Consider the following 72089-nt stretch of genomic DNA (forward strand, 5'->3'; position numbering starts at 1 on the left):
GAATGGGTAGCTGACCTCAAACTTCAATGTCGAACCCTTCCTTTTAACTTGGTGTATAAACAACAGTTGGTTTGTAAGTGGTGGAATCTTCATAGAGATATATTGGCTGGTTGTCCGGTCCCATTCCTTCATCGGTGGTGGAATCTTCAAATGGTCTCATTGTATTAAGGTTCTGGGTTGGACATTCAGATTCTTTCGCAGCTCCTATCTTTTGTAGTCCTTTTCCATGCTGTGGTATGAGGGACCAGTGAGTTGGTCTACTCCACTTTGATTTGAACATCTGGGCTCCACCGGAGAAAGGGACCACATTGTCCTGAGATCTGCCTTGGGTCACCAAATATTTGTTAGAAAATGACCCACAACTCAAGCGCCCAGGCTTAGAGTTGAGGGACGTGTGACTCAGGATTTAGCCCTGCGCCATGCGAACTAAGCTTGGCGTTTAAGTGGAGAAAGGTATATGGGTGGAACCATTATCCCCGAGTTTTGAAGGCTGCAGTTGGTCCTAATGGTTGGTTCCGGATTTCTTGGTCATCCAAAAAAGGAAGAGCCACAACTCTCATAAACAGAACATATGTTGTTTAGACCCGGAAGGGTGGCCAAATTGGTTGAGCATGAATCTTCCAAATTGGGAGTCTTGGGTTCAAATCCCTCGGCATGCTTTCTTGGTCGAGCTCGTCGCACGGGGCTTGCCTAGTGCGATTTACCTCTACCATGCAGTTTGCGGGCTATTACACTTGAGCGAGGTTTACCCTGTGCACACCCGAAGGGTAGCGGCTGCATGTTCCCTTGTCATAAAAAACATCTGTTATTTAGTAAATGACATGTATCTAATGTTTATGGTGTGCAATATACTCAACTGGGAAACTACTTGACCCACAAGTAGTCAAATGCAAGAAAGTTGAGGTCAGGATCCCAGAAAATTACAGTTGTAAAAGTAAGTAATTGATACTGTGATGTAACTTGGTTTCAGTTGATAGTGATTGAATCTGCATTTTTCATACTGATAGTTGCTTTCTACCAAGTTACATCACAATATCAATTAGTTTTAGAGATCAAATCAAGTTTAAACAGCTAGAAGTCCGTAAGTATTGGGCAATTTGCAGGATTACCCTTAGCTAGGGGTGGTCTTTAATTTTTGGCCTGCGCTAAAAATCTCTTGGTTTCGGGTTTGAAGCCCCGCTCAGTCAAAAACTAAAAGAAAAAATCGCAAGGCAGAGTTTGGATTCGCAAGGTTGAGTTTTGCATGTTTCAAGCAGAGTTTTTGGGCAAAATTCTGTCTTAAGGTAGAATTTTTCTTCCAGGTGACTCTTTGGAACTGCCCTCTTAGCTTCACATACATCTGCTTGGAGTATTTGTGCGTGTGAAAAACTTCAGTCATTGTGTAGCCAGCTTGAGTATAGTAGTTAGTAGCATTGAGAATTTTACACATTAATGTGGCTTGTGGTGCTTACTGCTTCTTGACCGTAACCTAGCTTATTTGTATAGGAGCTAACTGCAGCTTTTTGTAATCACTTTAGGATTCCTCTTCTTTCTTAGCTTTTCCCTCTCCTTTATTGAGCTTCGTTTATGCCACTTCTTGGGTTCTTCCATTCAGCATTAGCCACAACTTCCACTAAGCCTGCAAAACCAACTTGTTCTCTGCCTTGAGGCAGAATTCTGCCTTCAGGCAGAGTTTTGAAGGCAAAATTTTGCCTTGCGAATCCAAATCTCTGCCTTGCGATTTTTTTTTTTTTTTTTTTTAAAATTAAGCTGGGGTTCGAACCCAGAATCTCGGGGTTTTAGGCGAAGGGCAAAAATTAAAAACCACCAATTGTAGGTGCAAAAATTAAAGGTCATCCCAAAAGAAAGGCAATCAGCGCAAAAAAAAGATAAGTATTTGGGTGTGTTGTCTTTTCCTCTTTTACTTCTTTTTCATGGTAATTCGAAATCCACTGACTCGATAATTTTAATTTTTAATACAAATGTCTACTAAGAAGGATATGTTGCACTCCTCCTTCGAAAGGCTTTTTAATATCTGAAGTTCGAACTCGAGATTTCTAGTTAGAACTATTGACACTTCACTGTACCTCTCGTTGGGGTGACGCTACTGGATTAACTTGTTAATTAACTGTTTCTTTCCATGTTGGAGAAATTATTAAGGGTGCTTTAATTTGAATGCAGAAGAGTTGATAGGCTCTTTGGCAGCAATATATGCTATATTATAAGCTGATAATCAAGTTGAAACAATTGGCCTTTTACGCTAAAATGACAGCAATGTAGTTTGATTATGTCGGTATGTCATTATCAGCAAAGTTGAAAATCTGTTCGAATAATTAAGCTCTAATTAACCGCCGGCAAAATATAATTACCAAGAAATCAATCCTGAAATGAACTGTTGTAACATAAACCTCTGGACAAAAAAGGCTTTTTGAATTCATAGAAAAGTTTCTAAAAATTGAATAGTAGCATCACGATTCACGAATTTGAATTCAAGTAACCTTTAACTACGTACAGATTAATTGAATATTCACTCCTTTAATGTTAGTAATTATGTTAAAAAGGTTACAAAAGGCATTAGAGCTCCTCGGTACTTCAAAAAAAAAAAAAAAAAAAAAACAACAACAACAAAAAAGGAGTTTGTATCATTGGAAAAGATTAGTGAGTAGTTTTGTTTATGTTTTAAACCTTTTTATGTAGGGTATACATTATGGTTGAAGTAATAAAGAACAAAACCAAAGTTTTGGCCCCACTAATAAATAGCCCCCGTTTGGCCATAAGAATTATTCACTTTATTTCGGAATTTTTTTTCACTTTTTTCTTGAATCAGCGTTTGGCCATGAGAATTCTGAATACAACTTGAAGTTGTTTTTCGGAATACCAAAAACTCAAAAAATTTGTTTTTCAAATTTTTTTTTCACTTTTTTACAACTACATTTCATCAAAAACTATAAATTTCAAAAATTATGGCCAAACACAACTCCAAAATTTCAAAAAAAAAAAAAGTTTTTTTTTTTTTTTTTTGGTATCTATGGACAAACGGGGCAACTGCGGCTTTTTTTGAAGTTCAAATTAAAGTTGATTCTTCATTGATTTTGTTTAATGTCAATGGCGTCAACACTATAATGCTAGAATAGAATAGACCTACTAGATTACTAAAGCCACCAAGCTTTAGTTAAATGAAAAAAAGAGAGGTATTAGCAGGTTAATTAAGTTTCGGCTTTGAATCCTTTTGAACTTAACATGTTATTTCATGTTATAAAAGTTCAAAATTATTCTTCCATTTATATTTGTGTGTAATGGTCCTTTCAAGCAATCAATGAAGTAGGTAAATAGCACAAGAGATAAAAATTACTCAGTAATTTCTTTCATTTGTTTGAACTTTGATAGACAGAGTTACTTGATACTTATGCTGGTGAAAGACAGCAAGTATTCAGTAGAATAATTAAAGTGCGCATAAATTGTACCATTATAAGCTCTTTGTGCGTATGTCTACTTCAACTATACCATCTGACATTCCTACGAATCATTAATTTACCTCAATTATTGGTCTTTTATGTTTTACTAGTAATTGTTAATCTAATTTAATGTGTCATTAATAGAGACACAAAAATATAGAGTTGCTATTCAACACATTTTTTTCTAATTATTGTGTCGAAATCTGCCATCTTGCAAAAAAAAAAAAAAAAAAAACTTTAAATTTTAAACTAGTCGGTTTTCAGATTTTGAATACCCCATGTTATGAAAAGAGTGAAAAAGTGAAATTTAGTAAAATCTGCAAGCTATAGGACGCTATTTGCCAAAAAATTACTTACATCCGTGCTTACATAAGATCAAATATTAAATGAAAAGATATGTCTTTCAAATCATTTAGTATCAATTAATTATAGTTAAATAATATATATTTTACTTTTATTTTCAACTGTTAAGATTAAATTACCTAGCAAGTCTCGTATTATCGTTTCCTTTCACTTTTTAAATAAAAAATAAATGGTGGCCTATGCCCAACCTATAAGCTTGCTCAATGTTTTATTCTTTCAAATTATTAGCATTTGTCTATATTATCTAATCGGAAAAGGTCCAAAAATACCCCTGAACTATTGAAAAAGACTCATAAATACCCTCCTTCCACCTTTTGGTCTAAAAATACCCTTAAGGTTTGTTTTTGGCTCAAATATACCCTTCAAACTAATAAAGTTAAAGTTAATTCTTTTAAAAAGCCAAATGGCATTTTGTGATTGGACACATATATTATTTAATTTAAAAATTAAAAAATATGAACAAAACTGATTTTTTTTTTTTGCATTTTGTGAATTAATCAACGAAATATGTTTTTTTTTTTGCATTTCGTGAATAAAAAAACGAAATAGGAAATTATAATTTTTTTTTGCATTTCGTGTATTGAAAAATGAAATAGGATAAAAAAATTAATTTTGTTCATATAAAAACAAAATTGGAAAATATATTTTGCCCAATTTTCCAATTTCGTTTTTATATGAACGAAAATAATTTTTTTTTATCCTATTTCGTTTTTTAATACACGAAATGCAAAAAAAAATTATAATTTCCTATTTCGTTTTTTTATTCATGAAATGCAAAAAAAAAACATATTTCGTTGATTAATTTACAAAATGCAAAACAAAAAAAAACAGTTTCGTTCATATTTTTAAATTTTTTAGTTTTAAATTTTTAAGTTTCCACACAATTTTTTTTAAAAAAAATATGTAAATTACGGAATCTTATTATTGACAATTTTTTTTTTTAAATCTGGAATTTTAAATTACTGGAAATTTATTATTGGCAATTTTTTTTTTTTAAATTTGGATTTTTTTTTTAAATTCGGAATTTTATTATTGACCAATTACAAATTGCCATTTGGCTTTTTAAAAGAGTTAATTTTAACTTGTTAGTTTGAGGGGTATATTTGAGCCAAAAACAAACCTTAAGGGTATTTTTAGACATAAAAGGTGGATGGAAGGGTATTTTTAGACCAAAAGGTGTAAGGAGGATATTTATGAGCCTTTTTCAATAGTTCAGGGGTATTTTTAGACCTTTTCTGTTATCTAATAGTACCAATATTCTCTCTCGTTGTTCGTTATTGTATTTTTTGTTCATTCCATAGGATTGATGGTCACAAAAGTAACCGTTGCATATTGAATTACCCAAATTGCCCATATTCCAACAATTTCAAATTTTCCTTGATATATACTAACATATGGTTACAAAGTGTTACAATCATGATAAAGTTTGGTGTAACCGATGAGGCTCCACCAAGTCAACACACCAATTTACTCTTTCTTTAAAGCAGCATCATTACACGTTTAAGTGAATCTTTTTTTAAGGGTAAGTTCTCGAAGTATCATAATTCTCAACAAAAGAAAAAAGAAAAAAAAAAGAATTGATTCGGATTTTGATATCATGTTGAAACAATTGATTTTGAGTCTTTTTTATTTTCTAATCATTTTTCAAACGATTATGTTAACGAAAATTAACTTGTAATTGATTCTAATGGGAAAGTCTATTAACTGTCTTAATATTTTTTCTCATTTTTTCGTTCTGTTTCAAAAAAATGACGAGAAGTTTGTGATAAATTGAATATAAAAAGTTTCAGATTTTCTAGCAGTATTCTTCATAAGAAATCCACTTAATTACCCCCGGATTACTCTGATAGACACTATGTGAATTGGTACCTATAATTTAAAATTAACTTGGTTACCTTATCATACTAGTGCTAATAAAGTTAGTTAACTTACTTAGAAAAATAATAGACAAGATTTTCGACAAAAACATAAGTAGGTGTTCTAAATATGTCGGAGGAAGAACAATTACCTCCGAAAGGTATAAGTCACATATATTAATCATAATTTTCTATTTCAAACTCTACAAATAGTAAAACCGTGGATAAGGAGATTTTTTTTTTAAAGATAAAATTTTCATGTGATGGCAAGTTTCCAACTCACTATTTACGCTATATCCATTTTTCTTTTAAAATAATATTTAACGTGTAGTGTTAACAATCTTCAGACAAAACATATTTGCTCCTCCTTAGCTTATTCTTCTTAAATGGCAAGTTATTTTGTTGCTTTTTGAACCAACTTCAGAGTTGAGCTACCATCTTCAGATATTTGAATTTAAGCTTATGCATGGTAGGTTCAAAATTCAGACACATAGATTCGAAGTTACGGATAGGCTAATTTAACTTTAGACCTAAATGTCTAAAGTTCTAGTTGCACACGTAATACATATCAAACCTAACTTCAATTCTATATGTATAAAGCTTGAACGATTAATGAATCTGTAGCAGATTTTAAAGCGACTTAATCTACCGAAAAATATAAATTTCAACCATCCTTCCTCAATAAGCATCCTCAAATAGGTTTATCTATGCAAAAGATGGGTCCCAATGAGAAATGAAGAAAAGGATACTACAAAATTTCAATTCTCAAGGGTCAAATGTGGAAATGAGACCTTATATTATAACTAGAAATTTGAAAAAAACCAGAAAGAGAGAGAGAGAGAGAAGTGCGACCTTGTGGGTCCCTACCACCATACCCATGTGAGTGTTTTCTTTATCGTTTAAGCAAAGCGGGAAAACAAAGCGCAGTAAAGGTTGTTCCCATTACAACGTTCGACTCCACTTTTGTTTTTCTCCAACCACTCACCATTTGTACTTGCTCATTACTTTTCGGCTAACCATGTAACAATTCCCCCCTTCTTCTGCCATTTTTTGTTATTTTTTTTCTTTTTATTCACGCAAAACCCCAGTGAAGAAGTAACACTATTCTGTAACATGCTTCCTTAGAAAACGACACCGTTTAAGGTACAAGAACCGACCACATTCATTATTTTATTACTATGAGTTTTTTTAAGCAGTGATAAGCTTACTTCTGGTTTCTGGGTATTTTGAGTATATTTTTTGGTTCTCTCTCTCTCTCTCTCTGTAGATCAGATTTTGCTGATTTCTTCTTCTATCTTTTCTGCAATACTTTCTCAGTCCTCTGTTACATTCTGGTAATGTATTTGTTTATTCTTGTGTATAAGATATAGCCTTTTTGTTGTTTTGCTTTTTAAGGTAAGTGATGCATTGTGATTTTTTCTTACTGGGGTTGTTGTTTTTTTTGATTACTCAGGCGATTCCAGAAACAGATGTTCACTGAGGGTCTTGATAATAACGCCCTCAAGTGGGTTAGAGAGGTCTCTTTTCTTAATTCCCTCATTTTTCTATTTATCTTTTGGTTCTATTTGGGTTTTGACCTTTTGTCTAAGTGGGGTTTCCCTATATTCTTGAAATTTCAAATTTTGAAGTTCAATTTTATGATGTCACCATTTTCTTTTGTCCTGTTGTGTGACTGACTCTTGATTTTAAATTTTGAAATTCAGCAAATGATGTGACGTTTATGAAGTGGTTGATTCTTGATTTTTGTTGCGTTGTTTGAAAATTGAACTTAAAATTCAGGGTTCTGGGCAGCAGACAAAGGAAGTTCCTCACTCTATTTCAAGCCAAAGATCAATTCTTGATCCTATTGGTACCATGAGAAATGGCGGTCGCAATGTCGGACTTCCACCCCCTTCCAAATTCCGAAGTGGTCATCTATCAGGGGTTATTCCGGTATCTAGAGTTATACCTGGAGATTTAGATTTAAGCGCATCAGCTTCTGATAATGACATGAACACTGATTCGGAAGAGGAGGTTTACGGGGGGAGATACTCGTTGGATTCATCGCCACATGATGACAGAGTTCCTAGTACTGCTGCAGCCACTCAGAGATACTATAATCTCCCACCGAGGCGTGGGGCGCAGTATGCAAGTGATAGTATGTATTCTGATGATGTTAGTTCGTCGATGGAGACGTTGGGGAGAGGCCGTGGACATGTGGTGGATAGATTGTTGATGAGAGGAGCTAATAGATATCCGATTGGAAGTAGTGTTTATACCGAGGAGGAATCTTCTGATTCTGCTGCAAGCTCTGAGTTCTCCTCCACCCAAGTTGGGACAAATAATGGAACGATTCCACGATCAACAAATTATGCATCTGAGGGGTATGCATCCAGCGTTCCTTCGAAATTGAATGCAGGAAACAAGACTCAAAAGGTATTAATTTGCTTTAGCTATGTTTCAAATTGAGTTTCCAATTGTTAAATTAATGTATTCTTCGAAAATGGAGTTACACTGAATTATGCTACGATGTTATCATCCAAAATTGAATCAGTCTTTCAAAGATATCCTCTTAGGAACATATGGATTATTAAAGAAGTCCTTTTAGGAATATATAATATAATGTTCCTCACTAATGTTACTCTTACGCTAGATTCTGTGCATTGTAACAGTGCCGATGAATCATTTTGGGTATTTTTGTTATGATATTCAAAGACTTCTTTAGTGGCAGAACTGAACAACATAAAGCATGTTAAATGTATCATCAAATGCATCATATCTTCAATGATATCTGACTATTGGATCAGCTGGATAAATTTCCATATTTCTCATGAATGTTCCTAGTAAGCTTTGCAGATTTACAACCACTGAAAATTGATGAGGATCCATGTTTAGTATAAAATTTTGAACTTGCTGCTTATTAAGGCCGTGCTTCATTCTAATGGCATAAGATTAATGTTTGACGGAAGGATAGTCTGATTAGCTATTATTGATGGCCACATTTTCCTTTTCCAATTTGCAGAATGTTTCTCAGTTGAATTAATTTGTTCTACTTTTGCAATGGAACTTTTCTCATGTAGCACGTGGTTCCTCATATCTTTTAGAGAATGTCCACACTTGTGTGAAGCTAATTCAATCGCTTGCAGGATATGACCTCTGGGAATTTACAGAAGAAGGTCGCTTCTGATGAAGATGTTCCCAGTGCACCTCCATTTTGCGGTTCTGCTGCTGAAATCAAAGAAGTTGATGAACGGATCCCTGCCTCCAGCACAGCTAATGTGCAATCTATGGCAGAAGATAGTGGTCTCTCAACTATGGCAGATAGTAACATTTCTTCTGGCATAAACCACCAGGTCAAGGTTCCAAATCATTCTGACTCACCTGTGAGGTTTGTTCGCGAACCAGTTACAAAATCTAAAGCTATATCTTTTTCATGGGCCTTATTAATGCCTTTCTTCTTTGAAAGCACAATATTTCCTGAATTTCAGCTTATATATATTACACCTATTTTTCAGAACGACTGCTGCTGCTGCAGAAAGTGGAGGGCCGTCGGTTTCTTATCCTGCTCGCCTTCCAACTTTTCATGCCAGGTATCGTTACTGGTAACACAAACAAATTTCCAATGTATAGTTACTCCTCCAGTATTATCAGTGATGATTTTCTATCCAATACAGTGCACTGGGCCCATGGCATCGCGTGCTTGCTTATGATGCGTGTGTTCGGCTTTGCCTGCATGCTTGGGCTAGGGGTTGCATAGAAGCTCCGATGTTTTTGGAGAGTGAATGTGCTCTCCTAAGGAATTCATTTAGGTCAGTTTTTTCTCCTATTGCACGCTATTGAGCAGTTGCTATGATCTTTTCTGGTTTAGCGTCATTTTGAGATGAAATCTATAACACACACTGAGATGTAGAAGGAAAAAAGGACAACGGTTGAGTAAAATTTTTGGCCACCAGCTAAAACTGAATGATTTGATCACATTCTAGCAGTAAATCTTGATGGAAGTGTTTAACTTATATATTGTGTGCATGTAGGCTTTTTGTGTTGTGCCTTTGTAAATGAAGAACTCATTTAATCATGTCTGTTTTTCACTTTCATGGCTAAAAACTCTCGTCTCCTATATGGATTTACAGGTTACAGCAAGTTCTGTTGCAATCAGAGGAGGAATTAATGGCGAATCGCTCTTCCGAGCTTCCTAAGGAAGCGGCTGCCCCAAAACCTAAGCAAATGGTTGGGAAGATGAAGATCCAAGGTAATCCATGATATTTACCTGTAATATTTCTGGGTAATACTACTGAAGATTCTCTCTTTAACCTTTTTTCTGATTTTGCAGTTAGAAAGGTTAAAATGGGCCTGGACCCACCTACCGGCTGCAGTTTTTCTTCCTTAAAAACACCAAAAATAAAGATGGATTCTGTTAGATATCACCTATCCAATATGCGGTCATCAATCTCTTCCGGATGGCGAGCGATTTGCAAAGTCCATTTTTCCCCTCGTGTGCCTGCAAATGGTTCCTTCTCGCGCCAGAGTTTGGCATACATGCAGGCGAGCACCCAATATATAAAGCAAGTTTCCGGACTCCTGAAAATTGGTGTGACATCTCTCCGCAGCAGTCCATCGTCTTATGATGCTGTTCAAGGTAAAGAAGTTCATGTCTAGTTCATTGCTCTTGAATGTTTATTCTTGTATTGCTAGTTTAGGTATCACTCATCCTGTAGCTCCTTGTCACTTTTGACCCATTGGAGATAAAGTAACAACTTATTGTTCTAAGCATTTAGTTTCAGCTGTTCCTGACAAAATTATCTCAACATCCTCATTTATTAAATGGATAAATTATCAAAAATCTATCCATTGTAAATAGTTGTTTCACTTACAATATGGACATGTTAATCCTCCTTAATCATCAAGTATCAGGTATACATTCATAAGACTTTTGTAGTATCATAGTATGTGAAAGAGATTCATTCTTGTTTAACATCATTTTTCCAAGATGACGAAATACTTCTGTCTATAGTGTGATTAGTCTGCTTTTTACCATATGAATGATTTCTTTAGCTGGTCCCTCGCACGTCATATGCCTTTTTTAAGGAGGTAATAATTGTATTAAAAGAGCACTAAGTTGGTGCTGCAACAGTATTTTCATCCGTAGCCCCGAAATCCAAACACACACACACACACACACACACACACACACTGTGTATCCCTGTCCTATTATATTTACCTCATCATCTACATATTCTTCTTTTACACCAAAATGATTATAGCAAAAAACAATTCAGTTTGATCTTCTGGTGAGGCTATTTTTGTCTTCGAAAACATCTTGAGTTCTCTCTTTCAGTATTGTCTGCAAAATGCTAGCAGGAATGGTATTCCAGCACTTTGCTTATTATTTGTCTATTCCTGAGCTGTTCCAATAGTTTAGAAGGTTGTAAGGAGTAGGAGCTGCCTCGCATAACCCACTGAAACCCCGTGATGGTCAAAATAGCTGCCATATCTGAGATACACCCCTGCAACAACAACAACAACATACCCAGTGAGTCCCACAATGTGGGGTCTGGGGAGGGTAGATTGTACGCAGACCTTACCCCTACCTTAGGTAGGGAGGCTGTTTCCGGAAGACCCTCGGCTCAAGAAAAAGCATAGAAAAGGTTAGATACGGTTAAACAATTCAAAGCAATTATGAAAATGAAAACAACGAAAGTGAATAAGCCATAATAAACCATTATGTGTAAACAGATACTCGCAGACACCCCTGCAGTGCAAAAATAAATGGGAGATGGTTTCTGATTCTATTTCTAACCGCGGTGTTCGGGCCAGCTTGCCCCGCAGATATTTTACAATATTAATTGATGTTAACAAGCTAACAAGACTAAAAATGCAAAAAGAAATAAATTGCCAGTTCAAGTTGTTGCATTGTTCTCAATTAAACAGTGGGTCTGAAATAGTTGGTCTTATGAGAAAATTGTATGTATGTGACCTTTCTTTAGTCCTATTCACCTTTCATACTCTCTCACTTTACATGGGTATGTGTGGCACAAAAATTCTGTGACCATAGAGGCACTTTATTTTTACTAGAACATATAAAATATAATGATTCTGTTTGCTATATGTTATCTGACCCAAGAAACCTAATATGTGATCAGAGACATACTATTGCTTCTTACGACTAAAAAGTTCAATGGAAGAGGATGCTATCAAAATGCAACCTGGATCAGGCGAAACCCACATTTTGTAAGTTTTTCTTTGGCTGTCATCCTGTTTTCTTTCTATTGAATTCTGTTAAATGCATCTTTTGTATTTAAAGAACTGCTATAATATTTGGATTGTGATGTGAACATCTTTACAGCTTTCCAGATAGTCTTGGAGATGACCTAATTGTTGAAGTCCTGGATTCCAAGGGAAAGCATTATGGCCGTGTCCTTGCTCAAGTTGCCACCATTGCTGAAGAACCGGTAAACCTGTCTGAATTCAACTTAGTTATCGACTGCAATTATTGCTTCAGTTAGCTCGTGATGCTTACAGTAAAGTTTCATTCAGGGTGAGAAACTACGATGGTGGTCTGTCTATCGCGAACCAGAGCATGAGCTTGTTGGCAAAGTGCAACTCTTTATTAATTACTCAACAACATTTGATGAAAATAGTCATCTTAAGGTGAGTTCTGTCATGTTTACAAGCATTTCTACAACTGAAGGAAGAGTAAAGACTTGTTTCTCTGCATCGGCTTCATGTAATTTATGCTTAATGAATTGCTTCTAAAGTTTGTATTTGGAGAGGGCAAAAGAGCAATAAGAATGCAAGATAAGCTTATTTTCAAATCAGTATTTGTGGACTTCCGTGGAAGTTGGGCGTGTCTCCCCCCCCCCCCCCCCCCCCACACACACACACACACACATTTAATTACAATGATATGAAGCTGACTTGTTTATTTCCTGTGACTGTATATTTAAATGATATTTCCAGGACCTCTGTCGTTGAATTCATGATTGATAATGCATTCCTCTTATTATCTTTTGTTATCTTAGTGGAGTTCTTCAGTGGAAATTTATATATGAACTTTTATTTTCTGGCCATTATATATGTAGGCGTTTGGACATGCGATTTGAAACCATGGTTTGAAATCAGCTTTTGGACATGCGATTTCATCTCATGGTCTCAAACCAGGGGATGAAATGCCAAATCATCCAAAAAGGCATGATTTGGGGTTTCAAACCATGTCCAAACGGCAATGATTTGCTGTGACATCCCCTGCTCAAAATGTATGGGGAGAAAATGAAAGCACAATCACATGTAATAATTTTCTGTAATCTGACACTTTTTGGTTTCTTCCGATCATAGTGTGGTTCAGTTGCAGAAACTGTTGCTTATGACCTGGTACTTGAAGTTGCAATGAAGATTCAGCAATTCCAACAAAGAAATTTGACACTACATGGTCCATGGAAATGGTTACTCACTGAATTTGCATCATACTATGGAGTTTCTGATGCATACACTAGATTAAGGTACAATACATTTACATTTGCTTGTTTTAGGCGCTGGAGGAGTTATTTGCTTCCTTATTATGTGCGCAATAATTTTGCAACATCAATTGTGCAGGTATCTTTCATATGTAATGGATGTCGCAACACCAACTGCTGATTGTCTTACAGTTGTGCATGATCTTTTGTTGCCTGTAATAATGAAGGGCCGTTCTAAGAGCACCCTTAGTCATCAAGAGGTAACACTTGTAAACAAATTGAATCTGATGTATTCCCTATTGCAGATTGGACATTGATGCTATTTTGTGTCTTTAAGATTCCAAGTTATTCTGTGACTTCAAAGTGCATTCTACGTCTGTGTTTCTTTATAAGAGAATGGTCTACAATTTGCCCACATATATCTCATAACTACTAACATTGCACAGTGTTTGCTTGCTACTTACAGAATCGTATTTTGGGGGAAACGGAGGACCAGATTGAACAGATTTTTGCATTGGTTTTTGAGAACTACAAGTCCTTGGATGAGTCAACACCATCAGGGATAATAGATGTCTTCAAACCAGCTACGGGGGTTGTACCACCTGCACTGGAGCCTGCTGTTAAACTATTTTCTCTACTTCATGACATATTATCTCCTGAAACTCAGAACACACTGTACAGCTATTTCCAGGTCTGGAAGCTGGCACATATCTATCTCTATATATCATCTGTTGTTATCTGCAATTTTTGGCATAAATATTTGATTGCACAGGCTGCTGCTAAGAAAAGATCAAGACGGCACTTGACAGAGACAGATGAATATGTCAGCGGGAATAATGAAGGACTCCTGATGGATGCTGTTACCTTGTCTACTGCTTATCAAAAGATGAAGTCACTCTGTATGAATATAAGAAATGAGGTTTTTACTGACATAGAGATCCACAATCAAAATATACTTCCAAGGTATTTCTAATTTCTAACTATACTATTACATGTGCGTTTCTCCGTTCATGCATAAAACTGCGAAGCATTTTCTTGTACAATCAACAAATTCAATACCAAGTTTTTTTCCATTAGTTGTCATTTCTTGCAACATTCCTAACCTCTTCAATGTTTTCAATTCTCTGTGTGCAGCTTCATAGACTTGCCAAATCTTTCTTCAGCCATATATAGTGCAGAACTTTGCTGTAGATTGCGTGCATTCCTGATCGCTTGCCCCCCTGCTGGCCCTTCTCCCCATGTGACTGATCTTGTCATTGCAACAGCAGATTTTCAGAGGGATCTTGCCTGCTGGAATATTAAGTAAGTCTTGTCTCATAGGTGCACTTTTTAATGCATAAGATCTATATGCTAAATGGTGTACTTTTTTGGTGAAATGACCTGTGCAGACCCGTTAAAGGAGGAGTTGATGCAAAAGAGTTGTTCCATTTGTATATCATCCTATGGATCCAGGATAAACGGCTCTCTTTGCTGGAATCTTGCAGGCTTGATAAGGTACACTAACTGAGGCTTTTGCAGGCACTGTTTTAAACCCTTGGTGAAACACATGTATCTATTCTCTAGTATCCCTCCATTATGATGAACCACATCTCATATGATCTGTGTTTGGTGTGATTATTTTCCCAGACAGCAATTCGTTTGCATCAAACTTAGCCTCCCACTTGGCATAATCTTGCACTGTGCTATATTCTTTTAATTGATTATTCTAATTTGCATTTGATCTTTTGGATTGAGCTGGTCAATGCCTTTTCATTAAACATGCTTGTAGCTTCTCTATTATGCTGCGCTTTGCATTTAAATTCGCAATGTAGGTCCTTATCAAAAATGAAATTCGCAGGGTAGGCAGAGGCTGGATGTAGATTTCAAATGGATCCAGGAATCAAAGGGATGATATGTTAAAATCTAGATTAGGCTTCTTAATTTTCAGTAGCCTAACAGAAGCATAGGAGGAGCTTGAAAACATTGAGTCTTCATTTGGATGTCAAGATACTTGCTAGAATGCTTTTCTTGATAATTTTGCAATGAAGTTAGGAGAATCAGATTGATTTTATTGCATTGGGTGTGTTTGAGAGGAAAATGAAATTTTAAAATAAGAAGAGAGTGTAGAAATCATGCACTCTGTGCAGGTTTAATTTGGAGGTAAGTTTCTTATTGTGGAAGTTTTCAACTTAAATTTAGCAACTAAACAGACATTGTAATTGCTAATAACTAAGGTTCAAATTTGTTGCCTTTTAAAAAAAAAAAAAAAGAAATTGTAAATGGGCCAATTCGTACATTTAGCAATGGGGGGATCTTAGTTTGTTTTGCTTGCTTACATGGAAAGAAAATTTGACTATTTACGCTACTGACAGCTTTTTTAGTTCTGCTTCAAGTAATCTAGGAGTTCTGTTGTCATTGGTTTTCACTTTCTGCTGATCTGCTCTGTCCTTCATTCTTCCTGATTGCTGCTGAATAATGGGCTCCATTATCTCACAGGTTAAATGGTCAGGAGTGAAAACACAGCATTCAACAACCCCATTTGTTGATGAAATGTACGAGCGCCTGAAAGGAACCCTAAATGACTATGTGATCATCATCAGCCGCTGGCCGGAATACACATTTGCATTGGAGAATGTATGTCCCTGATTTTTCTTGTTTCTCTTTTACTACTCAGTGCACGAAAATGGCTTTGGGGGGGGGGGGGGGGGGGGATTTTTTGTCCACCATTTGCTGAAAAGCCTTTTGCCTTTTTTTTTTCCTGCCCCATTATAAACAGTCAAAAGGGGTTGTTAACTGACTAAATTGACAGTGAAACAGTAGTAACTGGACATCACTTCCCCGGTACTCTCATTATCTTTCTTCTGTTTGCCAGAGTTGATTTATTTATTAAACCTAGAAACAGGACTGGTATATTTAGACTTCCATATTGTAACATTCTATGAAAAGGAAAGAACGTCGGGATTTTATTTCCTTGCATTTTTCTCCTTTCTCGCTTCATTTTACATTTTTTGGTTATTTGAAACTAACTATTTTGTTTTATAGTTAAAAATTTTCTTTTTATCTCTCTTGTTGTCATAAAGGCCATTGCTGATGTTGAGAAGGCAATTCTGGATGCATTGGAGAAGCAATATGCAGATGTGTTGTCTCCGTTAAAGGAGAACTTGACACCCAAGAAATTTGGCCTCAAATATGTGCAAAAACTTGCCAAAAGATCAGTTTGCCCATATATTGTGCCAGATGATGCAAGTATCCTTGTTTTTCTGCCCTTCATCACGTTTTATATTTCATATATTTAGGCCTGAAACACGTTCCTCCTTTCAGCTGGGCATTCTTTTGAATTCAATGAAGAGGATGCTAGACATTCTGCGACCAAAAATAGAGCAGCAGTTTAAGTCTTGGGGTTCATGTATCCCTGAAGGAGGAAACACCGCACCTGGAGAGCGCCTGAGTGAGGTGACGGTGATGCTTCGATCTAAATTCAGAAATTATGTGCAAGCAGTCATTGAAAAGCTTGCAGAAAATGTAAGTTTGCTCTACATTTTGGTTAAATCTAAATTTAAAAGGAATCCAAGCAGATAGGCTGTAGACCGACTACTAAACAATTATCACTTTTCCTCCTTCAGACGAAGCTGCAGAACAACACAAAGTTGAAGAAAATCTTACAAGATTCCAAGGAGAATGTCATAGAATCGGATATAAGATTTAAGATGCAGCCATTGAAGGAGCAACTTACAAGTACCATAAACCACCTTTACACCATATTTGAGCCTAACGTATTCATTGCAAGTTGCCGAGGTTACTGGGACAGGATGGGACAGGTTAGTGTTGCCTGTGTTGGTTGAACTTACGGTTGACAGCTTTGTTCATTTTCGTGAGAAAATTATTATTAATTTCACTCTTCTGCAGGATGTGCTGAGTTTTCTAGAGAGCAGGAAAGAGAACCGGGCTTGGTACAAGGGCTCGCGAATTGCAGTCTCTGTAAGTAGCAACATTTCATTTTGCTAGTTATGAACTATAAAGTTTATATCACTATTCTAGGACAAAGTGCATTCAATTACTATATGTTTCATCATTTTATGTACTTGCCATTTGCAGATCTTGGATGATACCTTTGCCTCTCAGATGCAGCAGCTTTTAGGCAATTCGCTTCAAGAGAAAGACCTTGAGCCACCAAGGTCCATTCTTGAGGTGCGATCAATGCTTTGTCGGGATGCCTCTAATAACAAAGGATCAACTTACTATTACTAGATGTAATTATGTATAGATGTCCTATTCATTTTAATTCTTTTGTTTCTTTTTTGTTCCGGAAACGAAAATTGAAGGGTGTCATAGCCATAGCCTATAGCCTATAGTCTACAGGTGGATTCGCCTCGGATTAGGGGACCATGTAGGCGCTGTTTGGAATATATATCATTAGAAGATGTGCTCTCTTATGGTTTTAGGCCTGCTACAAGAGAATAGGATATAGTATCTCATACACAGTCATTTTTGTTGTGGGAGCAGGTGACTCTACTGCTCCAGCTGTATTAATAATATAAGACGTATAGTTTGTAATTCACATTTTGTCTATATCTAGATCATGTTAAGTATCTTTTCCACATATATTGCGTTCTTCCATGATGACTCCATCTACACAAGTAGAAGCATTCAAGAATCACTTTGACAGTTCCTACTTCAATTTTTTGACACTCATTTTGTTAACTGATTTAACTGCAATACTTATTCAAAGATGGACAAGTTGGAAAAGCTTCGGTAGTTAACACTTTTAATGTCTCGCGTAAGAAAGAGAGTTTAGCGTACTATCCAAAGAACCTTTAAATAAGGGGATTCTTCCCATTAACTGAAGTTCAGAGTCTGACACAGTTTTTTCATGATTACATAAGAAACAATTCATAATACCAAATCTCAATGGAGATCATAACACTTCTTGCATGCAAAGCATTGGAATTTTGAGTGTGAAATAACATGAAATGGGTGGCTTAACATTAAATAGTTCATCATGAAGGATGAATCAGGCTTGGATTTCACATTAAGAAAACGACCATTGTTCAAAATTATATAAAGAGACAATTATTAATACTCACAGGTATCCCAATAGAAGCAACTCTGAAACAGATTAAGCAAAATACAAAAACTAAGTATTAAAGTTGGATCCATGGCCCTCCTAGAATCCTTAACCGTACCTAATGTTTTAAATGGCAGAGTATTATACAAATTATAATTAAATACATAAATTTAAAATTTATAACTAGAAGCAACTATGAAATTGATTACAATTTCCTAAGCAAGAAGAAAAAGAACGAAAAAACATTAAATATTGACCTATGACCTTCCCCGAAATCCTTTACGTACCTAACGTTTTTAATGGCAATGTACTATACAAGTTACTGTATTGGAGCAAAGAAGACGATACATCATCAAACGTGCACATGTTGTTCGAAAAATTAACGCAAACGTAAAGCGTGCTATAAACTCCACTTATTGGAAAATAACATCATCAGATGTATAGGTGCGTCGCATTTGTTTAGCAACTTCTTCATCCCATCCCAACTGTATCTTTTGAAATGTTTTTCTTACTCATCATATCTAGTTAACTTTTAAATTAAGATTTGCAAAATTAAAAACATTAACGGTCAAAAAAACTTATTTATTCTTTAAATACTTTTTTTTTTTAATAATTCCAACTCAAGTATTATCCAAATGCCTATTAGATCATTGAATTGGATGAGTGGAAGCGGACCTTTTTCCTCTTAAGTTGAAGAGGGCTATGTATTACAAGTAGATGGAAGCAAATTGGTCAATCAATACTCTTAACATAATTTTGTCGTTTTAAAATCTGGAGTCCAACGTCCAATCTGCCTTTTTGAAATTAAGTAAACAAGCATTGGGGCAAATGGCTTCACGACCAACTGCGGTCAGCAGAGAATTAATAATCGAACAAGAAGATGAGATTAGCCCAATCATTCTGCATACAGGCTATTCAATTGGCGAAATATTTACATGATTAAATACAGAGAACACTAGGATGTGCGTTGAACGAAAGAATGGCATTTATATTACACATTAAAGAACCAATAACCTAAACCAGAAGCACAAGCACACGTACAACGTGCAGGCAAAGCCTCAGAATTTCAGCCAAGCCAGAACTGCTAATTAAAAGAGCTTCGATATTACACGGCACGAGGTCCAGAACGCTGCTGATGCAGCTCTTAGAATAGCTGGGTTTTGGTATATCCTGGTTCAAAACACACAAATTTAGGCAAATGATATCAATAAGACTCGCATTTATTCGGATATTGCTAGCAGCCCTCAATCCTCCGAGGACTCCGAGGAGGCATTAAGATCATATTAAACAAGTACATTGAGACAAAGACAGAGTTCAGATTAATCTGTTAACAGAAACGTCAACTTCCGATTTTGCAACAACTGACGTATGGTGCTATGCAAACTAGACAAAGATTAGAGAACAAAGTAGGTTCTACTTATCACAAAAAAAAAAAAAAAAAAAAAAAAGGTAGGTTCTAAACGACCACTCAGTCCCTTGTTTCTTTCCCATTCACCTTCAATCATTAACTTAAAAACTAGACAATCGTTTTGAAGACAATTCGAACTGCTTTTTTCTCTTCTCCACATTCATGGATTATAAACTTATAATAGCAACGAGCATGGTTTGACAAACTTGGGTATAACTTAACAATGCCAGCATGCTTGTATCCTTGTACAGTTTCTCCTCCTATTTGGTGTTTGGGTTTGGAAGGGCACCTAAGGAGGCAAGAAAAGCAAGAGAATACATGGAGCTGAAAGACTACAGGCTCATTTATAAAGGCTAACAGATTTCCTTACAAAAAGACTACGGGCTCATTTATGAAGGCTAACAGATTTCCTTACTGAAGTGTCTGGACATTGTTTTGAACTTATTAAGCTATGATCACTAGTTCAGCCATTGCTATAGCCTGCACTCTGCAGGATATGCATAATGGAGATTTTTTTTTTTTTTTTTTTTTTTTTAAATCTTTGATAAGGTATGCATAAAACAGCAATTAACTTATTTTCCAAAAAGAGATGGTGGGAAACAAATTATGTCAGCTTCCATCAGAGGACCTACTTTCTACTCTGTGTCCACCTTACAATGAGCAAAACATGCTTTGAAGTCGTTATTGGAAGTACAACTGTAGGCCAGGAAAGAAACGTCTTTTCTCAAAAAAAAAAAAACATTTTATACAGAATATTGTGACTGCTGAGTACATGAGATAGAAGAGAGCAGAACTACTCAACCCATTTAAAGGGGGGAAAGAAGAGATAGCAGAACTACTTTGCTGAATCAAATAGGCTGGCTTACCCAATAGCTGTAGCCCCCCAAGATGCTACATTGTAAATAACTTTGCTTCCATCCCATGCCTTTCGGAGCTTTCCTTTCTTCTTTTTCAGAGAGAATGTCTTGCTGAGGGCTGTGAAGAAAATCTAACGTCACTTTCTCAATCCAACTTTTCAAAATGAATTGAAGCAGTGTGAACGAACGCAAGAATTTTCTTTTTAAGTACTCATAGAAAGAAATGTTGGAAGAAAGCAAGAAATTCAACTGACCATCTTGGAGTTGGTTTGGTGTCAAATCCTGCACAATTAGTGCAAAGAATTAAACCTCCTACGGAGGAGGAGACACTGAAGTAATTTTGAACAGTAATGGAGATTATCTTTCATCCTATATAATGATCTGGGTGCCATGAAACTATTCATCATGAATCATCACAGCAAACTCAAAACACAATTGGCACCGGAAATCTATTTTCAATCTTATCAACCAAAATTAATTGACTAATCAACTAATATCTTTTTTTGATAATTTATCAACGAATACTCTTATATCAAGGACATTTCTGATCAAAACACAAACATGTGAAATGACCTTCAGCAAGTCAACTGGGCAGATTTTAGAGCAAGAGATGCTCCCTCTGTTGCTGCCATGTGACCAGGAGGTCGGGTTAGAGCCGTGGAAAGAGCCTCTTGCAGCAATGCAGGGTAAGGTTGCGTACAATAGACCCTTGTGGCCCCGCTCATCCGCAGACCCCGCACATAGCGGGAGCTTAGTGCACCGGGCTGCCCTCATACTCCCTTTGTTCCATTTAATGTAACATCATTTGATAAGGTAGAGAATCAAAGATGTTAATTTGAGTTTTGTAACATCTTACTATTGGTCGAAACAATATTAAATGGTCACTGAAAAGTAACTAAATAGAGAAAACATCATATAAAATTTTAGAACAGTTGAATAAAAAAATCTTGAAGTTTGTTCAAGCAATATAAAACAATATGTTTGAAAAGGAGCAATATAAAACAATCTTATTAACCAAATGCCGTCAAAATATAGAGATGGAAAATGGGCTATAAAATTGGGGCATAGCATCAGATCTTTGCAGGCTTACTATAGAAGGAGCTTCTTCAGGCTGCAGAAAGCAAATGACCTAACTATTAGGATAACCGGGAAGTTGCTCTAACATTACTTACAGCAGAGTGGTTTATCTACTAGGACTTCTCTGCTACGATTGCTGTAATGCACTCCACAAAGTCTAACTTCTTAATTTCAATTAGTTTCTACTTTCGACGATTCGAGGAAAGTAAATTAAATGAGTGAAGTAACAACTATACATCATTCTCTTTAAGATCATGTCTAGAAGCCGAACAAAGTACAAACAAACTGCTGCTAAGTTAAGGAAAAGAACACAGGAAAATAACAAAGATGATCTAAACTAGGCGAGCATTTTCTTCATGAAGTCAAAAGGTATGCAGTTTAATGAATTGAAATGAACACATTAACAAGGAAACAAAACCAAAGCCCTGGATGTTGCATTGAGCTATGTTTCTGCAGTTAACTTGAGGAAATAAAGGAAAGAACCAACAGTTTAAGGAACAAAAAGACAGGTCTGTTTTTCTAAGGAAGCATCCATACCTTAGTCTGCTTAAGAGACAACAGGTATGCAGCCATAAAGCAAGCTATACCATCCACTATATCTTCTTGCCTAACTAAAACATAGTCTTCTCCATCTAACTCAGGATCTCCACCTTCCCAAAGGTCATTCTCATTGACCATGTCCCACGAACTGCCTTCTTCTAAGACACAATCAACAAGCAGCTATTACTACCATGATCCCACTTGAGAAGGAAACTAATAAGAATTCAGAAGTCATATTATTACCAACTCTCTGGAAAACATACCAGCTGAGTTTTGTGGAACAGATGCTTGAGCATTTTCTAGCTTTTGAAGGAAATCTGGACATTCAACTCTAGATTTCAGGAGATCTCGCAGCTGCACAACAAAAGAGACGCACAAAACGCAGTATCAAACTTTTTGTCGTGGTTGATGTTCAAAGAACTTAAATTTAATAAGTTGATTCCCTAAATCCATTTATCTAAATTAAAAGAGTGGGACAGTGGCACTGGTCTGCTTGAATCACTAATAGTCAATACTGCACACAAGTAAAATTGCTACATCTTCCGGTCGAATGAGAAGCCAGCATGTCTTCAAAGCAACTACTGTATGTATTTAACTTATAACAACATAATAATGATGACCTATTCAAATAAACTAATACTTTCCTGATATAACCTAATACTTTCCAGCAGGACCGTTCTGGCTTACATAAGCATAGCTCTCAAGCTAAACAGAATTTCCAGTTGAAACTACTAAAACTTAATCAATCAGTAATTGCTGTTCCCCTCGCTTTGTTTCCTATTTACAGGCGCAAACCAAACATTTTACATCTCTTTTCTAACCTTTCTTCAATCAAGTACATGAATTTCACATTTCTCAGCTACAGTTAATTTCTACATACAGTTCCTTTCTAGCTCAGCCTCAACTTATCTTAAAAGATTCAACTAAATCAATTCACACACTTGTTAACATACACAAAATATCTCACTTCAAATACAATTAAAACAAAAAAATGAACAAGTATTTAACATCTACGGACAGAATTAACAATTAATTGCTACAAACAGTTCCTTTCTAGCTCAGCCTAAACTTAATCTTAAAAGATGCAAACTAAATCAATTCAAAACACTTTTTAGCATACAAAATATATCTCACTTCGAATACAATTAAACAAGAAATTAACAATTAAAAAATAAAATAAAAATGAAGAAGATGATTGACCTCATCGGTCTCTGTATCAGCAGAGGAACCTTGACCGGAGTCATGACGGTCAACATCAGTGTTAGAATTGGAGTCATCTGTATCATCATCATCATAATCATCGTCAACGTTACCACTAGTACTAAGCAATTCCAGAGCTCTTTGGCATTCCTGCAACACTGCTTCTAGCGTTTTCCTCTTCACTTTAATCCGATCCTGTTCCGATTTAGCTCTAACCATCTGGATCGGATTTGTACTTGTCTCCATGCCCCCCTGACAATTCAAACACACACACACACACACACACACACAAAAGACAAAAACCTGTTTCGCCTGAAGAAAGAGGTGAAGAGTATATATATGTATATAGAGAGAGTTTAAGCTTATTGGCTTTTGCAAAAAGTGAATTTTTTTGAAGGAATTGAAGAGTAAAAAAAAAAAAAAAAAAAAAGGGTGAATTTTGGAAAATGAAATTGGGTGAACAATGATTAGAGGTATTAAAGTGGTGGCGTGAGCCGCCTGCGTTTTGTCACAAACTTGTTTTGCGTTTTAAGGGCCTACGTAAAGGTGCGTCTACGTGATGAGGTTGGGGGAATTCTAATTTTTATTCCGACATTTTATTTTGGATGTTACCCAGATGGTGGAGAAACAGGTTAATACTATTGGTTTTCACGAAAAATTTACAAATTAGCTATATTTGTATGAGGTATTACAAGTATATCCTATTAATGAAAATGAAATGAAATTTACTAAGAGTTCATAAGCTGTCATGTTAACTTTTGTATCATTATCAATATCATTAATATTCATCTCATATTCTCTCTATTAAAAAAAAAAAAAAAAACACTGTTATATAACTAAGAAATGCACTTTGGACCTAATTTGGTATCAAAATTGTTCAAGATCATATGAAGAGCTTAAATAAGCTCATCATCACCGATATGAGAATTCTCTGCAGCGTGAATATATAAGACTAGGGCTCAAAATCAGGTAAAATCATGGACTCAGATAGATCTGATTATGATACCACGATAGAAAATGGATGTTGTACCTCAACCCTTATTCAAGACCATATAATAACGCCAAATAAACTTGTCACCATCAATATGAGAACTCAACGTTTATCAAGCAAGTTCCAACAAATTATAGCAAGAACGTCGAAATATTTCTTGGACATAGTCTACTTAGTCAAAGAATCGAATAAATCAAATTTAATTTGAGCAAATAAAATTATTGTAAAAGATGCACTAGATGAGTTGAGGCAAATTTACCTATTAGGTGATCAAAATAAACAAGGTGTTGTTCTCCTCCATTCAAAGGTAAGCAGGAAGTTTATAAACGGAAGCATATACATATATAATATTCAAAGACCAAAGTTAGTTAGATCAATACGCCAACTAATGGGGTTTTCTTTTATATAGGATCATTGATATTCTTAGGTTTCTTTTATACTAGCTATTAGGCTTTGCATCTGTAAGAATTTTTCACAAGGAAAGATATGCTAGTTTTTCACAAGGAAAGATATGCTAGCTTACCAATATGATCAACAAATTAAAAAAGCATTTAAGTGTGAAGCTCTCACCTCCATTAATGCCTTTGTTAAATTTCTATGGTAGAAGAAGATAAATATACACAATTGTGTATGAGTTTCTTTTCTTAAAGACTAAAATGACATTATCATCCTTAAGTTGTTGTCACTCTAAACAAACAATATAGGACAAACAGTCTTATTCTCCAATGTAAAAATAACTTTTGATACGTTTCACTTTTCTTTCGACAGTTAATTATAGCATGTTTGGTGAATTTTTAAAATTTGCTTTATTTTAATAAATATTTTTAATGAGAAGCATTTTTTTTTTAAAAGATTGGAGCGCAGTTGTTTGGATTTAGCTAATCAATTTGAGAATTACTTTTGCCTAAATCAGAGAAACAACTTGTGTTTAACTAAGATTCCAAAAGCATTTTTAGGGAAAAATTGTTTTTTCCGTTACTAGTCAAAAACACTTATTCTTCTCCTAAAAGCTTATCCAAACGCCTCAACAACTCTCCAAAATAAGCATTTTTTACTTCCCAGAAGTTTGATCAAACAAGCTACTCCCTTCATCCAATTTATATGACATTCTTTCCTTTTTATTTAGTCTCAAATAGAATGACACCTTTCTATATTTAGTAAAAAATCAATTTTAAATTTATTGTTTTACCTTTAATGAAATGATTTCTAGCCACACAAATTTCAAAAGTCTTCCTTTATTGATTAAACGCCGTATCAAGTCAAACACCGTCATATAAAATAGACCGAAGAGAGTATTAATCTTGTACAAATTACTAAAACCAACACTAAAGAAAATTAGTATTAGTACTTCGTCACAAAATCAAGTTTAAAGGTTAGGAGTACCAAAAGCGAAAATTTTCTGAAGTTTGGGATTTCGGACCCAAAACCTGTAAGTGAGTTGTAACATTATAGGCAAACTTTTGCAATTTCAATAGCATATATCTAAAGTTAAATTTCGAGACGACTAAACATATAAAAATTATTTTTGGCTATGCCTTAAATAGGGTGCGAAAATCGGCTATCTATGCACTTCCGCCTTTCTCACGTGACCCACTAAGCCCAAAAGCCACGATGCCCATCACCAAAAAATTACGGGCAATTCGCAGGTATACCCTTATTTCGGGATGGTCTTTAAATTTTTGTCCTTCGCTCAAGATTTTTGAGTTTAAGGTTCGAACTCCCGTTTAATCAAAAGTTAAAAATAAAAATTCGCAAGGCAGAGTTTGGATTCACAAAGCAAAGTTTGCCTGCAAAACTCTACCTTATAAGGAATGGCGGAATTAAGATTTTTATTAAGGGGGTGTCAACAAAATAAAAAATTAAAGATACGAAGAAATAAAGGGGATTCACCACATAGTATACATACATAAAAAAATCTTCTTTACGTATCTATACAACGTAATTTTCCAACGAAGGGGTGTCGGTTGACACTCCTTAGCCACTGCTTATAAGAAACTCTGCCTTACTGCAAACTCTCCTTAAGGCAGAGTTTTGCCTTTAGACATAAGGCAAGCTCCACTTTAAGACAGAGTTTTGCTTTCAGGCATAAGACAAACCTCTACCTTGCCTTAAGGCAATTTTTTTTTATTCAGCTGAAATTTTGCAAACATCTGCCTTAAGGCCTAACTTTTACTACGAAACTCTGCCTAGCGGTTTTTTTTTGGAGCTGTAATTCGAACCCAGAACCTCGGGATACTTTATTTGAGGGGTAAAAATTAAAGACCAGCAATTTGAGGGGTAAAAATTTTGCCCTTCGCCTAAAAAAGTGACCAAAAATATCCCAAGGTTGTGGGTTCTAACCCCCGCTTAGTTAAAAAAAAAATCGCCAGGCCCTTCGCGAAACTTCTGCCTTAAGGCAAAAGTTTCTTTTGCCTTGCAAATTCTACCTTAAGGCAAACCTCTGCCTAAGGCAAACTTTCTCCTTAAGGCAGACCCTGCCTTAAGCCAAAGGCAAAATTTTGCTATGAAATTCTGCCTTGCGATTTTTTTTTCTGAGCTGGATATGAACGCAGAATCTCGATGTATTTTAGGCGAAGGACAAAAATTAAAGACCACCCCCGAATAAGGACAATCGTGTAAATTGCCCAAAAAATGCGTCGATTGCTCTTCATATGTACTGGTCTTTAATTTTTGCCCCTCATATCGGTGGTCTTTAATTTTTGTCCATACTCTCATTTAATGAAAATTTGTGGAGTATTCTTATTCGCTGGTTCAGTGATCAGCCAGAATTCTTAAACAATCCATTTTACGTGGCTGGGGACTCCTATTCTGGAATAGCCGTACCAATCATTTCTCAATTCATAGCAAATGGTAGGACTTCAAATGAAATGCACTGTTGTTTGCCTCCAAGAATCTCATTTGCTTATTCTTTCCTGGTTAATCATTCACCATTTGTGATGATGTGGTCATGCAGGAAATGAGAAGGGACTTGAGCCATTTATCAATCTTAAGGTTCGTCTTTCTTTTTTGTTACTTTTTTTACATAATGAGTTATTTTGTTTTATATCCATGAACTGATGAAAGGATATAGCTATAGGTGCTCTTAACATTTTGTATCCTTCAAATGGTTTTAGGGATATTCACTGGGTAATCCTGTGACATTTCGAGGTCAAGTCAATTACAGGATCCCATATGCTCATGGAGTGAGACTTATTTCTGATGAATTTTTTGAGGTTTGCATTGTCTAATAGAAGCCTTATTTTATTCAAATTATATACACTAACAATGTAATAAACATTTTACACTGTAAATGCAATTCAACATGTTGGAAAAGGTTACTTGTCTTATTTTTCAGGTTACTAATACAACTTAGAATGAGTAGTTACATGTAATTATCTTGTAAATGACATGATAATGTTAAAAATATTTACACTTTCAGGTTATAGAAGTTAAATGTTTTTTCTGAGCATTTGCTTCAACATTACACTGATCAAATGGCTTACTACTCTTGTACAGTCCTTGAAGAGAAATTGTGAAGGAGAGTATTACGATATACATCCTAGCAACACACAATGTTTGAATGATCGTCAGACTTATGATAAGGTTTGTGCCTAGTTATTTCTCTTGTGCTGCTTCCATCTTAGTTATAATTTTTTTGACTAAACTTAATATAAGTGCTATGATTTTGTAGATGCTAGACGGAATTTTGTATGGGCAAATTTTGGAGCCCAAATGTGAGTTTGCTTCACCGAGGCCGCAAAAATGGTTTGGTGGAAGGTCTCTTGATGAGATGCTATATGTTGGACGACTAAGATGTCGAGTAAGAATAACTGGTTCTTATTCCCTTGATAATCATCCGTTCTTAGGGAAAATACTTACCCGCTCCCTATGTTTTCAACAAATCAGATTTTGGTATGTTAACCATATCATATAAGAGCTACAAATTAAAATCTTAAGGTGTCTAGATGTGTATTTTCAAAATTGGGGTGTTTGCGGGCCAAACTTAAACTAAGTTGAGGTGTCTTAGATGTGCATTCTCAAAGTTGGGGCGTTTAATTGCCGGGTGATGTCAATTTAAGGTGCCTCTATGTGTATTATGCCTAATAAATATCAGTTAACATAAAAGTTTATATACATAACTACATATCTTGCATTAACTAACTTGGTGTAAGAACTGGGTGAGAGTAAGTCTTTTCTCTTCTATCCTGTGTCAATCATAGCTTGAATAAGGAAAAACATGGGCCTAGAGTAATAGCTGCCGACTTTTTTTGCCTGTACAATCCTTTCAGAAAATATGCTATACCCAGAACTTGGAAATTTAATTAATATTTTAACCTTTTTTTGTCATGCTAGTTTGACTGGGCAAAGCTCTCTTACCATTGGGCTGATGATGACAAAGTTAGAAAGGCCCTCCATGTTCGAAGAGTATGTTTTTTTTTGCCTTCATAAAAGGGGAAATTTGAAGTTTGGAAGCCACAAAAACAAAACTATGAACTTTAACACATGCAGGGCAGTATAGGAAAATGGAAACGATGCGCTGGCAATGCTTTGCCTTTCCAAAAGATAGTACAAAACAGCATTCCATATCATGCAAATCTCAGTGTCAAAGGTTATAGGTCCTTAATATACAGGTTGAGTAATTATATCTTGTGTCTATAAAGTTGGATGGAAAATTGTTGCATAAATAATAGATTCTTAAAAAAAAAAGAAATAGATTCTATATGTGTGTTTACTAAATTTTCAGTATTTTGTAAAACAATGGTGATCATGACATGGTGATCCCTTATATATCAACCGAAGCTTGGATAAGATCTCTTAACTACTCTATTGCTGATGATTGGCGACCCTGGATTGTTGATGGTCAAGTTGCAGGGTAAGTTCAAAAAATTTAATGAATGTTCTTTTATATATGTTTGAAACATGCCTCAAACTGAATTTTTGTTGTCTTTCCTTTTTATTTCTTTGTACTAAAACATGCAGGTATACAAGGACATATTCAAATAAAATGACGTTTGCCACAGTGAAGGAAAGCAATTATTTCACTTCTATTAACTAGTTTCATTTTCTTTTGTTTTCTCCTCTTTCTTTTTCAAGTTAACATTTTTTTAAACTCTTCTACAGGGTGGAGGACATACAGCTCCAGAGTACAAGCCTGCTGAATGTCTAGCCATGCTGAGGAGATGGTTATCTTATCAGCCTCTGTAATTACTAATGTGGAATATATTTCAACTCTTCGAGAGTTATAGCAAGTTTGGCTTAATTCATTTATAAAATCGAGTGTTGAAATTTATCTATAATTAAGTGGTTATATATTTAGGAAAAAAGTGTTAGAACTAATAATAAGCCAAAGCAGCAGTTCCATTTTTGTTGTGAGATCCATTTGTCGCGCACAATGTTCTGACTTGTGAGTTTATTGAGCAAAGCGCCAAATTAACTTTGCTTTCATGCAGAGACGGATCTAGGATTTAAACTTTTAAATTTTTTAGCATTAAACTATTATATTTATAAAGTTATAAGTTCATATCTACTATTTATTGTAAATTTAGTAAATTTTTATATATAAATTTGTACACCGCATCGAAAGTTTGGGGTTCAATTGAACCCCAAATTATAATGCTCCATCCGCCTCTGCTTTCATGGCCAAGTGCCATTCAGTTTTTTTGAGAGATCTGGGATTTGAAATATGTGTTTCTGTAAAAAAAATAATAATCTATCTTAATGCTTGCAAAAACCAACAAACTTTCTAAAGAAAGTTCACTCCCAAACACTCCTAATTTCTTTTCCTTTTATCTTATAATTTATGAATCTTTTAAATCACGATCTAAAAACCTCTTTAAAGCAAATGGAAAATTTTATGAAAAATATTAGACTATGTTTCTAAATTTTGTAAGTTATTTTCCAGGCGCAGCTGGATTCTAGCGTCCCTCTTCTCTTCAATTATCCAATTCCCATAGTTCTGTTTTTCTCATTCAAATTCCTAAGCCATAACACTTCCAACAGCTCAAGTTCATCTCCTTGAAAATCTCTGCCGCTAGTAATGGCAAGTGGTAATTGCTATGAATGAATCTCAATGCACGGTTCTCCATTAGAGGTGTCTGGCATTGCATACGAGTTCAACCTCAAATCACTTCTCTTCTTTAACTTCTATTAATAACTCATTAATGAATCCCTCTCAAAATGTTTGATGTTAGGGTCAGTTTTGCCTCTGCGCTATTTGAAATAGGACAATTTTTAGTTAAAAGCTATTGGAACTAACTTAATAACTAGTGATTTAAGTTAAACTCAATTAGTATTTAATTTATTATGTTATCTCGAGACACTTTCTTTGAATCCAAGCGTCAGGTACAGCAAATGAGTTCATTCATATTTACATTCACATGTATGGATTATGAGTATTACGGAAAATTGACTTCTTTATACTCCCTCTTGTGTTTCTAGAGTCAAATTTACGGTAACTTAGACATACAATTTTAAGTTTTTTTTTTTTTTTTTTTTAAAATAGTTTACATATTTAGAACCTATACATAAAGCACTCTAAATCATAATAATTAACAATTTAAAATATTTAAAGAGCATACGAATAAATAGCGGTAAAAAATTCTCTTGACTCTTAAAAAATGAAAAGTATCGCATTAAATTGGAACAGAGGGAGTATAAAAGTATTCCAGAATTCATGGATCTCTATGAACTCCTAATTAAAAACTTGTAAGTTTTAGATTTTTTTTTTCTATTCTATTCCATTAGTTCTGACTCCTTTATTACATATTTCGAGAGAGGTTTCCAAGAAAGCTCTCTATGACAAAAAACAATGGCCAAAAAAAAGAGAAGTTTTGTGCTTTGGTGCAATTTGTTTTCATTTCTTACTTTTCTTCTTCTTGCAGAAGTAATACATTTTCCAGAGCGTGTTGAGGCTGCTGGTTCACCCGTCAAGTTTCTTCCAGGATTTAAATGGCCACTTCCCTTTGAACTTGAAACAGGGTAATTGCAAAAGCAACTTTTTTGATGTTTAGTCTAGTTTTCTTTCTCAAGTATATATGATTGAACAATATTAGAAGATAAACATTTATACTAAATTGTTAACTATTGGATGAAGCAGGGGATTATCTCTGTTTGTAGCTACTACAGTAGGGGCTTAAACGAGTTTAAGGTGAAGTTAAAAAAGAGTTTGTGGAATTTGATAGTTGTATTTGTGATGGTTGTTGATTTTGTCAGTGAAAATCAGTATTTCACTTAAAAATATACTACCTTCAAACAGGTATATCAATATTTCACTTAAAGTGAAAACAATCACAGCCAAACAAGTATGTGCATTTACTGAAGTTCGGCATTAACGACAACATACCCAGTGTAATCACACAAGTGAGATATAGGAAGGGTTGATGCACCCTCAGCTCAAGTAAAGCATAACAAAATCAGTATGAAAAGAAAATACAGTAATGAAGAAGCCATGTTGAAGATAATGGAGAAAAAAACAGTACCAACAACAAACAATGATAACTGAAGCAAAGGAATTAACCAGTAATAATAAAATCAAAGAATAAGATAGCAGGAGAGTAATAATAACAATAATACTCATAAGGGAAAGTTCAGCATTCAATACTAAAAATATTATTAATGCATGGAGTGGTGTTTTCGGCTACATAGGAGCGGGTGATTCAGATGATGTGAGTCTAATCCAAAATCGGACCCTCTTATTCTATGGCTAACTGGAGGCCCTGGCTGCTCTGCCTTATCTGGTCTTCTCTTTGAGATAGGACCTATAACGTTTGAGCCTGTGGAGTACGGTGACTTTAAGCCAGTGGAGTATAATGGGAGCTTCCCTTCACTGGTATTGAATCCTCATACATGGACAAAGGTGAATATTTCTGTCAGTGGCTAATTAAGAAATATTAATAAGCTTGCAGCCTAACTGAAATGTTGTTTATTAATCAGGTAGCAAGCTTTATATTTTTAGATCTTCCAGTTGGTACTGGATTTTCCTATGCAAGAAATTCAGTGGCTTGGCAATCAGATGATCTACAAGCCAGTCATCATGCATATCAATTTCTGCACAAGGTCATTAAATCTCCCTGCACCTCGTAATTGTTATTTCAAACATTCGTGTGACACAGATTCTGAAATCCAATTTCTAATTCAAATGGCTTTGCCATTTAATTTAATTCAGACATTTCCTTTCAGTGGTTCAATGATCACCCACAATTCTTAAGAAATCCATTTTATGTGGCTGGGGACTCCTATTCTGGAATAGGCATACCAATCATTTCTCAACTCATAGCAAATGGTAGGACCTCAAATGAAGTGCACTGTTGTTTACCTCCAAAAACCATCATTTGCTTATTTTGCCCTTGGTTAGTCATTCACCATTTGTGATGATGTGGTAATGCAGGAAATGAGAAGGGACTTGAGCCATTTATTGATCTTAAGGTTTGTCTTTCTTTTTTTGTTTCATTTTTTTTATATAATGAGTTCTTTTGTTTTGTATTAGGATATATATAAGTCATTACATAGTTAGAGACTCCATGAACGGATGAAATGATAGCTATAGGTGCTCTTAGCATTTTGTATCCTTCAAATGGTTTCAGGGATATTTACTGGGAAATCCATCGGCATTTCTGTAACACCCTGCATTTTAGGACTGAGTTTAAGCTCATATCATTAGAGTTCTAGTGAAAACATGGAAGGTTTGAACGTTTTGCGAAAATGGTTGATAGGCCTATTTCGGGCAGCGATAACTCCTTGATCGGTTTGGAATTTTGGAAGGTACTATCAATGAAGTTGTAGTATGTAGAAATACCTTTCTAACGATATAAGGATCAAGCCAATCAGAGATCGGAGCAAGGAGATATGATCGTCTCAATATGGCTAATAGTAAGGCACTTGAAATCCTATAGAATCGGCTAAGTTTTTGATACGTCTGACTTCCAGTCAAATTTCATGAAAATCAGTTGGGAATTTGAGAAAACTTCCTTGATGAAAGTTGTAGCCCTTTGAAATAGCTTTCCAACGATATCTTACGGGGGTCAAACGGACATCTGTGCAAAGAGTTATTCCCATTTTACTGAAGCCTGTTCGCTGGAAATTCTGCCAGCGTAACGGCGACGTTACGGGCCGTATTTCGTGTTACGGTCCGTAACAGTGGACCGTAACGTCCCGAAAATTTCCAGAAACTCACTGGAAATTTTCACCAAGATACGGTACCAAGTTACGGTCCGTATCTCGTGTTACGGGACCGTAACAGTGACCGTATCTTGGTCCGTATATACGTTTCGGGTCACCTGACTTCGGGAGGCCATAACTCTATCATAACTTGGGAATTTGGGAAAACTCAAAGAACGAAAGTTGTAGATAATTGAAAAACCTTTCCAAACATAGGTTGTGGGTTCACAGAAGACGTCGGGATAAGGAGATATGGATGTTTTAAGACAGCAAGGTCCCAACCCGTTTTCAAGTTGGGTCAACCCATTTTCCCCTTGGTATATAAAGAAAATATTACCCTAACAGCCCATTTTTCCTCCAAAACTCAGATTTTAGAGAGAGGAAGTGAGAGAGAAGGGAAATTAGAGAGAGAAAGTAGAAAATCAACCAAGTTTAAGGCCCCGAATCCCAAAGCTCGTGAAGGAAAAAGTGTAGTACAAGTCGTTGTCGTCATTTTAAGCCCAAGATCGGACTTGGGGGTGTTGATTTCGTGGTGACTACCCAAAAGGTAATATTTCTACTCCCCAATCATTTATAGTTATGAATTGATGAATTCTTGGGAGTATAATAATTGGGTTTGTTGAAGATGATTATATGAACTATGTTAGAATTGTTGGATTGATGACTTGGGATTGTTGTATTCATATGGATTATGAAGAATGATGTTAATTGCATCTAATTGAGACTGTAGAAATTGTTAGAAGTAAAAGAATGGGGATTTGGTGAAGAAAACACCATTAATGGGGGTTATAGAGCTTCATGCCCACTAAGTGTTTGATAAAATGCTTAGATGAACAAAACATGGATATTGTTGCTAATATAGAATCACTATGACTTGTATGCTATAGATTGAAGTTGAAGGGGGTGAAGGACATTGTGATACGCCCAAAAGCGGAAGGTTAAGGTATGTAGAACTTCCATCCACATGTGGGAACTTCTATGTTCTTCCCCATGATCCGTTTAGTAAATTCTATGAAGTTCAACTCCTAGGGCATTAAACCCAATGTATTGGTAGCCCGTAATTATGTATGTATGTATGTACATGAATTCCGTATATATGTTCGTTATTGTGTTCCTAAACCTCCATTTCGGACATTAGGAATCCTAGCTTAATCCATGAATCATGAATTCTTCCTCATGTGTTCTCATGATGTTTATATGAAATTGTAAAATGTTATTTCACAAATTACAAGCATGTTTTCAAGTCAGCTACAAACGTATGATTATGCATTATGGTATTTCTCATGATCAAGTTTACAAGTTATTTCATGAAAATATGTTTACAAGTCCTTTCGTGAAATCATGATTTCAAGACAAGTACAAGTTAATTCACGAAAGTCATGGGCTTCTTAGCCAACTATATTATTTTCATGTTCGGGAGTTGTAATAATACCGAGAAGGCTCAGATAGCCTGAAACTACGTATGCCAACGTAGGATAAGTATCGCTCCGCCCAGTAGGACGATTCCTTTATATGTTCCCCATTGAGGGATTTGGATCCATTCATGTTATGTTCATGTCTCGTGCCCCGGCAAGGTACGAGATGGCTTAGCTGATCGGGCAGAGATCAGACTCCACGCTCCTCCCCGTGGTGGTTTATGTCGGTATTACAGATTATTACAGATTACTATAGACTATCTCATGCTTCCAGTACTCAGTTTCAGTTTTAAATTTCATGATTTTGTACTCATGCTCATGCTCATGTTCATGTCCAAGTTTTCAGTTTCAGTTCTTACTATGTTATTCCATGTTCCATGTTGTTTCTTCCGGTTGCTTTACATACCAGTACATTCAATGTGCTGACGTCCCCTTTTTATTGCCCGGGGGCCTGCATTTCACGATGCAGGTACTGATATACAGGACGACACATCTGCTCAGTAGGACAGCATTCGTATCAGCTTATTTGTGAGCCCCATCTCATTCGGGGTTTAGTCAACTTTTATCTTATGATTAGTTATGCATCTAAAGGTATGCTGGGGGCCTTTTCCCAGTAAGTATGTTTTTCAGTCAGACTCATGATAGAGGTTTCATAGACTAGAACAGACAGTTATGTCATGTCAGATAATCGAAGTCGCATAGCCATTTTGGCTCACTCATGTTTAAACAAGTACTTTATTAAGTATTATGACTTATTATGTTTTATAAAGGCTCATCATGCATTCACGTTATATTCCGCTTATGTTATGCATCATGATGATTCAGCAAGTCATGTGGTTCGCTCGGTCACATGTAGTCAGGCACCGAGTGCCGTGTTACGTCCAGGCCATGGTTCGGGGCGTGACAATTTCATGGTGAATATAATTACAGGATCCCATATGCTCATGGAGTGGGACTTATTTCTGATGAACTTTTTGAGGTTTGCCTCGTCTAATATAAACCTTTTTTTGATCACTTAATACACTAACATGTAATAAAAATTTTGGCTGATGCAATTCAACATGTTGGAAAAGGTTACTTGTCTTATTTTTTAGGTTACTAATTCAACTTATTATGAGTAGTTACATGTAATTATCTTTTTAAGTGACATGATAATGTAAAAAGTATTACACTGCCAGAATATAGAAGTTAAATATATATTCTAAGCATTTGCTTTACATTACACTGATTAAATGACTTACTACTCTTGGGCAGTCTTTGAAGAGAAATTGTAAAGGGAAGTATTTCGATATACATCCTAGCAACACACAATGTTGGAACGATCGTCAGACTTATGATCAGGTTTGTGTCTAGTTATTCATTTCTCTTGTGCTGCTTCCGTTTTAGTGCTTGGTATATTTGACTAAACTTATCTAATTTCTATGATTCTTATAGATGCTTGATGGAATTACTATAGCACACATTTTGGAGCCCAAATGTGAGTTTGCTTCACCAAGGCCACAAAAGTGGTTGGGCCAAAGAAGGTCTCTTGATGAAATGCTATTTCTTGGACGACTAAGATGCCGAGTAAGAATAACTGGTTCTTATCCCCTTGACAATCATCTACTCTTTAGGGAAATACTTGTCCTCTCCCGGTGTTTTCAACAACTCAAACTTTGGTATCTTGACCATATCACTTACTAGTTAATACAAATTAAAGTGATAATGCATACTATTAGTTAACATAAAAGTTTATATACACAACATGTTGTGAACCATGCCGACTCTATAAGGGCTTATGGGCTAAAAGTGATAAATAAGACTGATTCAGTTCGGATTATTGGGTTGAGTAAAATGTTCGAAGGTTTTATTTAGGATCCAGGCCCAATTAGCTATTGTTAAAAGAGACTAGGGGTTAGAACGAACCGTTCTGCGAATTGTTATGAAGAAACTGTCTGTGTTCCCTCATCCCCTTTTTGCCTAGTATCTCACCCCCTTCTCCTATGTTCAATTCTAGTATTTTATTACAACAATCAGTTCCTTTGTAATTTCAGTGAAGAAATATTACTACTGTATTACGTGGTTGTAGAAACCGTTGCGTTTGATACCGAGTTTGTTTCACAACACATATCTTGCATTAACCAACTTGGTGTAAGAACCGGGTGGGGGCAAGTCTTTTTCCCTCTATTCAGTGTTAATCATAGCTTGAATAAGGAAAAACATGCACCTCTAATATGATCTTTGCACTTCATTGTTAAAATAACTGCTGAACTTTTTACCTGTATCATCTTTCGGAAATTATGCTATACCCAAATCTTGAAAATTATAATCATATTTTAACTTATGTCTGATGCTAGTTTGACTGGGAAAAGATCTCTTACCATTGGGCTGACGATGACAAAGTTAGAGAGGCCCTCTATGTTCGAAGAGTATGTTCCCTTTTCTTGTCTTTTTTTCTTTTTCCCACTAAAGTTTTGGAAGCAACAAAAACAAAATTGGGAACACATTAGATATTTATCTAAATTGGTAGGTCCTTGAGCTGATCCCGTGCTATCCCCAAGATGTTGGTCTCTCACTAGAAACCTTATCCCATGCAGGGCAGTATTGGGAAATGGAAGCGATGTGCTGGCGATGCTTTGCCTTTCCAAAAGTTGGTACAAAACAGCATTCCATATCATGCAAATCTCAGTGTCAAAGGCTATAGGTCCTTAATATACAGGTTGAGTAATTATATTATTGTGTCTATAAAGTTGTAAAATTGTTGCATAAATAATACAGTAGATTCTATATGGGTGTTTACTAAATTTTCAGTATTTTGTAAAACAGTGGTGATCATGACATGGGCATCCCTTATATATCAACCGAAGCTTGGATAAGATCTCTTAACTACTCTATTGCTGATGATTGGCGACCCTGGATTGTTGATGGTCAAGTTGCAGGGTAAGTTCAAAAAATTGAATGAATATTCTTTTATATATGTTTGAAACATGCCTCAAACTGAATTTTTGTTGTCTTTCCTTTTTATTTCTTTGTACTAATACATGCAGGTATACAAGGACATATTCAAATAAAATGACATTTGCCACAGTGAAGGAAAGCAACTATATTTGACTTTTATGAACTAGTTTCATTTTCTTCGTTCTCCTGTTTGTTTAGCAAGTTAACATTATTTTAAACTGTTCTGCAGGGAGGCGGACATACAGCTCCAGAGTACAAGCCTGTTGAATGTCTAGCCATGCTGAAGAGATGGATATCTTATCAGCCTCTGTGATTAATGAAGAATACATTTCAAGCTCTTTGTGAATAATAGCCAGTTTGGCTTAATTGATTAAAAACTTCAAGTATTGAAATTGATTCTATAATTAAGTGGTTATGTATTTAGAAAAGAAGTGTTAAAACGAATAATAAGCCTAAATAGCAGTTTCTTTTTTGCTCTGAGATCCATTTTTTGAGCACGATGTGCTGAGTTTATTGAGAGATTTGAAATATATATTTCTATAAAAAGATACTCTATAAATTTTTCTTAATGTTTGCAAAAATCAACAAAATTTCCAAAAAAGTTTGACTCCCAAACACTCCTAATTACAACTCTAATGGCGTACTTGAACTAGAGTTCTAATGCTATGAATGAATTCCCCACGCTTCTCCATTAGAAGTGTCTAGCATTGCATACTAGTTCAAGGTCAAATTACTTCTCTTCTCCAATTTCTACATAACTCATTAAGTAGGCGTTTGGCCATAGAAACCAAAACTTTTTCACTTTTTTTGGAATTTTGGAGTTGGAGTTGGAGTTCAAGTCTGAGTTGTGTTTGGTCATAGTTTTTACAAATAGTATTTTTTTGTTGAAATATACTTTTTCAACAAGGTTTTGGTTGTGAAAAAAGTGAAAAATGAGCAAATTATATTTGGAATTTTCATGGTCAAACATTAATTTTTGAAAAAAGTGAAAAACATTTATGTAAAAAATGAATAATTCTTATTGCCAAACGGGTCCTAATCAAATGTTTGAAATAGGAGAATTTTAGGTTAAAAACTATTGGAACTAACTTAATAATATTGATAAAAGTTGAAGTCATTTGTTATGTTAGCTCGACTCTCGAGACATTTTCTTTGAATGCGAGCATCAGGTACAGCAAAGGAGTTCATTCATATTTATATTCACGTTTATGGATTATGGATATTTCGGAAAGTTGACTTCTTTATATAGAAGTATTCCAGAATTCTTGGATCTCTATGAGATCCTAATTAACAACTTGTAAGTTTTAGAATTTTTTTTTTCTACTCTATTAGGTTGCCTCTGTCTCCTTATTACTGTATATGTTTCGAGGGAGTTTTTCAAGAAAGCTCTCTATGACAAAAAGCAATGGCCAAAAGAAAGAAAAGTCTTATCATTTGCTGCAATCTGCTTTCATTTCTTCTTTTCTTGCAGAAGTAATACATTTTCAAGAGCGTGGTGAGGCTGCTGGTTCACCCGTCAAGTTTCTTCTTGGATTTAAAGGGCCACTTCCTTTTGAACTTGAAACTGAGTAAGTGTAAAAGTTGCTTCTTTGGTGTTTAGTCTAGTTGTTTTTTCTCAAAGTATATATGAGTATACTGAATTCGCACGTGTAGGGGTGCATTAGTACTCCAGCACTTCATCCTGGAACTATCTCAGTTTATAGCTACTAAGTAGAGGCTTGGACAGTGTTTGAGTTGAAGTTGAAAAGAGGAGTATTAGAAGAAGTTTGTGGAAGTCAAGTTGTTTTTGGACATGAATTTTACTTGGAAAAATAGTTCGTGAAATTTGAAGATTTGTGAGTGTAAACCGGTATCTTACCTGATATATACCTTCAAACCAGTGTTTCAATGTTTTTAAATACTCATGGTCAAACAAGTATTTGTGAATACCGAAGTTCATATTCACGAATCCTAAAATACTTTTAGCGCTCAACTGCAACTCAGCGTGGGGTGGTGTTTTCAGGTACATTGGAGTGGGTGATTCAGATGATGTGCAACTATTCTACTACTTCATTAAATCTGAGTCTAATCCAAAATCAGAACCCCTTGTCCTATGGCTTACAGGAGGCCCTGGCTGCTCTGCATTATCTGGTCTTCTCTTTGAGATAGGTAAATGACTCCTTCTTTTCGTTTTTTGTTTTTCTATTTTTCCTTCTCTATTTTGTACCTCAAATGTGATTCTGTTTCCACTCATTTCACTTCAAAATGAAATGAGGAGGCATCAGCCAATCACCCCAACAACAGATGCATCAAAGTAGATGAACGCATTCTTGTAGAGCAAAATAAATCACATTTTATTCTACTTTTTGTAGCATGAGAATAAATTTAAAATACAGTGCACATAATACCGTACGTGTATCATACCCTATGGATTGGTGTATTTGGAGGTCTACATAGGACATCACCAAACCACCTCATCTCGCGGTGCTAAGCTTGTCAAATTAAATCATTTTGGTTTTGGTTCAAATTTTCCACAAGCAAGTTAATTTGCGGACTTTTTACCTGCGAAGGACCAATAACGTTTGAGCCTGTGAAGTACGGTGACTTTAAGCCAGCGGAATATAATGGTAGCTTCCCCTCACTAGTATTGAATCCTCATACATGGACAAAGGTGAACATTTCTGTCTGTGGCTAATTAAGGAATATTCGTTAGCTTGCAGCCTTACTTAAATGCTATTTAATCAGGTAGCAAGCTTTATATTTTTAGACCTTCCAGTTGGTACTGGATTTTCCTATGCAAGAACTTCAGTGGCTCGTCACCCAGATGATCTTCAAGCTAGTGATCATGCATATCAATTTCTTCGCAAGGTATTTACATCCCTGCACCTCATAGTTCTGATGTCAAACTTTTCATTGACAGAGAATATGGAATCAAATTTTCCGAATGGCGTTGCATTCACTTAATTCATCCATTTCCTTTCAGTGGTTCAACGATCACCCAGAATTCTTAAGAAATCCATTTTATGTGGCTGGGGACTCCTATTCTGGAATAGGCGTACCAATCATTACTCAACTCATAGCAAATGGTAAGACTTCAAATGAAGTGTGCTGTTGTTTGCGCCGAAGAACCATCATTGGTCTAGTCTCCCATTCGCTAATTCTGCACCATTTATGATGATGTGGTAATGCAGGAAATGAAAAGGGACTTGAGCCATTTATTAATCTTAAGGTTTGTTTTCCTTTTTTTGTTACATTTTTTACATAATGAGTTCTTTTGTTTTGTATAAGTCATTACATAGTTAGAGACTGCATGAACTGATGAAAGGATATAGCTATAGGTGCTCTTAACATTTTGTGTTCTTCAAATGGTTTCAGGGATATTCATTGGGAAATCCGGTGACTTTTCATGGCGAATACAATTACAGGATCCAATATGCTCATGGAGTGGGACTTATTTCTGATGAACTTTTTGAGGTTTGCATTGTCTAATAGGAACCTTTTTTTATTTAACTAATATACACTAACAATGTAATAAAGTATTTACGCCGTAAATACAATTCAACATGTTGGAAAAGGTTACTTGCCTTATTTTTCAGGTTACTAATTCAACTTTTGAGTAGTTACATGTAATTATCTTGTAAGTGACATGATAATAAAAAAACATTACACTTTCAGGTTATAAAAGTTAAATGTTTCTTCTAAGTATTTGCTTCACACATTACTCTGATTGAATGGCTTACTACTCTGATCTTGTACAGTCCTTGAAGAGAAATTGTAAAGGAGAGTATTTCGATATACATCCCAGCAACACCCAATGTTTGAATGATCGTCAGACTTATGATGAGGTTTGTTCCTAGTTATTTTCCTGTGCTGCTTCCATCTTCGTGGTTGGTTTATTTGACTAAACTTATATAAGTTCTATGATTCTTATAGATGCTTGATGAATTACTATAGCACACATTTTGGAGCCCAAATGTGAGTTTGCTTCACCAAGGCCACAAAAGTGGTTGGGCCAAAGAAGGTCTCTTGATGAGATGCTATATGTTGGACGATCACTAAGATGTCGAGTAAGAATAACTGGTTCTTATCCCCTTGACAGTCAACTGCTCTTAGGGGAAATACTTACCGCCCCCGGTGTTTTCAACAAATCAAATTTCGGTATCTTAACCATATATATCACATAAGAGTTACAAATTAAAATGGTAATACATATCAGTTGACATAAAAGTTTGTATACACTGTATAATACACAACACATATCTTGCATTAACTAACTTGGTGTATGAATCGGGTGAGGCTCAGTCTTTTTTTCGTCTATCCAGTGTCAATCATAGCTCGAATAAGGAAAGAGTTTAAGTTAGTGTAAAAGATTCTTTACACTGACATTGTATATAACTTAAACCCATAAGGAAAAACGTGGACCTCTATTAGGATCTTTGTACTTCATATTATAATAACTGCTGAACTTTTAACCGGTCGGACCCAAATCTTGAAAAATATATTTGCATTTTTACCTATTTCTTTTTTGTCATTCCAGTTTGACTGGGAAAAGCTCTCTTACCAGTGGGCTGATGATGACAAAGTTAGAGAGGCCCTCCATGTTCGAAGAGTATGTTTATGTTTCTTTTTTCCCATAAAAGAGAAGTCTAAAGTTTGGAAGCAACAAAAATAAGTATGAATTTTATCCCATGCAGGTAGTATTGGGAAATGGAAGCGATGCGTTGGAGCAGCTTTGCCTTTCAAAAAGATAGTAAAAAACAGCATTCCATATCATGCAAATCTCAGTGTCAAAGGTTATAGGTCCTTAATATACAGGTTGAGTAATTGCTATATCTTGTGATATTTGTTGCACAAATAATAGATTTTGTACGTGAATTTACTTAATTTTGAGTATTTTGTAAAACAGTGGTGATCATGACACGATGATCCCTTATATGTCAACTGAAGCTTGGATAAGATCTCTTAACTACTCTATTTTTTATGATTGGCGACCATGGATTGTTGATGGTCAAGTTGCAGGTTAAGTTCAAAACTGAACGAATGTTCTTTGATGTTTGACTTTTTCTTCTTTCCTTTTTCTCGTCTTACTAAAATATGCAGGTATACAAGGGCATATTCAAACAAAATGACATTTGCCACAGTGAAGGAAAGCAGCAATTTCACTTCTGTGAACTAGTTTCAGTTTCAGTTCAATGGCGAGCTAAAGTTGTTTTAAACTCTTGCAGGGAGGACATACAGCTCCAGAGTACAGTCCTGTTGAATGTCTAGCCATGCTGAAGAGATGGATATCTTCTCAGCCTCTGTAATTAATGAACAATGCATTTCGAGCTCTTCGTGAATAATAGCCAGTTTGGCCTAATTGATTTAGAAAATCAAGTATTGAGATTGATTCTATAATTAAATGGCAGTTTCATTTTTGTTGTGAGGTCCATTTTTTGCCCACAGTGTTCTGAGTTTATTGAGCAATGCACCAAATTAACTTAGCTTTCATGGCCAAGTGCCATTCAGGCTCTTCGAGAGCTTGTTTTACAGTTAAATGGGGGAGAGCTTTAGTTATGGTAGCCAAGTATAAAAAACATGTAACTTTAAAAATGCTGTTTAGGATTATTTGACAGCTTTGTTTTACATTTATGGGCCTCACGATCAGCGAAAGTTTCTGCTTCAATTATGTTAGGCTTGTAAACTTGGAAGATCTTACTGTTAAAGTTGAATTACTAAAATGTCCATAAAATATTAAACGATATTTTTGCCCTTTAAGAAAACACTATTCCCATAAAATAATTTGCAAAATAGTAAATACACTTCATAATAAGTAGTATTCTTGTAAAAATTCTCTGCAGTAAATACATTTCGTATGTGCTTTTAAGAATTTTAAAGATAATGTAAATTAGCCTCTTCTATTACGGATCATTATATTGGTTCTTTAAGCTTACACAGCCTAATAAAAATTAATAAAAGAAAAAAATTAAATGGATGAAAGACAATCCATGAATAATCAGCTTTTACCAAGGCCTTTGATGTTCTCTGCAAAATGCAAATATATATCTAAGCGTAAGGATTTTTTTCTTGAGATAATGGATAGTAATTAATGATGGTGCATTAAAAAGTGTAACCTTTCATATTGTAATGGGTAGAGCATTTATCATATTATTATACTCAGGCGCAGATCTATGTAGGAGCGTGGGAGTGCCAAAAGGCGGAGCCAGAATTTGAATTTTGTGGGTTCGAGGTTCTAATTATTTAAAATTATTGGATTCTAAATTAATAATTTGTACATATTTGACAAAAAGTTTAATACAAATATATGGTTCGAATCAAAGTTACAGGGTTCGGCTGAACCCACGCCCAAAGGTCTAGCTCCGCCCCAGAGTGCCACGCCATCCTACCGCCTTGGTTGAAACTCTATGTATAGATGTGCCTATGTATAAAATATCTTATAAACACTAATCATGCCACCTGCAAGGAAGTCCATGGTGCCGGTGGTTGAACGCCATCTATCCCTCCCCGGGACGCGAGTTTGAACCCTGCTCTTCTTAAAAGCATTTTCCAGCATAACTAATATTGGCGTGGAGTTTAACTGTTTAACCTTATACCCCAATGAGAATGTGAGAGGTTTAAGATGATCCTACGTGGAGTTTGACCTTTTTTTAATTAATTTTTGCTGGCTTTCTCTTTCGTCCTTTTTTGGTTTTCTCTTATTGGAACTTGGTAATATACTACTTAACAAAAGCAAGCACGTTCACGATGAGTGGAAAATCAAATTAGCAAGTCTTTATTTATCTTCTCAGGATTCTTACCATTTTTCTTCCTTATCATTTTAAGCATAAAATATTAGTAAATTCTTCCAACAACCCTTTCTCTTCTCCCAAATTTTTTCCTCTCTTCGTTAAAATTTTAATAATTTTTCCTTGTTGCGCCAGCTACTCTACCCTTGTTGTTTCTTATCTTTAATTTTACATGTTATTTTTTAAAAATGGTTTAACAAAAGGCGAAATAGTCTGGAAGACTCCTGTACTTAACACTTTTTGACATCCCGGTGTTTATACTTACATGTTTGCTAACTGAACCCCTCTACCCATCAAAATTGAACATTTTAAACACCTCTTGTCCTATCTCGCATTTGACTTAGCTGTGCGTGTGATACACTCCCTTTAGGCGAGTGAGGCCTTGTAAAAAGGCATTAACGGTCATATTTTGCTTTTTAGAAGCCACCTTCTTCTCCAAACATTAAACCACCATTGTTGAACCAATTTTGAGCTCCATCCCTTAATTTTATCTCCAAATTTCTTCCCCATTTTTTTTTTCTATTCTGCATCTATTCTTCTTCACCAGTGCTGTTTACAATCTGTTTTTTTTTTCTTTAAGTCAAATTTCTTTTTCAAGAAATCATGAAGGTACATTTTTGCTATTGTGGACTTGTTGCTGATTTGAAGATATCCAAGACACCTATCAATCCTGGAAGAAGCTTTTGGGGTTGCCAAAGATATGCAAGTGGTAATGGATGTGGCTATTTTCGATGGGTTGATTCGGCTAATCCAATATGCCAAGAACAATACTACAACACATTAATGAACTCTACAAGTCTTGGTGGGGGAAGGCATGGAAGGTCGACCTGGTGCGTTGTTGCCATAGTTGTGGTTATTGTTCTTTGGTTCCTTATCTTTTGTATGTAAGATTAGTAGTTCTAGTTAGTTGTTTAGGCTTGATATTTTCAGTTGGAAGGTAATATTAGTAGTATCTAAGATTAGTATTATGTCAAGAACATGTGCCTAGGCTTGTCATCAAGTGTAATTTTTTGTTGTTCATGAATGTAATGAAAATGAAAATGCCTAGTTTGAAACGTAAACCTTGAAATTAAGCATTACAACTGTCTTAAGAAGTACAACTGTCTTAAGCATTACAACTGTCAGATATCAACCCACAAATCCATGTACAAAGATAAATATTGTATGACAAAGTTAATCAACAAAACAGTTGGCTCCTAAAATTAGCAAGTCTAACATCTACTTTCAAACACTATAAATTGTTGCCTGGTGTGGTTTGAGTGCTTGTTGTAGGTTTAGTGCTTGTAGAAGAGTGCTCTTTTATAACTTTGTTCTTGTAGCTGCCTTTGAGTAACTGTAGCTCTACCATTCCACCTCAGTCCATGTGGTTTGTAACCAAGATCAATGTTAGTGGGTACTGAACTAATCAATCCATCACCATGCATCACTCTATCATTTGTTCCAGTTTGAAATAAAAAGAATTAAGTTAGAGATGTTCAAAAGTTTCAAAAGAATGATGTCTTTAAATTGAAATATTTACCTTCTCAATCACACTGCCACCTTCTCCAAATAGCACACCATAACCAGCTGCCCTTGGCCGCTTATACCTAGTTTGTGGTGGCTTCTTATAACGAGGATTTGCCCCACCACTTCTAACTGAATAAGTCTTATTCTTTGGACCTGCAGTAGTAGTTGACTGTTGGGTGTTTGATTGAGTTGATTGAGAATTTGTTGCAGCATTTGTTGGAGTACTTGTTGTGGTACCACTTGCACCAACACTTGCAACAGCTGTTGCACCACTTCTTGCACCATCTCTTCCACCACTTCTTCCACCAACTCTTGCACTACCACCACCAGGTGCAGCTATTGCAGTAGGACCAGCAGTTGCTGCTGCATTGGTTGCACCAGCAGCAACAGTTGAAGAAGAAGCACCACCACTTTTCTGCATTCACAACATTAAGTATTTCAATTTAAATGACAAAATCACAAAGGCATTAAATAGAATAACACTTACAGCAATTGGACATCCTTTCTTGTTATGTCCCATAGTGTTGCATACTGAACATGTCATTTTCCTGCCCTTTCTTGTAGCTTTTTCAAAATTTTTCTTTGGTTCATCAGCATTCTTATTCCTCTTTTTCTTTGGCCTACCTAGCATTTGAGTAATTTCAGGTGGCTCAATGGGTGGTCTTGTGCTCTTTGGCCACATCTTCATGTTTGTCATAGGTTGAATGAATTTATTGTAAGCCTTCAAATATGTATCCTTTTTATACCAGTGCTCAACAAATGCCTCAACCTCCAAGCTCTTATATTGAATTGCAGTAATGGCATGTGCACAAGGAATTCCTTTCAGTTGCCATGACCTACAGTTACACACCTTGTTCTTCAGATTAACAACATGTTTATATGGTGGATCCTTAACCTCAAACCCAATATCACTATTAAAATGCAACTCACAATCCGCTGCATATTCAACATTCTCTTTAAGAGTTTGCATTGTCATGGGTGATACTTCACCTACCCATTTTTTAGCAAATTCTCTCATTTGATTCATCCTCTCCATAACTTTGATTCTGATTTCTTCCAGCATAGTTATGATTGATTTGAATCTAGGTATCAAAATCCAACTGCTGAATGTCTCAAACATGTTGTTATCAACTATGTCACATTTGCTGTGTTCTTTAAAGTATGCCCTACACCATGTCTCCTTATTGTATTGAAATAAGGCTTCATTAATGCCTTCCCCTAACTCATCCATCTCATCAATTTTTTTTATTTAAAAGAACATCAAATGATGCTCTTGCTACCTGCTAGAATTTTCTTCTTCTTTCCTCACCCCTCCATTCCTTTATCCAGTTGACCCATATATGCCCAGCACACTATATGTGCTCAGCATTTGGCAGTAAATCAAGAAGTGCCACAAGAAGAGTCTATTAAACAAACATCCAAGCAACAGGGTACAAACAGTAAGTAATAAGGCATAAATGAAAAAATACAAATCAATTGAAGTGCATAGTATTAGAGTCATACCCTCTGCATATTAGACATTACCGTCAATCCTTCACCTTTAGTTAATGTTAGCTCCAAATCATTCTTGATACACCTAATGAACCATGACCATGTATCCTTGGATTCTTTATCAACTACAACCCAAGCAACAGGGTACATTTGATTATTGCCATCCTTGGTAATGCAAGACGACAACTCACCCTTACAAACCCCTTTGAGAAATGCACCATCAAAACCAATGATGTTTCTACACCCCTTTAAATCTCCACTTTCCAGTGCTCCAAGACATACATAAAATCCCATAAACACCTCCTTTCCAGGAATTGTATTCTTAGAAGTCCTTACCACAACAATAGTGTCAGGATTGGTAGACTTCAACTCTTAAGCATAATCATAAAGCCTAGTAAATTCCTCTTTTGTAATCACCCACATGATCCTGCATAACTATCATTTTTGCCCTTCTGCAACTTGTTTTACTCACATACAATCTATATTTTTTTCTGATCAAGGATTGGATTTGATGCAACTTAATATTAGGCTCACTCATGATCCTATCCAGAAAATGTTTAGCAATCCAAGGTGGATTGCACAATTTGTTTCTTGTTTTCTTGCAACACTTGTGGACAGGAAAGTAAGTCACCACCCTAAAATCACCAGTGCTTCCTTGTATGCTTCCTCTAATATGCCAAGGACAACTTTTATGCACACACTCTGCTGTTATCCTTTTCTTTTCATTATGTTTAAACTTAAGGTTCACACCTCTCTGAATTGAGTAGGTTTGCAGTGCTTCCCTAAACCCAATATGGTTCAAGAAAACCATATACAACTGAAATAATTTTTTTTGGCTTTTGCATCAAAATAGACTTTGTTACTTGCATTCCTAGGTGGTGGCTCTAGTTCTTCATCATTCCCAACAGGTTACCCCTCTTTTCATCACTAACTTCACTACCTGGATCAGAACTATCAAAATACAAGTCATCCCCTCCTAGTTTCCCTTCATATCTTCCCCTCTTATTCTTAAAAATATACTCAAAACTAATATCTAAACTTATAGGATCAAATGGTATCTCATCTCCATTTACCTTCTCAGCTTTTTTCTTAGCTAGTTTTTCTCTAATGTTTGCCTGCCTAGCTTTTGCAAACTCTTCATCCAAGTCACTTAAATCGTCAATGTTCTCATCAACATCATATAATGATTCAGAATACCAGATTCTTCTACATCAGATTCATCAAATTCATCAGAGGTTTGAAGGTGGTAGGAAGAGAAGTCATTACCTTCCTGTTCATCAGCAGAAACAGTCTCACCAACAGTCTTCTTACCCTTCTCTTTGTCTTCTAAATTGGTGTTTATACCAGGGGTTTAGGATGACACATCAGCCTTAGGCTGTCCTCTTTTTGGGGTTGAAAATTAGACTTCATTTAATTCCTCATCAATATTTACAACAGGTGGGGAGGGTGTGACACATCAGACCAACATTTAAGACATTTGCTTGCCTTTTCTTAGGTGTCAACTTTTTGGCTATTTCCACTTCATTTATATCCTCAACAACCAAAGGTGTATCAATAGCATGTACTACATAGACATCAACAAAGTCTCCACCCCTCAAGTTATTAAGAAATTTTAACACATCCCCATCATTTTTTAACATGTAAAGCCACCCCTTTTGGTTAATTTACACCCAAAAGTTTCAACTTTTTTAATTCCCAATTCTAAAGCTAACTTCTAAAACAACATAATATGTAGCTCATCAACATCTATTTTCATTGGTTCAGGGCTAGATATTGCATTATCATACCTTAGCTCAGAGTCTGATAAAAAACAACCACCATGATGCATTTGAAGTGTCACAATTGTTGAGGCCATTTTCTTATCAAGCCTGCAAAGTGACAACAAAAAACAAAAACGTCCGTTAATAATGCACTAATACTACCTTTACCCAAATCAATAAAGAATATAACAACAAACCCTAATTTTTTTTACTGAAAAAGCTTCCAAGATTCATCATTTTCCCCCAAAAAAAAACACTGCAATAAGATGATATACCTAGGTGGACCACTAACAGAACAATACCCAACGTATTCACACAAAAAATTGGATAATGTCAAACAAATTTTGGATTTTACGAAGAAACCCTACAATCTAATCGAAATAACGAAAAATGCCATTGCATGCATTACACTGCATATGATGCATATTAAACTTAAGTAGTCAGCAAACAACATAAAAAATGAAATTATTCAAGCAAATATTACAAAAACATGCTCCAAACACTAAAATCATTCAAATAACACACACAAAAAAAAAAAAAGGAAAGCAAAGAAATAAGAGAAGCCTAACAAGAATAAACTAAGAAGAGGTCAAGAAAATTACCAAAATATCCTGATAATCAGTGTGGAATCAAGGGAAAAGATAGAGAAGAAGAAGAAGATCAAAAGTCGGGTGTTTGGATGAAAAAAGAGAAATGGGAATGAAAAATAAGAGAAAATGTGTTTATAGCGGGAATCCTAGGTGGCATTTTTTTTTACACGTGGAAATCTACGTGTGGGCGAATGTGTCACACGCTCCATGGGCTGAGCAAAAAAGTGTTTAAAATGCTCAGTTTTGACGGGTAGAGGGGTTCAGTTGGCAAACATGTAAGTACAAACACCGGGAAAAGGGTATGCTGAGTCTTGGTTCATGCTGATTAGGAAAAAAATCTTCCTTATGTTATAGAAATTATGCTTGTAAGCTTGAGTTGATATACCGATCTGAGTGTGATTTTTTCTATATAATATTTGGAAAAATATTTGTCTATTTAACTGAAAAGACAAATAATCTAAACGACAACCTAAAATTGATCAAACTGATTAAAAGTTTACTCTATTAGATCATGTAAATTGCAATACGTCTACTTTTATAATAAGGTGATACCCGAAACCTCTAAATTTTGGATTCGCCTTTGATTATACCAAAGTAACGATAATATGGGATTACAATAGTCTATTAGTTAAGGCCATATTATAATCATATAGTTCTATTCAATTCTATCCGATTTTTTCTGAAAATGCAAAATAGTGCTCCTGTGTGGAGTTATTTTATCTCCCAACATTGACTGGAGTTATAAGTAAATTCTCTCAAGAAATCGTATTGTTATGTCCCGTGTTTTCGCATAATTGGAAATCGTGGAAATAATTAAGACTTGTATGTTATAAGGCAATATTTTGATTTTAGCAATATGCCTATGTCGCTTATGAAAGTATTGGTGCAAAGACATCGGGGAAGGCCGAGGGTGAGAGTTGGAGTTTCGAAAATTAGTTTCGGGAATTGCAAAACGAGATTTTTACGAATTGGGCCAAGAAAATTTTGAATAAAAATTGAAGCCCAAGTTTGAGGGGTGGCCGGCCAAAGGCCATGGCCCAAGCCCCATTTAAGTGGTCATGCGAATTACATGTGACCATTTAATCAATCATGTATATATGTATGCTTATCCATAGAGAAATCAAGAGATAAAATTAGAAACTCATCTTTGAGCTCAAGAACCCATTCGGCCGAACCCTATAGAGAAAAAGAAAAAAAATTCTCTAGCCTTTGATTGTGATCAAAAAAATCTTGTTCTTCTTGTATTTGTAGTGAGTTCAAGACGCTCTCCGACGTGATATAATTAGTTTGGCAAAAGAGCGACGTTTGCGACAAATCGGAATTTCAAGAAAAAGGTAAGATTTCTATGTTTTATGTTATGAAATGGGTGTATATGTGGTAGTGATTGAAAGTTGCATGAAGATTATGGAATTGTGTGGTGTTTGTGAGTGGCGTGTGTGTGTGTGAGAAGTGTACATGGCCGTGAGCCATGGTGATGGAGGGGGAGGTGAGTTAAATGTTATTTAGTTCGTTAGTTGTGTCGTTGTAGCATTTATGACGTAACTAAAGGTCTAACGAAGTGAATTGGTGTTGAAGTTGGTTGTATGTCATTATGGGAAATTATGCGATTTTTATATAGTTTTGTATAGTTATGAAAGTAAGATTCTAGGATGTGAATTAATGTTGTTGTTAATGAATTTGGAAGGAAACAATGCGAGTTAGTATGCTCGTCGTAGTTGTCGACGCTTCGGATGGAATATGGAAAGTGATGGATCATTTGAACTTATGTATATTGCTTGGAACATTATTGGAATGTGTTTGAATAATCTTGAATGAGTAAATGAATACAATAATGTGGATGTTAGTTTGGTATTGTGAAGTTCGAATGAAAGTTGTCGCTTTATGTAGAAAGGAAGACTATTGACGTTAGATTCATTTTGTTGTGACTTATGATGTCTATGGTATTGTGGGCTATTGTGGTTGATGTATATTGAGCCGAGCTAAGCCTCGGGGGTGTTATATATATAGGGGAAATGCTGCCGAAATTTTTGTAGACAAAAATGAAGTTAAGTGAATTCTTAAGCCTTACAATTCCTAATTGGTAACTTTGACCATTTGCAGATTCTGAGCGAAACGGGATTTGAGTTTCGGCGAGCGTAAGACGCATATAAGGTATGTAAGGCTACCCACTCCTTCTTTTTGCATGTATTAGGTATGCTAGGTCGATATCGGAGCCCCGGGGGCTATTCTGTTCCTCGAAATCCGAATTAGAAATCGAGCACTATTCATTCAATTGAATTGAACCTTAAAGCTCTCATTTTGGTTGGAAAGTAATCAAATGTTCGAAACTTATGCAAATGTAATCGAATCGCTTCGCAACCTTCATGTATGATCCCATAGACCCCAAATGTCCGTGATTCATGTCCGCCACCTCGACTTGACCCGAGGTGGGCCCGCTAACCCCGAGATTCCTTTGTTTGCTCTATTGGGCTCCTTTTTGTAAAATTTCGGTAAGGGATCTTTGTTTATGAATTTGACTACTACAAAATAAGGTTTCGATTGCCACAATATCCTAAACTATATTTTGGGCCATAAATACCATTTTGGAAATACTTTTGTGAAATGAACTCCGTACTAACTAATTGTTCGACTACTTTGACTAATGAATTGACTTATGATTTTATCAAGTTTCAAAGGATATTTTGATATACAAATTGCATTGTTTGCTCACGACTCCGCTCGTGCCCTTATTATGATTTCGTTCATCGGTTCCCGGGCCGGTTATGATTCGTACGCACTATGATAAATTCGGCCGTATGCTGTGTTACGGTTCCCGAGACCTCGCCATAGGGCCGGGTTCCGTTTGGAGTTATGCTGTGATATGGCTGGTGATATGTTATGATGATATGCGTGTTCGGGGATGTACGGAGATTTGAACCTTCTGGTGTTATGCTGTGTGTGGCACCAGCGTCGGAGTGGTGACCACGTTCCTGAGCTTTGCATGATTTTGTTTGCATTATGTATATATGATTTTGATACAGATTTTGATATACTGTTCGGTATTTCCCCCTTTTGTATCTTGTTTGCTTTCAGTTGTGGCCTATATTTCTGTACTCTATGCTTTACATACTCAGTACATCTTTCGTACTGACCCCCTTTTTTCGGGGGCTGCGTTTCATGCCCGCAGGTACAGACGCCGGTGATCCACCACTGTAGGCCCCACTTTCTGCTATTTTGGAGTGCTCCCTCTCATCCGGAGCCACGTTTTGGTATATACGACTTTTGCTGTACATATACTTCTGTATGTCTGACTATTTGGGTACGGCGGGGCCATGTCCCGCCATATGTCTTCGTTTTGGATTTGTAGAGGCCTGTAGTCATATATGTGGGTCGAGGGTCCTATATGTGTTTGTTTTGATTACGATGTGTGGTCTTAATGCGGTCCGTTTGTTATGGTGGCCAAAATGACCCTTATGTTTATATTTGTACATATGACCGGCGATGTACATTCCGCCGCTCCTTTCTGTTCGGATATGATATTTTGATACGTGCGACCGCTTAAGACAAGTTTTGATTTAAATCATGTCTAAAATGGCTATTATGATATTTGAACTAAGTTTGGATTTGATAATTGGATATATGAATCGGTCTGGGTGCCCAAGTAGGGTGCCAGTCGCGGCCCACGGGGCTGGGTCGTGACACGTATCTTAATATATTATTAATTAATCAATCTTCCTCATTATTTACCTTAGAATATGGAGAATTTGAGGAGTTATAATTTGAATAGTTATAACCGTTTCACGTTTTAGCTCTATTTATTTATTTATTTATTTCTTATTGTCCTTTAGTTTTCACTAGAGATACTCCCTCTGTCTCAAAATATTTGTCTCTTTTTTGGTTTACATGCCCCTTAAGAAACAATGATTAAAAGGGTTTTTTTACTACTTTAATCTTATTTATGTCTAACCTATTATCTCTCTACATTAAATGTTCAAATCAATTTATGTGTTAATGATGGAGTTTGTACTCTTCAAGAAAAATTCTACCAAGGGTGAAATAGGAAAAAGATGCTTAATTTTGCCTTGAACTCCGAAAATGACAAATAATTTGAGACAACTATTGTTAGTAACCACGACAAATATTTTGAGACGGAGGGAGTAACAATTACTCCATATGTAGCTACTTCACATCTTTAATTGCCTTGTATAAAAGTGCACAACAAAAATGTCAAATCATTTTATTGTCTTTTTTCTTATTTTTGTCAAATTCTCTTATTCTCATAAGAACCTATTGCTTTGTATGTTGCTCAACATCTGTCAAGCCCCGAACGATGGCCTGAGTGTAACATGACACTCAGTGCCTTGTTGCATGTGACCGAGCGAACCACATGGCTTGCTGAATGAACATGGGGCATACACTAATACGGAATACAATTTTAAAACATGGATAGTCTGAATAACATGAGTCATCATAAATATTAATGAAAATACTGTTTAATCATGATGTGGAAATTGTCTGAAAATATAATAAATGCTGAGTCAATACTTGCTATACGACTCTAAACACCTGACATGACTAAATCTGTCAAGTAGGCCGGGTCATTTAAACATGGGTTACACGGGGCCGAGGTCGGGCTTGGGGAGAGAAAGGGGTGTCCGACCCAGCCCCTAACTGGATAGGGGGTACCTCACGGGCTAACCGGGCCGGGGCGGCTTTTAGTTAGTGGGCCGGGCCGAGTTTTAGTTATTTTTTTTTAAATCTAATACAAAAATAGACATTTACATTTACTGATAATAATAAAATTAACATTTACACCTAATGATAAATTTGCTAAACTAAAAAAAAATAAAAATTAGACGTTGTCCAAGTAAAGAAGCTAGCTGTTGTAAATGTAGTCTAGCTTCCAAGACATCAAACTTTAAATGGTAGTATTACAAATCTATATGTTCTGTATAATAGTTGGTAATTTTTAGATGACGTAAGATTTATTTGGCTATTAGTTGATAATTTTAGTTTTTTTTTTTAATTGAAGTGGGCTGGGCTGGTGCCCCGGTGGGTCATCACTCAGGCTCACTGGTGGCCCGAGCTATCGGGCTGTCCACCTTGTCTGGCCCAGCCCCCTAATAAATCCCACCTAGCCCAGCCCCTTAGCCAGGTTTGTGCCGGCCCGATGGTGGGCCGGGTTTAGCGGGCCGGGTCCGGACCGGCCCAACCCACTTGACATGCTTAGACATGACATAACTGAACTAGTCTATGAAACCTCTAACATGAGTTTGACTGCTAAACTTTTTACCAAGACAAGGCCCCCAACATATCTTAACTGCATAACTAACATGAAAGCAAAGTAAAGAGAATGCCCCGAATGAAATGACGCTCACCAATAGCTGATGCAAGCAAAGCCCTAACGAGTTGATCCGCCGTCTTGTAAATCTGCATCGTGAAATACAGGCCCCAGGCAATAAAAGGGGACGTTAGTACACTGGAATTGTACTGGTATTTAAAGCAACTAAATGAAATAAGCATGGCACATGGAATAATAGATATGAAACTAAAATTGTATATGTAAACTGAACATGACCATGAGTATCATCTGACATGAATATATGTATAACATGAGTAAAACATTTTAAGTGGGAGATCCTTATTATGACCGACATGTAACCACCACGTGGGCACGTAGCGTTTGACTTCTGCCTGATCAGCTAAGCCATCTTGTACATTGCTGGGGTACAAGACATGAACATGACATGAATGGATCCAATAACCCGCAATGGGTAAACATGAAGGAATCGTCCTAACTGGGCGGAGCGATCCTTATCCTACGCTGGCATACGAAGTTTCAGGCTGTCTGAGCCTTCTCGATCATTTGTGCAACTTTCAAAACTTGAACATGGATATAATTGGCTTAGTAGCCCCTAAATTATATAAACATGATTGTAAACATTATTCGTGATTGTATTATAACATGAAGGTAGATATATAGTATAATTTGTATGAAAACATGGTAGCATGTAGAAATTCATGAAATTAGGCATAATAACTCTTCGGAGTCCAAGAATAGAATGTAACACCCCGTACCTTTAACTTAAACTTTGATCATAATCCTAGACTTAGAAAATCAGATAAAGAATGTGAGAATTAGAATTTCTCTGTTCAGTTGTAAGATGACAGTTTACGCCCATGAATAGTGACTGTATTTCAGTTTATGCCCATGAACAGTGATCGTAAACTGCAACCAAGAATTTCTGAACATTCTGGAATTTGACATTTTGGTGTCACATGGTTAAATACGGACCGTATTTCGATTTACGGCCCGTATTTCAAGATTTATTTGGAATTTGAGAAAACTTCCTTGATGAAAGTTGTAGATCTTTGAAATACCTTACCAACGGTATATTGTGGGGGTCAAACGGACATCTGTGCAAAGAGTTATGACCATTTTACTGAAGAGATACAGTGCAGTCCGTAAATGCAAAATACGGACCGTATTTCAGTTTACGACCCGTAAATTGAAATACGGCCAGTACTGTGCTGAACGTAAAGTACAATTTTCCAGAACACTATATATTCGTCCATATCAGTTCAACTCATTATTTTTCATTCCCTCAAACCCTAGAACGACCTCCTACTCTCCTCCATCATCAAGAACACCAAGGTAAGCCCACTCTAATTATTCCAACTCAATTTTAATACATATCCTTGTAATCTAAACAAGAAATCATTCTTCCTAATTTAGGGTTTTTCAAGAGAGCCCATCTCAAGATTCAAGAATCAAGATTTAGGAAATCTTCCCCAAAATTCAAGTCTTTAATTCAAGTTTTGGAGCAATTAAGGTATGTAGAACTTCCATCCACATGTGGGAATCTCTACGTTCTTCCCCATGCTCCGTTTCTTGATATTCATGAAGTTCAAATCCTAGGGCATTAAACCCAACATATTGGTAGCCCGTATTTATGTATTTATGTACATGAATTTTGTATCTATATTCGTTGTTGTATTCCTAATCTTCCATTACGGTTATTAGGAACCCTAGCTTAATCCATGAATCATGAATTCTTCCTCATGTGTTCTCATTATGTTTATATGAAACTTTATGATTTTATATAGCAAGTTACAAGCATGTTTTCAAGTCAATTATTTACATAATTATGAACTATTGTTATTACTCATGAATCAAGAACATGTTTGCAAGACTTTGACAACTTATTTTATGAAACCATGTTTACAAGTTATTTCATGAAACCATGTTTACAAGCTATTTCATGGAACCATGTTACAAGTTATTTCGTGAAATCATGATTACAAGTTATTACAAGTTATTTCACGAAAATCATGGGCTTCTTAGCCAACTATATCATGTTCATGTTTTTGGGAATTGCTTAGTTAACCGAGAAGGCTCAGATAGCCTGAAACTACGTTGCCACCGTAGGATAAGGGTTGTCAGCAAGGAGGCAACACCTTCATTATGCAGTTTGGATCCTTACATGCTTATTATTACTTAAATCTCATACCCCTGGCAAGGTGTGAGTGTTCTGCTGGTAGGACGCAAGTACCAGAATCATGCTGTCAGTTATACTATAGCGTTCCCCACGTTACAAGCAGTTTTTACATACATGTATTTCCATTGATTTACTATTTTCAGACTTTACTCATGTTTCATGCTCATGTTCATGTCCAGGTTTTCAATTTCAGTTCTTATCATGTTATTCCTTGTCCCATGTTATTTCTTTCAGTTGCTTTACATACCAGTACATTCAATGTGCTGACGTCCCCTTTTATTGCCCGGGGGCCTGCATTTCACGATGCAGGTACTGATATACAGGATGACATATCTGCTTAGTAAGACAGCATTCGCATCAGCTTATTTGTGAGCCCCATCTTATTCGGGGTTTAGTCAACTTTTGTTTTATGATTAGTTATGCATCTAAGGTATGCTGGGGGCCTTGTCCCAACAAGTATGTTTTCCAGTCAGACTCATGATAGAGGTTTCATAGACTAGACATGTCAGTTATGTTATGTCAGACATTCAGAGTCGTATAGCCATTTTTGGCTCATTCGCACTCATGTTTAAACAAGTATTTTTATTAAGTATTATGACTTATTACGTTTTATTAAAGCTCATCATGCATTCACGTTATATTCCGCTCATGTTATGTCTCATGATGATTCAGCAAGCCATGTGGTTCGCTCGGTCACATGCAGTAAGGCACCGAGTGCCGTGTTTTGCCTAGGTCATGGTTCGGGGCGTGACATAGAACTCCAAGGTTAGCTAAGCGGTAAATTTCCTTTTCAAAAACTCTCTTATGTGCCTCAACGTGAGCTAAACTTCCTATGGAACGCCGACTAAGAGCATCAGCTATAACATTCGTCTTTCCTGGATGATAGAGAATATCAACATCATAATCTTTAAGCAATTCGAGCCATCTTCTCTGTTTAAGATTCAACTCCCTCTGCTTGAAAACATACTGCAAGCTTTTCTGATCTGTGAAAATATCAACATGCACTCCATACAAATAATGACGCCATATCTTAAGTGCAAAAACCACAACTTCCATTTCTAAGTCATAAGTCGGACAGTTCTTTTCATGAGCCTTGAGCTGTCGGGATGCATAAGCTACAACCTTACCATACTGTATTAAGACATATCCGAGACCAATTCCCGAAGCATTACAATAAACTATGAACCCTTTGGTTCCCTCTGGTAGTGTCAAAACTGGAGCAGAAGTCAACATCTTTTTCAACTTTTCAACACTTTGCTCACATGCATCTGACCACTGAAATTTGACCTTTTTCTGAGTCAACCTAGTCAATGGAGCTGAGATAGAGGAAAATCCCTATACAAAACGTCTATAATAGCCTGCCAGACCCAAAAAAACTTCTTATATTGGAAACTGAGGTGGGCCTGGGCTAATTCTTTATGGCATCTATTTTATGAGAATCATCCTGCGCACCTTCACCTGAAATTACATGGCCTAAAAACGCCACTGACTTAAGCCAAAATTCACACTTTGAAAATTTAGTATGAAACTCATGATCAACACTATTCTGAGATGTTCTGCATGTTTAGTCTCGCTACGGGAATACACCCAAATATCGTCAATAAACACAATGACGAATAGATCAAGATAAGGCTTGAAGACTTTGTTCATAAGGTCCATGAAAACAGCTAGTGCGTTTGTCAACTCAAATGACAGGACGCGATATTCGAAGTGACCATAACAGGTTCTGAAAGTGGTCAGAATATCAGATTCCTTAACCTTTAATTGATGGTACCCTGATCTGAGGTCAATCCTGGAATAACACCGGGCACCCAGAAGTTGGTCAAATAAATCATCTATTCTGGGAAGAGGATATCTGTTTTTAATGGTAAGTTTGTTCAACTGGCGGTAGTCAATACACAAACATACACCCAAAAAGTCACACAAATTGTTTCAAAAGAGTATGTTCAAAAAGAGGCATACAAATCACCTTTATAGTAAAAAATGATTTTTAAAAGAGACATACCTCAAATCAGCGACGGATCTACATTCAGGCTTATGGGTGCTTGAGCGTCCATTAGAGTATGGAGCCAACACTATTACTTATATAGAAAACCTGGTAATTAGTAGAAATATGTTAATTGAGCACCCAGTTTTAGGAGCAATTCCAAATTAGAAATTGTTGAGCACCCATAACTTAAAAATTCTAGATCCGCCACTGCCTCAAATCCCTCTAAAATGGTACCAACAGGATTTCCAATGTTTAACAGTCACTCTACAATATATTTAGATGATAAAGATTATAACTTTAATCGATTCTAGGGATTTATATCCTTATTAGACAAACTAGGGCTTTTTTCGTGCCCAACACGTGTTCTTGAATTCCCCGTGAATCACCCATGGATTATTATTTTTTAGTATACCCTAAACTAGTCTAAATTGGCTAAATAATCTCCGTAAATTTCAAAGAACTTACCTTAAAGAAGTTTCCCAAAGTCTCCTTGAACTTCTCTTTCTTCAGCTTTCAAGAATCTAAGGTTTGGAGAGATGAACTGGGGTCAATTTGATGTGATATTGATGTATTAATGATGAGATTTGATCAAGAACTTACCTTGGATGTTTTGGAGAAGTTTTAGGATTGTTTCCTCTCAAAAAGTCAGTCAAAATGAAGGGGGGAAGGGTTTTGACAAGTTAGAAGCTTATATAGTTCGTAACCAGAAAAACGGGGCAGTCGCGCCACCCTTGCATTGCAAGGCCAGTGAGAGGGGCCTCCCCTACTCCACACTTGTGTCGCAAGTGTGGCACATAAGGCCAAAAGTTGGTCTGAAACACGTAAACTCGGGCCACCCTTGCGACGCACCTACCGACCTTTTCTCGGTAAAACGACTATAACTTTTTGTATGTAGCTCCGTTTGAGCTGCGCGACCTACCGTTGGAAAGATATTCAAAGACCTACAAATTTCATGGTTGAGTTTTCTCAGATTCGCAACGCAACTTTCTAAAAAATGGGAAATAGTAAGAAGTCTACAGACTTAAACAAATTTAGAAGCCCTTAACAACTTCACTTTTTGGTTTGACTCCAAAACGACTGTTTATCACCCGAATTCATCCCGAATAGATTCATATAGCTAGAATATCATCTTAATGTTAGTTTTTACACATTCACACCTAACTCAAATTTACGGGATGTTACAGAACACAACAATGAAATAATACTACAAACATGGTATGGCATGATACTTGTAACTTAGGGTTATCATGAATTTATAACTGAACCCCAGATAGATGGAACTTCTTGTTTTCTTGGATGAACGTGGCGTGAGGAAGAATAATGATTTTCCCACACGTAGATAGAAACCTTACATACCTTAATCGCTCCAAAACTTGTAACAATGGTCTGAACTTGGAGAAGAAATCCAAAAGCTTCAACCTTGAATCCTTGAGATGGGTTTTCTTGAAAACCCTAGGTTAGAAACAATGAATTTCTATTTAGAATTCCTGGATACACGTTAGGATTCACTTGAAATAGGCTTATCTTGGTGTATTGGACTGATGGGAGAAGAAGACTTTTGTGCTAGGGCTTGAGAATATGAAAAATATAATAGAAGGCTGAAGTTTTGTATTTATACTTTTACTGCGTCGGAATTTATACGGCCCGTATTTAGATATACGTTCCATATAACTTGGTCGTGTTTGAATTAATCAAATTTCCAGAAACTAAGATTTCCCCCCGAGATATATGGACAGGAAGTACGGTCCGTACTTATTTTTACGGCCAGAAGTATGCCCATACATAAATGTACGGTCCGTATAAAGTGATCATATCTCAAATGCCAATTTCCAGTAGCTATGGTTTTTCCCATACATTGATACGAAGCACAAGTATGGTCCGTATTTATTTATACGGTCAATTGTATGACCCGTATAATTAGGCGTATAGCTGATACTTCACTGAACTGAAAATAATTTAAATCTAACACTTCCCGTCTAGTTTCCTAAGTCCTGGATTATGAACATAGCTTAGTTTAAAGGTATGAGGTGTTACAATATCATTTAGACAGGTAAATTTATTTATTTTCCTCCCACATTAGTTCGTTTTTTGCTGTCTGCATATTGTTGAAACCCGAAGGACTTATATTTAGAGGATAATGTGTACTACAATGTCAACTCTGCAGAAAATCATTTAATTTGGTTCATGTGGGCTCTTTGTCAACAGAAGCTTAATTGCTTTGAAATTGTTATAGTAATATTCTTTTTCTCTAGAAAGTTCTCAAAGGTGTAACATAAATAGGTCATACTATGGAAGATTTATTTTTCATAGAAACTCTAGGTCCTGAGGTAGGAGTAAGGTGTCCGTACACTCCACCCTCTCTAGACTCCACTTATAAAATTACATTGGATATGTTGTGTTGTTGTTGTTGTTGTTGTTGTTAAGTAGTGAAAAAAATACCGCATAAAGAAGGAGATAGTGTAGACAAGTCATTTCCAAAGACTAATCAATGCTACTCACATTCACATTTAAACTATGTGTTGTTGCAGTATCAAAAAACAAGGAAACTATTAACTTGAATATTGGATATATATTGGAAAAACTGCATCAGAAAAAGGTTATATCATTTCAGTTGATTGTGTATAACTAAAAACTACAATACTAATCGACGATCAAGTCAGTTGAATAGACTTAATTTTCATCATTTCAACTTGTATTTTTCTTTTTCTTTTGAATTACTCATTGTTTACATATTTAATTATTATTTGTACCATATTAATTAAAAAAATTGTACTGATTAATATGGGACACGCATGCAAAGCACGTGTCCAGAAACTGGTAAAATGAAAACCTATTTAAAGAATAAAGAAAACAAGGATAAAATTGGTAAATAATACTATGGCCACTATTTTAAAAGCTATATATATATATATATATATATATATATATATATATATATATATATATATATATATATATATATATATATATATATATATATATATATATATATATATATATATATATATATATATATATATTTTAAGCAAATCGGCTAGGCAGGTGCCTAGGGCTATTTTTTATTAATAAATAAAAGTTAACCTCACAGATAAGAGTACAAGCAAGGGGGGCTATATATATATATATATATATATGTATATTTTAAGCAAATCGGCTAGGCAGGTGCCTAGGGCTATTTTTTATTAATAAATAAAAGTTAACCTCACAGATAAGAGTACAAGCAAGGGGGGCTAGGCCTTACCTTACTAATCTTAATGAGGTAACAAAGCTATATATTTAGCCACTCTTGCCACACGATTGTTTTTTGACAAAAATATATTCAACTAAAACACGAGTTGAAACGAACATTATGCTTGAGTTCGAAAGAGGTACCATGGGTGAAGTTATCGTTTTCACATTATTTTAGAATTTATTCATGGCACTTTTTGACACCTCTTTTGAACTAACAATGGCCTTGAGTTTAAAAAAGGTATCATGGGTGAAAATGTACTCATGGATGCACTTGTTGAAAATAGTAGGGAGCGGAAAAAGAAAAGAAAAATGTGATATACTTGAGAGAGAAGAACTATAGAAAATTGTACCTTGCTAGCGACGTACAAAGAAAATGAAACGAGTGCTTAGTGAAAAAAGGGGACATAACGGGAAGTGAAAAAGAATGATTGAAATATTGATGAAATAGTGGAAAGCGCAGAAGTGATAAAGTGTATGTCTTAAAAGTGCTTAGGGAGGTTAGTCACTATTTACCTATGTCACGCCCCTTTTTTTTTAATAAAAAATAAATTAATTTGTTTTTATTTAAAAGGGTTTTTCCAATTAAAGTGACATTTTGAGAAGGGATTATTTATTTATTACTGAGTCGCCATTTAGAATTGAGTTTTGGTGTTCCAAGTCACCTTATTAAATCCCTAATCAAAAGGAAATGACTCTTTATTTTTGGTCTGCGAAAACAAAAGTCCGGGTAAGGAATTCTGTTGACTGGGGAGAAGGTATTAGGCATTCCCCAAGTCCCAGGCATTCCCCAAGTCCCGTGATTCTAGCACGGTCGCTTCTACCGACTAATGTTAGGCTAAACCAATCTTGGATAAAATCATCCTTGCCTTAATTCTAGTTTGCCCAATTAATTCTCTTTGAACATAATGACTTATATTTTCGGCCATGTCTCACTCCCTCATATATATATTCCTTTTGCTCTTTTCCTTTTATTAAAACACCTAATGTAATCATCAGCAACATTAAAGATATAGATCAATACATTTACATATACAACTAAACAAATAAAACAAAAAAAATATATTCATAATTTATCAAAGCGTTATCTAGGCTAATATCAAGCATCATGGCGACACTACGGATAAAAATAGAGATTTGAAAGAAAGGAGGGATCTTTTGTAGTGCAAAAATATTTCCAGTGGTTCTAATGGCTTGTATATGCATGTTTTCTGTCTATTTTAATAAAATAGAATGAAAATATAAATCATGTATTGTGTACAAAAGAAAGAAACGTGAATGGATGAAGGAAAATCACTTAGTTCATGAATGTGCTGGATGTGTCTTTCCTAGCTGCTATAGTTTTTTTTAGGTCTTTACGGCTGATATGGTGTAGGTGTCTTAGGAGAACTTAAAATGTTTATCATGTTAGGGACACTAGAATTAAACCATCAGAAACCACATGCAATGACACATTACAACAAAATACTTAAACAAGTAATCTTGACGAAGTTTAAACAAACCAAATAAAAGCGGATAAGCAAAACTTAATGAAATATACGAGATTTACTTTAAATTATTTTAACGGTGCAAAAATCTAAACGTGATTCATATTATGTTGTCAAAGAATAATAACCAGTAGACACATATGAAATATTAACAACTTCATAACAATGGAATAAGGCCTCATATAATCATGATATTTAATCATACAAGGAAGATGGACTGTTACCTTTGTGTAGATTAATTCGCAACAAGAAAACGGCTATACTCTAACGATTTCCAAAGTTAACAGCGCTAATTTTCTGGTCCACAAACGCAAAACCGTGAGCAGAAACCTCGAACTCCAACTTAGCATTCAAACCAAACCTTTTCGAAATTGGTATATTTTTTTTTCTCTTTGCTCTCAATGTATTTTTTTTTACTGTGTATTTTGCTCTCTTTGCTTACTATTTTTTTTTACTGCTTCTGATCTGTTTTTCTCTTCTACTGCTTCTGATCTTTTTTCTTTTTTCTACTCTCTGTTGTTTTTTTTTTTAACTGTTTCTAATCTCTGTTTTTTTGTACGTGTAGGTGTGTGTTTATATAGGGTATGTGGGTGTTGTGTTGTGTGAGTGTGTGCAGCATATTAAAAGGGACGTGAAGGAGCAGGAGTTGGGGAAGTGGTCTTGGGTAGTTAATTTAGGATGAGGACGTGAGGTAAGGGGTTGTGGTAGTTTAGGATTTACTGCTTTAGTTTTTTTTTTAGTTAAACAGAGACAAAAGTATACAAAATAAGAAATTAGCTAATCATTTATAGACCAATGAAATATAGCAAAAATTAAATAGCTAGTTCATAGTAAAATAATAGTAAAATCACTAGCTTATTTATTAAACCCAAATTAGAAGAAAAATATTTTTTTTTTCAAATTTCTTTTCTCTTAAAAATAAAAATGAAAACAAGATTTATTTTAAAATGTGACTCTATTTTTAAAGCTTTCAATTTTTAAAATAAAACTAACTAAAATTGACATAAAAATCAAAATGTCTAATCTAGACCTAAAAGAAATATTTAAAAGCTAAATAGGGTGTAAAACTTATGTTCGGTAAAAAATTAGGTGTTTACAGAATGTCTCTCTTTGCTTGAAGCTTGGAAACATGAAGAGTTTTCAAGCAAAGAAGTGAACATTGTGACTAATTTTTGACCTGACCATTATTTGAAAGACGAAAAGAAATAAAAGAAAAGGATGTGACCGAGTTCTGATTTTGGGCATCCTACATATCCCGGGTTATAAGGGAATCAGGTCACGTGTAGTTCAAGTGAGTAGAAGGATGAAATGATGAGTTGGAGAATTGAGTGAGGTTCCTTCAAGGTTCCGGTCCGTCGCTCCTGTTATAAAAAGAACAAATATACAATAAAACATGAAAGGAAATACAAGGTCCTATTTACTTTACTTGTCTTGAACCTTCTTTTGGACCTTCACTTGGATCTTCAGTTATCACCTCACCTTCTTTCGGTGGGTACCTTGATCTCAAAGTATGATCTTGAAGTAAGAATTTGAGACTTCAACTTGCAACTTGGAATGAGTTTTTGATGCTCTTTTGAATAACAGTTCGTAGAATATTCTTGGATGCTTGTTTATTGATTAGAAGTTGAGAAGATGTATCTTGAGACGTTGGGCCACCTTATGTGTCAAAGCAAACTCTGGCTGCCTTCGAGAGTTGAACATTCCTCTTTCTCTGACCAAATCTGAAACTTCATTATTGAATATCAATTTTGTGCTTGCGGGAGAACCTGCAAGCCATCAAAAGCAAACAAGACGAATAAAATTTTTCTGTCCTAGTTTGTACCAGGAAAATTGTGAGTGTTAGAAAAATCATGAACCACTTGGGACTGTATTCTGAGGTAGTCAACCTGAAATTTAAAAACGTGACTGTATTCTGAGGTAGTCAACCTGAAATTTAAATACGTGACTGTATTCTGAGGTAGTCAACCTGAAATTTAAAAACGCGACTGTGTTTTGAGGTAGTCAACCTGAAATTTAAAAACATGACTGTATTCTGAGGTAGTCAACCTGAAATTTAAATACGTGACTTTATTATGAGGTAGTCAACCTGAAATTTAAATACGTGACTGCGTTCTGAGGTAGTCAACCTGAAATTTAAATACGCGACTGTATTCTGAGGTAGTCAACCTGAAATTTAAAAACATGACTGTATTCTGAGGTAGTCAACCTGAAATTTAAATACGTGACTGTATTCTGAGGTAGTCAGCCTGAAATTTAAATACGTAACTGTATTCTGAGGTAGTCAACCTATGAAAATATGAGAAAAGCAGGGATTTTTGTTCCCTAAAATGCAACCAGGGAATGTCGTACCCCGTGAAGGCATTGTAAAAAGTAGGGGTTTTGTTTCCTAAAATGCAATCAACAATAACAAGATTATATGCATATCAAAGAAAAACAAACATTTGAGAACTTTACTTTATAGCGTTCATCAATTTTTTAAGAACTGTTTTCCTAAATTTCTGCGCCCCTGTTTTCAACAAAGAAAAATTTGTTAGTCTTAAAATGGCGGTCAGTTTGTGGCCTTCACTCGCTGTGGAAATTGTCTTAGAGCCCATCCCACTTTACGAAAAATGAGGCTGACAGTGATCGACCAAATTGCTTAGAAACTATCTTTGCTTGTGAGAGACCATGATCTTTCAATGCCCACCTTGACTATTTTGTACCCCGTATCATTTTGCGTATGTGGTGTAACCGATCTTATTCTTAGAGCGAATTTTTGTTGTGGTGATCCTTCCTCCTAATACCTCGAAATAATGCTTTGCTTTTTCGGGCAATTCACTTTCCTGGATAGATCACGAATGGGTTTATGCCGTTGCCGATGCGGTGCGTGCCTAGTAGTCTTTGCTCTGTACCGCTAAGAAACTATAGTCAATTTTGCAGCCTTTTCTTTGCTCTTGAATTTGACGCAAAATTATACCGAAAGGGACTCAAAGGACATACTAGAGATAAGGAGAAGAAAATGACAAAAAAATGAAAAAATAAAAAATAAAAAAAAATAAAAATAAAAGGAGTTATGTTTAAACAAAAAGGTGTCCCTTTCGGGGAAAGAGGAAAGAGACTTATCTAGATGTATATGCCAACTTCAATGAATCATGACATACATTTTGGACAGGACGCTTGATCCGTCTGAGCTGTCTAAATCTCAAAATATAGTACCCTTCAATCCAAAACTGAGCTTTCTACCTAGATTGTGTTCATGCCAGAATAGAAGAAACTCATTCGATCAATGGTTCCCTTTGCGGGTTTTTACCAACTGACCTTTCTCAACTTACAATCATCTTATAGTGCCCTTGAGGGTTTTCACCAATAAGACTCTCTCATATATATATATATATATATATATATATATATATATATATATTGAACTCATTATCGCCTTATAGTGCCCGTAAGGGTTTTCACTAGTAAGACTCTCTCATTTTTTCTTTCCTCCTTTGCATTCAAACAAAGCGTTGTATACAACACCAAAGTCGTGGCACGCTGATTTGGCATTCTCAAAGATCGATTAGAAGGTCTTAAAGGGGAAAGGAAAAAAGAATCATAGATTGAATTACAACTTTGGAACCTTTTTATAAAAATAAAAAAATAAAAAAATGTCCCAATTTCTTCGAATACTAGGGAAATATGTTTTTTTTTTGGTGGCACCGAACCCCGAAATAGGGCTGCCTACGTATCCTTTTAGGAATCAGGTCGAACGTAGTTCAATGAACATATTTTTTTTGGTTTTATTATTATTATTATTTGTTTTTTTTTTTGCTTTACATTAGTTCCAAAGAGGGGAAAACAAAGAAAATGTAAATAAAGCTCAAAGGGGCTAGAAAAGGGTGACCGGTGTTTGGATAGTGAGAACGATAGCCTTTTGTCATCCCAAACTGAAAATGCCAAGTACCATAGCGTCGAAGTGAAACGTATCAAACATAATATCTTTTGACTGAGTCTGTGTTAATGGCTATGTCAGCCACCTTTCCTTCTATATCGGACAACTGCAAAGCTCCCTTTGACAACACTTGTTTGATAACATAAGGGCCCTGCCAATTTGGGGCGAATTTTCCCCTCGCTTCTTCTTGGTGCGGAAGGATGCGTTTCATAACAAGTTGGCCCACCTCAAAATGTCTTGGACTCACCTTCTTGTCGTAAATGCGAGCCATCCTTTGCCGGTATAACTGGCCAAAACAAACCGCCGTCAACCGCTTTTCATCGATTAACGATAATTGTTCTAGTCTAGACTTGACCCATTCCGTGTCATCAATCTCTGCTTCAACAATGATTCGAAGAGAGGGGATCTCTACTTCTGCTGGTATGACCGCCTCAATTCCATAAACCAATAAGTAAGGAGTTGCGCCAACAAACGTGCGGATAGTCGTGCGGTACCCTAAAAGAGCAAAAGGCAATTTCTCTTGCCTTTTCCTGGATCCTTGTACCATCTTCCTGAGGATCTTCTTGATGTTTTTGTTTGCAGCTTCAACAACTCCATTGGCTTTAGGTCGATAAGGGCTAGAGTTGTGATGCACAATTTTAAATTGCTCACATACCTCCTTCATGAGATCGCTATTAAGATTGGCCGCATTGTCCGTGATAATGGTCTTTGGTATACCAAAACGACATATGATGTTAGAGTGAACAAAGTCTACCACTGCTTTCTTGGTGACTGATTTGAACGTAACAACTTCTACCCATTTGGTGAAGTAGTCAATGGCAACTAGAATGAATCTGTGCCCATTAGAAGCTTTTGGCTCGATTGGCCCAATAACATCTATCCCCCAAGCTACGAAAGGACAAGGAGCAGACATAGGGTGCAAATCCGAAGGGGGCGAATGAATTCGGTCACTGTGAATTTGGCATTGATGACACTTGCGAACAAAGCGAAAACAATCTCGCTCCATGGTAAGTCAATAGTATCCTGCTCGAAGAATCTTCTTTGCTAGAACATAACCGTTCATGTGCGGGCCACATACTCCGGAGTGCACTTCATTCATGATCATTTTAGCTTTTTGGGTATTCACACATCTCAACAAATTCAAATCCGGGGTCCTTTTGTATAAGATCTCCCCACTCAGAAAGAAACCATTGGAAAGTCGCCTAATAGTTCTTTTTTGATCTCTATCGGCATGTATTGGATATTGTTGTGTTTTTAGGAATCTTTTGATATCGTGATACCATGGCTCACCATTTGGCTCTACTTCAATTGTATTGCAATAACCATGTTGATCCCTAATCTGAATCTCCAACGGATTAATGTAAGAATTGCCTGGGTATGGAAGCATTGAGGCTAAAGTGGCCAAAGCATCAGCCAACTCATTGTGAAATCTGGGAATATATATGAACTCAATTGACTTAAACCTTTTGCTAAGGTCCTCCAAATATTGTTTGTACGGAATGAGCTTGATGTCTCGAGTTTCCCATTCACCCTGAGCCTGCCGAATGAGTAAGTCAGAATCTCCAAAAACTATTAACTCATGTGCATCCAGATGTATTGCCATGTTTAAACCCATTATGCAAGATTCATATTCTGCTGTATTATTGGTACAGAAGAAACGAAGTCGTGCCGTGGCGGGATAATGATGCCCCATTGGTGAAATAAGAATTGCCCTAATCTCGACACCTTTAATGTTGACCGCTCCATCAAAGTAAAATTTCCAGACGTGACTGTCATCGCGAACTTCTTCCTCAACTGAATTAATCTCTTCGTTAGGAAATTAAGTATTCAAAGGCTCATACTCATCATCAACTGGGTTTTCTGCGAAATGATCGGCCAATGCTTGTGCTTTTATAGCGGTGCGGGTGACATAGACAATGTCGAACTCCGTAAGTAAAATCTGCCACTTTGCTAACCTTCCACTCGGCATAGGTTTCTGAAAGATATACTTCAAAGGATCCATTCGAGATATGAGGTGAGTCGTATAAGATGAAAGAGAGTGCTTCAATTGCTGGGCGACCCAAGTCAAAACACAACACATTCTTTCTAAAAATGTGTATTTTACCTCATAGCTTGTGAACTTCTTGCTCAAATAATAGATCGCTTGTTCCTTCTTGCCTGTGGCATCATGTTGTCCTAGAACGCAACCAAAGGAATTATCCATCACTGATAGATACAAAAACAAAGGCCTACCCGGTTCTGGCGGGACAAGCACTGGAGGGTTAGATAAATATTCCTTAATCTTATCAAAAGCCTCTTGACACTCGTCTATCCACTTGACAACGGCATCCTTCTTCAACAACTTGAATATGGGCTCACATGTAGTGGTGAGCTGAGCGATGAACCTACTGATGTAGTTCGACCTACTAAGAAGACTCATGACTTCAGTTCTGTCCTTCGGGGGGCGGTAATTCCCGAATGGCCTTTATCTTAGAGGGGTCTAATTCAATTTCTCACCGACTAACTATAAACCCTAGAAGTTTCCCAGATGGAACTCCAAATGCACACTTGGCTGGATTGAGCTTGAGGTTGTACTTACGTAATCTTTCAAAGAACTTTGTCAGATCACATCATCGACGTACACTTCGATTTCTTTATGCATCATGTCATGCAAGATAGTAGTCATAACTCTCATGTAAGTTGCCCCTGCATTCTTCAAACCAAATGGCATGACCCTGTAACAGTAAGTACCCCATGGGGTAGTGAAGGCGGTCTTTTTTGCATCCTCTTCATCCATCAAAATTTGGTGATACCCAGTATAACAATCCACAAAAGATTGAATCTCGTGTTTGGCACAATTGTCAACAAGAATGTGGATGTTAGGCAAAGGAAAGTTGTCCTTTGGACTGGCTTTGTTCAAATCTCTATAGTCAACACAAACTCTGGTTTTCCCAACCTTCTTTGGTACGGGCACAACATTTGCTAGCCATGTAGTAAATTGGACGACCCTGATCACATTTGCACTCAATTGCTTCATGATTTCCTCTTTAATCTTATCACTCACCTCTTTCTTAAATTTTCTTTATTTTTGTTGGACTGGTGGGAAATCAGGGTATGTAGGAAGTTTGTGCACTACCAGATCAACGCTTAAACCCGGCATGTCATCATAAGACCAAGCGAACAGATCTTTATATTCAAACAAAACCTGGATTATGTCATCTCTGGTCTTTTGTTTGGCATGAATGCTTATCTTTGTTTCTCTAGTTTCTTCAAAATTTCCCAAATTAATTGCCCCGGTTTCATTTAGATTAGGCTTAGGCTTATTCTCAAATTGATCCATTTCCCTTTTTATTTCTTCAAAAGCCTTTTCCTCATCATAATCATCAACATCTTGATTCATTGTTTCGAGATTAGACAGCTCTTTAAGATCTGGACGTGAATTCCGCATGTATGTCATGTTATTAAAGCCGGTGTTAATGAAACTGAAATGAAAATTAAATAACAAAATTAAGGAAAAGGAGAAGATAGAATTGACTAAGAAACTGAAACTTCATTTTATTGAATTGGAAAGGATAGAAGGGTTAACATTAGAGCATAACAACTAAACTATTTGGATTACCACCCAGAGAATAATCCGAATATAGAAAAAACAGCAAAATAAACTACCAAGAATCCTTCCTTGTGGGGAGAGGAATAGCTTCCCAGTTGGCGAGCTTGACTTCTGGGACAATACGTTGCACATCTGTATGACTAGGGTTTTCACCAATATGAACCATGTTTACTCCATAGAACATTTCTTTGAGACCTTGACATATTTCGTCCACGTCATCTTGGACAGACATGTCCTTATTCTCTTCAAAACGTGACCTAGTAAAAGACTTGGCAATGTGGGGAACGGGCTTCGGCAATTTTCAAACCTTATTTTACTGCTCTTTTGCCCATTTCCTGTCAGCATTGGTTGGCCTAAAACCCAAACCAAAAGTATCTTGATTACCAAATGGAGAGAGAGGGTCAACAATTCCTTGCAATGACACCCCCAAGCCCTTTCCTGGCTCATAACCGTTTTGTAGCATTTGTGTAGCCACCATGACTGAAGTAGAGGATAGACGAGGCTCTAGGATAGGCTTCCCTTCCATAAACTGATCAACTGCCACTATTTCAAAGGTCTGAAATATGAGGGATTCACAACCTTCCTTGGCCTCGACGCATGGGA

The 72089-nt window shown here is 36.0% G+C and overlaps 4 protein-coding genes and 1 pseudogene across 5 annotated transcripts; 3 read left to right on the forward strand and 2 right to left on the reverse strand.

Moving 5' to 3' along the window:
• The first annotated feature begins 6485 nt into the window (after positions 1 to 6485).
• On the forward strand, positions 6486 to 17664 carry LOC132627609 (uncharacterized). Its single transcript, XM_060343040.1, has 23 exons — positions 6486 to 6796; positions 7107 to 7170; positions 7433 to 8068; positions 8779 to 9020; positions 9148 to 9222; positions 9307 to 9441; positions 9763 to 9881; positions 9963 to 10268; positions 11773 to 11860; positions 11976 to 12081; positions 12167 to 12280; positions 12965 to 13128; positions 13223 to 13343; positions 13550 to 13774; positions 13856 to 14046; positions 14218 to 14385; positions 14472 to 14577; positions 15559 to 15696; positions 16143 to 16304; positions 16384 to 16584; positions 16686 to 16880; positions 16969 to 17040; positions 17158 to 17664. The coding sequence occupies exons 2-23, from the start codon at positions 7123 to 7125 to the stop codon at positions 17308 to 17310; spliced, it is 3765 nt and encodes a 1254-aa protein (XP_060199023.1). The 5' UTR covers positions 6486 to 6796; positions 7107 to 7122; the 3' UTR covers positions 17311 to 17664.
• A 1296-nt stretch (positions 17665 to 18960) lies between these two features.
• LOC132627610 (uncharacterized) lies at positions 18961 to 23894 on the reverse strand. 2 transcript variants are annotated; one of them, XM_060343042.1, is made up of 6 exons: positions 23210 to 23894; positions 22273 to 22363; positions 22007 to 22164; positions 20647 to 20674; positions 20402 to 20510; positions 18961 to 19297 (listed from the first exon to the last, which is right to left on the reverse strand). In XM_060343042.1, the coding sequence occupies exons 1-6, from the start codon at positions 23453 to 23455 to the stop codon at positions 19216 to 19218; spliced, it is 714 nt and encodes a 237-aa protein (XP_060199025.1). In that variant the 5' UTR covers positions 23456 to 23894; the 3' UTR covers positions 18961 to 19215. The 2 variants fall into 2 exon arrangements, with proteins under 2 accessions (XP_060199025.1, XP_060199024.1); XM_060343041.1 differs by having other exon boundaries at positions 22007 to 22167; positions 23210 to 23880.
• Positions 23895 to 25811: 1917 nt separating this feature from the next.
• On the forward strand, positions 25812 to 29384 carry LOC132629019 (serine carboxypeptidase-like 17; annotated as a pseudogene).
• Positions 29385 to 30216: 832 nt separating this feature from the next.
• Positions 30217 to 42530, forward strand: LOC132629020 (serine carboxypeptidase-like 17). Its single transcript, XM_060344765.1, is given in 26 exon segments — positions 30217 to 30226; positions 31061 to 31157; positions 31804 to 31841; positions 31844 to 32034; positions 32112 to 32234; positions 32358 to 32460; positions 32566 to 32603; positions 32762 to 32792; positions 35665 to 35729; positions 36005 to 36091; positions 36185 to 36316; positions 37087 to 37158; positions 37327 to 37448; positions 37556 to 37669; positions 37777 to 37826; positions 37921 to 37996; positions 39690 to 39835; positions 40237 to 40337; positions 40412 to 40534; positions 40650 to 40752; positions 40858 to 40895; positions 41042 to 41140; positions 41434 to 41511; positions 41600 to 41733; positions 42204 to 42275; positions 42361 to 42530. Coding segments are annotated over 24 exon segments (2058 nt in total). The 3' UTR covers positions 41621 to 41733; positions 42204 to 42275; positions 42361 to 42530.
• Positions 42531 to 67931: 25401 nt separating this feature from the next.
• Positions 67932 to 69500, reverse strand: LOC132629021 (uncharacterized). Its single transcript, XM_060344766.1, has 2 exons — positions 69188 to 69500; positions 67932 to 68785 (listed from the first exon to the last, which is right to left on the reverse strand). Exons 1-2 carry the CDS (start codon positions 69498 to 69500, stop codon positions 67932 to 67934), a joined length of 1167 nt encoding a protein of 388 aa, XP_060200749.1.
• Between the last annotated feature and the right edge of the window lie 2589 nt (positions 69501 to 72089).

The sequence above is a fragment of the Lycium barbarum genome, chromosome 2, assembly GCF_019175385.1.
Source record: "Lycium barbarum isolate Lr01 chromosome 2, ASM1917538v2, whole genome shotgun sequence".
NCBI classification, from domain to species: Eukaryota; Viridiplantae; Streptophyta; class Magnoliopsida; order Solanales; family Solanaceae; genus Lycium; species Lycium barbarum.

Excerpts from the sequence above, each read along its gene's own strand:
- LOC132627609 (XM_060343040.1), top strand. The coding sequence starts at position 7,123 with ATGTTCACTGAGGGTCTTGATAATAACGCCCTCAAGTGGGTTAGAGAG. Across the intron at positions 13,344-13,549 it reads GCACCCTTAGTCATCAAGAG|AATCGTATTTTGGGGGAAAC; the intron begins GTAACACTTGTA and ends TGCTACTTACAG. Across the intron at positions 13,775-13,855 it reads CACTGTACAGCTATTTCCAG|GCTGCTGCTAAGAAAAGATC; the intron begins GTCTGGAAGCTG and ends TTGATTGCACAG.
- LOC132627610 (XM_060343041.1), bottom strand. The coding sequence starts at position 23,455 with ATGGAGACAAGTACAAATCCGATCCAGATGGTTAGAGCTAAATCGGAA. Across the intron at positions 22,364-23,209 it reads CTGATACAGAGACCGATGAG|CTGCGAGATCTCCTGAAATC; the intron begins GTCAATCATCTT and ends TTTGTTGTGCAG. Across the intron at positions 20,511-20,646 it reads ACCAAACCAACTCCAAGATG|CCCTCAGCAAGACATTCTCT; the intron begins GTCAGTTGAATT and ends TTTTCTTCACAG.
- LOC132629021 (XM_060344766.1), bottom strand. The coding sequence starts at position 69,500 with ATGGCAATACATCTGGATGCACATGAGTTAATAGTTTTTGGAGATTCT. Across the intron at positions 68,786-69,187 it reads AATTGAAGTAGAGCCAAATG|CTTGGGGGATAGATGTTATT; the intron begins GTGAGCCATGGT and ends GTCCTTTCGTAG.